Consider the following 72,089-nt stretch of genomic DNA (forward strand, 5'->3'; position numbering starts at 1 on the left):
ATAATTTATGATGTAGGTAATTTAGATGAAAATATTGTATTGTTTACAGATCTTATTGTAAATTATTCCTATCAAGTTTTTGGTCAAAATGTACATGTAAGAAATAAGAACAAGCCGAAAAGGAAATCTGTTTGGTTTAATGATGAGTGCCGGGAGGCAAAAACTGTTTTCATGCCTGATAAGCGTAATTTTGAAATCAATAATACTGATGCAAATAAGTTTAGTTTTTTAGAAAGCAGACGTTTCTTTGCAGCTTCGAAGCGAAAGGCAAAACGAAATTTCAATTATCATGAAAAGACAAAATTATCTGATATGAGTAAAAAGGCACCAAAGACATTTTGGAAAAAGGTTAATCAGTATCGCCAGGGTAACTGGTGTTCGAAACAAAATATTGAGGTATCGGAATTTGCTGATTTTTATAGAAATTTGCTAAACAGTGGGGGTAATAACGTTTTCCAAGAAAATATTGACACGATTGATGCTATTGTTAACAAGGAATGTATCGATAGTGTAGACAGACCGTTTACTGTGAATGAGATCTTGAAAACTATATCTTCACTTAACAGAAATAAAACACCTGGTTATGATGGTGAAGTATCAGATTTTTTCATTGATGCAAAAACTTTTATTACACCTTTTCTTACAACAATATTCAATAAATAATATTCAGATGGAGTATACCCACTCTGTTGGTCTAGGGGCGTAATTGTCCCTATACATAAGAAGGGAAACAAATCAAATCCAGCAAACAAAGCACAATGGCTAAAATATTTACATTAACTTTACGAAATAGGCTTTACAAATGGTTTGAGGACCAAGAAATATTTAGCGATTTTCAGTATGGGTTTAGAAACAAAAGAAGTGCTGCAGACTGTGTTTTTATTTTACATGATATACAAAAGTCGTTATCCAAGAAGCAGCCTTTGTATTGTTGCTTTGTGGATTACGAGGATACTATTAATAGACAAGCTCTTTGGTCCAAGTCACTACAAGTTTGAGTTGGTACAAAAATGTTAAAAATGTTAAAAGCAATTTACTCAAATGTATCTGCTTGTGTGAAAGGTTTAAATACAGTTTCGGATTTTTCCGAAGAGTCACTTGAACTAAAACAAGGAGAACCTCTTTCTCCTATCCTTTTTATACTTTTCATAAATGACGTAGCGTCTAATATAGACTTTAACACATTGACCGATGATGATTGGAACCAGCTAAATATATATATATACTTATGTTTGCTGATGACATGGTATTATTTACTACATCACCTGAGAGCGTACAGGCTCATATTGATTCTTTGTATTTGTATGCTTCACAATGGGGCCTTAAGATAAATATTAATAACACAAGTTTGTATTTTAGTAAACGTACAGTTAACCTGAATTTTGAATGGCGTATAAATGATGAGACTTTGCAAGTTGTAGATTCTTTCTGATATTTAGGGATACGATTTTGCCGGAATGGTACTTTAAAAAAGGCTATTAAATGTTTGTCTGAACAGGCTTTAAATTAAAGCCGTGAATGGATTCTATTCTATTTTTTTCAAGATTAATTTTGATGTTAAAACAAAATTAGGTTTATTTGATAAAATAGTTTCACCAATTCTATTATACTGCTCTGAGATCTGGGGAATATACAATACTTTAGATATTGAGAAGATTCATACACAATTCTGTAAAAGAATCTTAGGCGTAAAGTATCGGACTTCGACAATGGCAGTACTAGGGGAGTTAGGACGCTATTCCTTGACTACTTTGTGTAAAAGCGTGTGTTGAAATACTTGCTTAAAGTTATGTCAATTCCTAATCCAGTATATCTGACTCAGAAAAAAGATTTATTAGCAATGTAAACTATTTTCCATTATTTCAGAGGAGAGTAAGAGATCAATTTATTCAAGAGTGGCATGGGTCAGTATTTAGCTCTCCGAAACTTGAAAATTACATTAAGTTTAAGACAAATTTTGAAAATTGAACCATATCTGTCCTTATTAATGATGACTATCTAAGAAGGGTATTGACTTGTTTTCTACTTTCTTCACATTGCTTAGCCATAGAAACTGGCAGATATGCTGGAACGTAAAGAAATAATAGACTATGTGAAAAGTGTACACACAATTTAGTAGAATCTGAATACCATTTTATAATGACATGTCAATATTACAGAGAAATTAGATGTAGATATCTACCAAGATTTTGTCAATCTTGGCCAACAATTGAAAAATTTATTAACTTAATGAAAAGTGAAAATTCAGAACAGTTGTACGCCTTTGTTAATGTTTAAAATATGCACTTAAGAAATGTACAGTGCATATTTATGGTATTTGGTAATGTGTTGTTTTGTTTACAGATTGATATAACATATATATGTGCATGTTATGTTTAAATTACATTTTGTTCTGTTCATTGCCAAAAACATGCGAATGGTGGGTGCAATAAATTGTTTTTGTTGATATAATACGATACGCTAAAACAGTGAACAAAACATCGAAATATCTATTTGTTATAGAAATTAAAGTAATGTAGATTGAATGTAAAATACATAGAAACAATCAAAGGGCAAGAAATTGAGACATATGCATGTGTTTTGTGACAATGCTTTTTAATGTTGAAGAAAATAATCCAACTTCTTTTTTGGTCACGACGTATAAAGTTTCATACGCTCAATGTTGTCTTTCTTTTGGACATAAATATTTTGTGGAAACATATTTTAATGCAAATGATTTAATTCTTAGATATGTAGAATCATAGATTGATAGAACGTTTCATAATTTATTCAGAAAATCTAATTTTTCTATGTTGATTGCTTAGCAATATGAAAAGTACATAATGACCAAGCACAGTGTGATGGTAATCTAAAATTCTGGCTTGACGATGAGGAGTTACGGAACGTATCTAATACACTTGGATCATAGTTCAGCTCTTGGTTTGATCTCATTTGCAATTTAATCCAGTTATCTGATGTCCTGTGCTTAATTGGAACTTTGCGTCTGCAAACAACGGTGTCTCATTGCATATTAATATAACAAGAAATTGCGATCATAATCGAGCTATAGCAAAATGATATTGGTTTGTTAGAGACAAATTACATTATCTAAATAATTAGAATATCACGTCGTTCAAGACACTGACCTCCAGATGTTCGCTAAGATATCTTTCTTTGGAATAGAAGTTTGGTCAAATTATGAACTTTAGGACATGAGTTATTTTCTTAAAAATGCAAAATCAAGAAAAAAACATGCTCGAGTTTGGAATCGATTCCAGGTCTCCTCGACATTAAAAATTTTCCTGCGGTCATGGCCAATACACCACGGAGGAATATGTATATAACGGGCGTTAAATATAAACCTTTATAATTCAGGAAGTTTACCTTCGGTACCCTGTCACAAACGCATTTCAAGTTGAAAAAAAATTATGTTTTTCATAACTTATAATCTGTCAGTAACAAATTTCTATGCCTTCTTAAGATATTTAGCAATGATTGTTCTGATATCTAAACAATTTCCTGTGTTTATGATCTGAAGGTCAGTGCCTTTAGCAACAGTATTTCGAAAGACACCAACAAATAAGATAAAGAACAGCGGTCAAAATCAAACAGGAACAATATTATGGGTGTTGGAACAATTTTAGTATAGCACGTGGATGAACTGAAACCTATGAAAGATACATAGTTAAGAACTGCCAAACCATTAATATTCATACAGGACTTAGATAAATAGATTTCAGGATTTCCTCAGGCGACGGAATTGTATTCCAAATAATAAATAGAATTTCTATTGAATTGTTTTTTTAAATTATGTAATGCAATACTTCATGTCCCGATAAAATAGTAAATTTGACCGAAACCATTAATTTTTAAATTATTCATTAAAATGTTTGTGAAACTATAAATGCCAATTAAATTATATCACCATACTTCTTCGACAGAAAACATTAACATAGATAAGATTTTAGTCTTCTCGATATTTTCATTCATTAAATCATTTCACGTAAGATTTATATTTATATGCCTATACATACATTTTCTTTATAAGACAAAGGACGCTTCCACGAACTTTGTGAAAATCATTTTGATATCATCGTTTAAAAGTGCGTGATATAGTTTAAGGTGAAGTGTGACAGATCTAAGAAAAATGAACGGAAGAAAATTGAGAATATTTCTGATTTATTCCCGTAACAAACAAATGTGGCTTAAAGGACTTCGGACACTATCATATGCTTCTAGCCTACATTTTGAATGCAAAATTCTCCATAAGTATTTAAACAATACCCAAATCGTTTCGAGTCAATGATAAACCAATGTGTTAGTTAACTTATTACAGCAGAAACTGTTTTTTATCTGTTCCTATCAAGATGTTTTTCTTATTTTATCTTAGCCAGGATATATTTTCTTGAAAAAATAAAATGTTTAATTTCCGTAAAAATGTAATGTCATCACTTTACGGAAGTTTTAAATATATGAATTCCAGTCGAAAAAAGTGACAAAATCTGTTTATTTAAGGAAAAAATAACATTTTAAAATTAAAATCCTAAAAATAAATAAAAAAGCGAGCGATATTTTTGCAAACAACCTGTACTTGATTTATCTATACACTGTTCGTAATGTAAAGTTATTGATGCATTACATGTATGAATAGATATACATGTATAAGTGACCGGTCAGTTTTATTACAGTGGTTCGGGTAGTTATTTAAGTACAGGTACATGCCTATATAGCTGTGTTATAAGTGATGTCAGGTATTTGTGTTCTGTATAACATTAATACTACGAAAAGGCAGTCATCTTATCAAACCGTAGGGTGGGTTCTTGCTTGGAATAAGTACCAGTGGCACAGATAATATTTGAGCCGCGCCATGAGAAAACCAACATAGTGCAATTGCGACCAGCATGTATCCAGACCAGCCTGTGCATCTGTGCAGTCTAGTCACGGATCTATGCTGTCCGCTAACGGTTTCTCTAATTCCAATAGGCTTTGAAACCGAATAGCATGGATCCTGACCAGAGTGCGCAGATGCGCAAGCTGGTCTGGATCCATGCTAGTCGCAAAACACTATGTTGGTTTTCTCATGGCACGGCTCATTTTGCTTAAACATTTAATAAAAATGTATCCGAAATGACAGTTCTTTGTGAGGATTGCCTAAGGAAGCTGTACTGGAAAAAGTTAAATCGGGATAAGTCTGACAACAGCCCATTTAAAGATAATGTTGTCTAATCAGGACAGAAGTTGTGAGCAAAACACATTCGAAATGTATCATTTGTAGGGCTAAAGTAGAAGCAGGTCGATGCATAAAAATTCCACCTGAAACTCGGCTGGACCTTTCAGTTCGTTTTCTCGTCTGGCCGTATTTGTATATGTCATCTGCATGGAACGCGACTTGACACATCACTTTCGTGGCATCACACTGAATGTGAAACCGTCACTGTCATGACCTGCCAAGAAGCTACTGTTCTGGACCTATGCATCACAGACATATCAATAACAAGCGTTATTTCTGTTTGATGGACTATAGTCAGGATCAGATTATCTGCTGTGCACATATTGACTCTTTTGTGTGGTGTTTAGTCCGTCGCAAAGAGCAATACTCAATTCAGTTTTCACAGAAGGAAGAACATGAAGTAATGAATCCGTGTGACATTTAGTTCGTGTCTAAAAGAAATAAATATAAACGCACAGAAGAAGATGAAAAAAAAATTAAGAAATGAAAAATATATAAAAATACAAAAAATAATAAAAACAAAATGGAAAACAAATAACATCCTCATCGCTAATGGCTGGCGTGCGCGTCGCGAGGAGGGCATGCAGAAGATTAGCTGGTGTGTTGCTAGTATTTTACAGCACACATTTGCCAATCTACTGCAACAAACAACCAGGATAAGCCATTGAAAATTTAACCCAACGAATAATATTCACAGTAGTTGCTTCTCTCACTACTATACATGTATAAAATGCCTATGTGTACCCTTTCAAACATTTGCATAGTATTTGAGTTACAAACAGATGTAAAAATATGTGACAATCTAATTTTTAAACATAAATGTAAAAAGTATTGGTTACTTTACATTTAGGAACACCCTGTAGTTATATTTTTTGTTTAAAAGTACTGTTCCACCCCTTGCATCAACACAATAGTCACGGAAAATGTGTATAATTAATATCTACATGTGCTGGCCAAATATGGTTTTGATGCACGGGTGGGAACAATGTTGTATAAAACAAAATAGCTTTTATATGTATAATAACAGGGTACGTAATTCTATTTAGAGCAAAACGCACCGTTTTATGAAACAAATATTGAAAATTTGACTTTAAGAAATAATCTCAAATATGTATTTTGATGGTGTATGTAATTAAATACTTATTTCTTAGTGGTTTATTTTTCACTCTTGGAATAGGCAAATTCATATAGAAAGTGTCCGAAGTCCTTAGAGCAAAACGGAAAACGGGAATAAATCAGAAATTTTCTCAATTCCTCCGTCCATTTTTCATAGATCTATGTAAAAAGAATTTAAAGGTCGATCTCCACCTTAAATAGACATACTTAACAACCCGTTAGATATAATACAAGTAGTTGCTAGCTTTTTGTCAAATATTTTCCCAATTAAATCGAAACAGGAGCACTGTGTTAGTTTAGGCAACCGAGGGCTGCACAACATGCCAGAGTCCTAACGTACATTTTCTAGAAGAAAGAGTCAGTGTTAAGTAAAGTATAAATCAAAAGAAATCACAGTCATAAGAGTTAATAATAAATTTAAGAAAACACTCTTACGTCAAACAATGGTGATGTATGGCCTAATTTTTATGTTAAATTAGTGCAATAATTTAATGTTGACAATGCTACCAGATCATAGAGCATAGACCTTTCTTGTAATTTTAGCAAGGCTCTGCATGTTAAGATCAATATTCGACCAGACAATTCATTTTTTAGACTAAATAGGAAAAAATATTTTCATTACGGGAGTATTTGTAAAAAAATATGACATTTTCGCGCTTAGAAAACTTTTTGCGATGTATTTAAATGGTATATTTGATTATTTCCTTTTTTTGTTAAAATACAATATATAAGTCCGTGTGCTAATTTTTAGATAATTAGCCAACTAGAGACCCCCTTATTTCAAACTAATTTTGTCTTTATCCTATTTTTTTCGTGGCAGAAATTCATGTCATATATTTCATTTTTAAAGAAGAAGAAGAAAGAGAGGAACGTTACTTGTGTTATCAGTTAACAAAAATATATTGCCATATTATCGTGTTTTGATTTACATTAGTCCAACCCGAGACGTAATTATCACTTTCACTTGATTTCAGTCTGATATTACGTCGTTTGAAAGGCGTAATTATTCGCGATTCACATCCGAACGAAAATTGTAAACTCGAAACTATAAAAAAAGAAAGAAATATCTTAATTTGATGTAGATATAATATGCATTTCTTAGCTAGAAACGTTCTTTAACATGTTCTGCATAAAACCTGTTGAAAAGGCAGCTGTTAGATATATGCATGAACGTACGGCATTTAGCACAATGAAAATGTGTCAAAGTTTATCCCGGGTGAAAGAATTTAGAACTAGCCTGACAAGCTGTGCTCCCTAGTACCGGTACGTGACGCTAAATGAAATGTACCAATAGTTAAGTAATAAGGGTGTGACGTCATCAATGGCGAAAAACTTATCGATTAATTTGGTAAGAAGGTGTCTTTAATGGTCACGACGTGACAAATCATATGCTGCACAAAATCATGAGAAAGTTTTAAATTACTATTCGGAAATATTTTTCTATTCGCCATTAAATTATCAATGTATTAACAATCATCTCTGGACGACTGAAGTACCTCAATGACGCCGATGTTTACTTATAGCCGTTGCTTAATTGTGACTCTGTGGACGAACCGTCAGTGGAAATAACTAGAGTCACGGATTAGAACTACATTAAGATAGGCTGGATTCTGGTGATTCAAACTTACAGAACTACCTAAATGAAAAAGTTTCGACAGGGAAAAAGCCAGAAAGCATTTTGAATTTGCCTTTCCTGACCGCAGTTTATTTTGATTTCCTGTCTGTAAATCTTTAAATATTACCATACCAGAAATGGAATTACAAGGAAGTTAAGAGTGCAAACGTGTGATTGTTCCTTCTTGTAAGAACATACAAAATAGCGTCGTATGAACGTGTGTCTGTTTTTATTATTCATTTATGTTTTTAATCCTTGTCTGCATTTTAAAACTCGCGGATGCTTTTAAAGTTATTGACCCTAAATTGCCTGCTAACTCTAGTAGATATTATATTGCTATAAGGATTGTTTGTTTTATTATCTTTTATAAAAGTCTCTATAGCCAATCTTCTATGTTAGTACTTTAAAAGCTGAGTACTTTTGATTTCAATATATTTGCATATTAATACCAACCATCTCAAAAAGAATGCAAATTCTAAACTGACTTTGTGTGTAATTAAGGAATACAGTCATTCCCTTTAGACAAAAGGGAAACACATATTTTGCAAAATTGCTTTTCTAATTTACGCTACATTTTTAGTTGTCAATGCAAATATTTGACAATTGTAATACAATTGTTCGTATATATATCATTCCTTAGTCAAAGCGCATACTTATGAAATTAATACTTATTCTGAAAATCTTGTCTTTGATGGGTAAGCATGGTGGAAAATCAAATTCAAAAATACTTCACTTAAAATGTGTGATATCAAACACTCGGTTAAAATCAGTGTAAATAACCCAACGTAAAAGTTTCTTATAAATATTTTAAATAAGAGCTGAATAAAACGTTACACCCGTTATTACATTTATTCGATATACGCTTCACAGCTGTTACAACAAGGTAGATACTCATATTTTTTTTTATTTTTTCGTGCAACGAAAATTTAAATACCGCCACGGAAATAGAGCTAAAATAAGCTTGTTCCGTTTTGAACTTTAACAAATTTCGTTTCGCCATTGCATCACTGAAATACTGTTAAAAACGGTGTTACACTCAAAAAACAAATTAACAAATTTCGATTTTGAAACAAACTATTTTAGTTCTTTTGATCATAATGTTCCTTTTCTATTGACTCAATGACGATGATCTTTTCAGCTGTGTCATTGGTACCCCGGATGACGAATTAACATTTTGCCTTCTTTCTAACTTTCTAGAAATTAGATTTATTACTCGCTTAGTAATAAGAAAGCTAAAAGCAATGAACACGCCCTGTAGTGTATTGAAAATGATAAAAAGATACCACATAAAAGTATTATTAGAAAACACAGCCACAAAGGCAAACAACCAGGTAAGCCCCATGATAAGAGACAATTTCAAGTATAGCAAACAGGAACGTATATTATACTGTCTTGCCATCGACCCTTGTCGCCTTGTCTTTGATATATAAAACGACGTACATATAAACCCTACAAAATCAATCAGTTTGAATACTGCTAAGGGTCCTACGAAGAACAAAATTAAAGCATTCCGTGAAGAAATCCAGCAAATATTTTCTCCATATCTTGGTTTAAATTGGTTATTATTGATACTGAAAATGTCCAACATAACAGCAGGTGTAACGATTGCAGCCGGCATTAGCCAACGACCTGGTTTGAACATAAAAAGAGAACTTGTGCTAAAAGCAGTGCTACCATTAAACATATCAAATTCTTTCCAGGAATGTTACGTAATTCTGAAAGCATTATGTAAACTGAAAGCGTAAGTGCTAAAGACGCTATTGAACAAATTATGCCACCGAAAGAGACATAGCTTTCAATTACATCAAAATAAAATGAAACAGTTCTAATCGCTTGCCTTGTAAAAATCTCCATACAAACGTAAATTTCAGAGCCGTTTCTTAAAATATATTTGCATATTAATACCAACCATCTCAAAAAGAATGCAAATTCTAAACTGACTTTGTGTGTAATTAAGGAATACAGTCATTCCCTTTAGACAAAAGGGAAACACATATTTTGCAAAATTGCTTTTCTAATTTACGCTACATTTTTAGTTGTCAATGCAAATATTTGACAATTGTAATACAATTGTTCGTATATATATCATTCCTTAGTCAAAGCGCATACTTATGAAATTAATACTTATTCTGAAAATCTTGTCTTTGATGGGTAAGCATGGTGGAAAATCAAATTCAAAAATACTTCACTTAAAATGTGTGATATCAAACACTCAGTTAAAATCAGTTTAAATAACCCAACGTAAAAGTTTCTTATAAATATTTTAAATAAGAGCTGAATAAAACGTTACACCCGTTATTACATTTATTCGATATACGCTTCACAGCTGTTACAACAAGGTAGATACTCATATTTTTTTTTATTTTTTCGTGCAACGAAAATTTAAATACCGCCACGGAAATAGAGCTAAAATAAGCTTGTTCCGTTTTGAACTTTAACAAATTTCGTTTCGCCATTGCATCACTGAAATACTGTTAAAAACGGTGTTACACTCAAAAAAACAAATTAACAAATTTCGATTTTGAAACAAACTATTTTAGTTCTTTTGATCATAATGTTCCTTTTCTATTGACTCAATGACGATGATCTTTTCAGCTGTGTCATTGGTACCCCGGATGACGAATTAACATTTTGCCTTCTTTCTAACTTTCTAGAAATTAGATTTATTACTCGCTTAGTAATAAGAAAGCTAAAAGCAATGAACACGCCCTGTAGTGTATTGAAAATGATAAAAAGATACCACATAAAAGTATTATTAGAAAACACAGCCACAAAGGCAAACAACCAGGTAAGCCCCATGATAAGAGACAATTTCAAGTATAGCAAACAGGAACGTATATTATACTGTCTTGCCATCGACCCTTGTCGCCTTGTCTTTGATATATAAAACGACGTACATATAAACCCTACAAAATCAATCAGTTTGAATACTGCTAAGGGTCCTACGAAGAACAAAATTAAAGCATTCCGTGAAGAAATCCAGCAAATATTTTCTCCATATCTTGGTTTAAATTGGTTATTATTGATACTGAAAATGTCCAACATAACAGCAGGTGTAACGATTGCAGCCGGCATTAGCCAACGACCTGGTTTGAACATAAAAAGAGAACTTGTGCTAAAAGCAGTGCTACCATTAAACATATCAAATTCTTTCCAGGAATGTTACGTAATTCTGAAAGCATTATGTAAACTGAAAGCGTAAGTGCTAAAGACGCTATTGAACAAATTATGCCACCGAAAGAGACATAGCTTTCAATTACATCAAAATAAAATGAAACAGTTCTAATCGCTTGCCTTGTAAAAATCTCCATACAAACGTAAATTTCAGAGCCGTTTCTTAAAAGAAGAGATGACCCGACTGTTCTGTTCAAGGATTACACTAAAATATGTGTTAAATTCAGTATTTCATATTCCACCGGTTTCAGTTTAATAAATGCACATTCATTTTTTATTCTGTCTGTGTTATTATTATTTGGAAAACATTTTCCTTTCATTGCAGTGAAAGTTGAAGGACAGTACAATTTTCTACATGTTTTGGACAGTGGGTCATATAATTCTTCATGCTGATTTGAGCATTTTTCGAATGAATCTGTAACTTCCTTGCCTTCGTTTATTGTTTTATACTGGAGCGAATTAAAATCTACGAGCAGTCGATAACTAGGAGTAATGAAACCTCTTGATATCCATCTGGTATCTTTGTATGAAGTAGGTTCACAAAACAGTGATTGTTCATCTAATTCATTACACATCGCACAATATTTATTCTTATATGCTTTATTGTTTTTGTCATAAACGATTAAATATGAACCCGAAGCACAATGGTCAGGTAAATGACTGCTAGCAGCAGTTGAATTTTCAAAGCTAGGACAAGTTGAGATCATGTCGGTGTTCAAACAAATATTTTCTGAAAATAACCTTGTACTATTTGGTTTATAGTGAAAAATAATACATGTGTCGTTGATGTTTTGATCTAAACATAAACTTTCTAACGTCCAAAATTTGAATTCCGATACTTCATTGCAGTATGCACAGTACATATTACGGAATATAACATTGTTGGTGCCTGTACTATATACAGGAACAGTCAGCAATATATTATTTGTTAAGGCTGCATCTTCACACAACTGTTTCGTGTTATTTTCAACCCACGAGTCATAACATTTAGTAACCATTAAAGCAGACGTTGACCCGTACCTGGTGTTGAAATTTATACATTCAAACTGATGTCTTAGGAAAACTCTTTCCGAAATTGCTTTACTGATGTCATTACAACAGTCTTCATATTGCCCGCACAAATTATCGCAGTGACAGTTCCTGTTCATAACACTGCTCAAACATTGACCTTTATTCTTACAATACTCTGTTTTAAGTCCGTAGGTTTTGCTAGGTGAATTACTATAAAATGCCAGAGACAAATTATAAACATGTAACGTTTCATTATAAGTGTCCTCCCTGTCACTCCTACCTGTAGGTAATGAATTCCTTTCGGAGTCTGAAATGTCAGATAATGTTGACAGAACCCAAACGTAAAGAAAGAGTAAGTTTCCATTCCATTTTGTTATATATTCCATGTTATGGTTTCAAAACATCAAAATAAATATAACATTGTATCTCAAACGAAAAATCATAAATATTATGTTGAAATGAGGTGTCCACGCGCTCTGTTATTCATTTCCAGTGTCACTTGTATTGCCGCAAGAAGTAATATAAAGATGAAATTAGTCATCGCTTTATATGCATTAACAGAAAGTTGTTATATAAAAGCAAATATTTCCGCACCTTTCTGAAATGTCTGATTTGATCACTGTTAATGTTGATAAATGTGGCCGCAATGACTGAAAAGTAAACATTTCCGGACCTTTCTGAATGTCTTGATTTTATCATTGTAAATTTATCTACCGCCACACGTAAATTTCCGATCATGTTTATTCAGTGTAGCATTACAATGATTTAATGTTAATAAGTTCACAGAAATAACTTCCACTTCTTTGTTCTGATTGTTGACAAGACTCGATATTAAATCACAGAATCATCACAGAAGAGTGATAGAGATAAAACCTTCGCTTGTGGAGACATTCAGTAGGAATTAACTACTAGTACATTCCAAAGTCAAACTTTTAATTCTAAACTTTAGCAGACTCGACCTTGACCTTTTTGTAAAAGTTCAACTTTTAGAATAGACTGCGTTGGCAAATAAAATTTATGTCATCGCATCGCGGTTTCAATGTATTTCATGTTGTTTTTTTTAATTTATTTTATAACCTTGGTGTGATTTCTTCATCTCCGAAATGGTGGAATTACAGTGAAAACATTTATAATGAAGTAATACGCGTCTATTATACACATTGTTTCACTCGGTCCCGCATTTATCACACTTGCCCACAAAGTTATATGACGAATCAATTAAAAAACCATATTATTCACATTGGCAGATTAGATGGATTTCAGTGAGGCTAATCGAACATTCCGGGATGAATACAGAAAATTTCGACAGGAAAAGATCAATGTGCAATCAATGTCACATACAGAAACTGTTACCGCGTAGAATAATGCGGGTTATTTAGAGACTGCTGTAGAACCAGTGTTGAAAGATACTTTGCAATCGTTTTTCTAGCGGCATCAGTTTAATCGTGAACAGTTACTTTATGTCACAATTCGTGGATCGGCTTTTTAGAATGCATTAAAATATCTAACTGTAGTAATTGTTACTATTTAATAAGCATTGTACAAAATAAGATGATTCTTTCTTCTTACAGAAGCGCTGTTGAAACCAGATGTTAGTTGTCACATTAAGATAGTAGATGGTAGTGGGCATCTTGCATCAATGTGGTAACCGTTGGTAAAGTAGGAACAACACATGTCATTGTAATAATACTCATCTATTACCTCAAATCTCAGTTTTCAAATAGATAACCAAATCACCCCTTTTGGTCTCTTTGGTGTGCGGTGTTTTAGTAAGATTGATATATATGATAACCGGTAGAGGTAATCAAATTAGCCATTTACTATTTAATTTCCTATATTTTAATTGTGACTGTTCGGTGTTCATGCGACTGGCGCTTTTATATTCCAAAAGTTATATTGCAATTTACATGAACAAAATTTTAGAATTTAGTGAAAGTACAAGAATGTACGTATAGCTTAATGGGTTTCTAAAGATTTATATGTTTTCATCCTAACTACAAAAAAGGAAATGATCCTTTCCAGTGTTTTCATTAAACAACAAATCGTTGCAGCACTACTAAATTATGCATCCGAAACGAGTTCTGATTTCACAATATGTGCTACAATTTTCGGTGAACTGCAAATTATATGTTACTTTATTAACTAAATCCGCCTCATGTGATTTTTATTATGAGTTTGCTTACGTTGTTTGAGTAGAAAACCCTACAGTATTGGCTAAACATAAGCATTTGTGTTATCCTTAATTAACATTTGAACATCAGTTTAACACAAGAAACCGCAATGGAAACATTTAAAACTTTCATCTGCTTGTAATTTAATTGTAAAACAATCTCACAACCATTTAAATCTTCTTTTGTTCACAAATTATATAGTCTGACATATAGATGATAGCACAATGGGCCAGCACCAAGCCTGCAAGTTGTAAAAATTGGGTTTTCTTTGTACGTAAACAGCTATTTCATTGTGACCTTGATCATTATTCCGATCTCTAAGCATGATATTGTTAAACGTGTTGAAAGTTTTATGTTTAATGAGTACAAAGTTGAGTGGTTAGATAAAATAAACTCTAATACTGGTACCGCTGGTAGAGGCGGAAATAAATTTAGAAACTACTGTACTTTTAAGCAAGAATACTGTGTAGAGAATTACTGCACATCTATTATGTCTAGGAGTCATAGATCTGCATTGTGTAAATTTAGGTGTGGAGTTGCCCCAATATGCATTGAGACAGGAAGATACGAAGGTCTGCCTGTTGACAAACGCTATTGTCCATTTTGTACATCCGTGCAGTCTGATCAAAATCTGCACTGTTCACCGTTCAGTAAGTACATTTTTGGTTAAAACACTTTAACAGTAAATGGTTCTGTCCAAATTGAAAGACGGATAAGTTCATTACATAAATTTAGCCGGGTAAGGATTAAAAACACGCTACACTCTGCACCAATCCCAGATACCTTTGCAGCATTGACAGTTGTGTCGGTTGGATTGTTAGACTTTGGTTCCTTTGATGTGTCAGGCTTAGGACTGTACATTGTGACTGGATTCATAGAAAAACAAAATTTGTGTTGGACAACATCTATTTATTGTTACCATAATATGCAAACAAAAAATAAAAGTTTATCAATTGAAATAACAATATATTTTTAACAAGAACATCAATTCCAATATCCTGAAAAAAAATAGTTTAACCAGTTCTGATACATCGATATTAAACCGTTTAGTTTCAAACATTACCTTATGAATACTTATACATGTAAGAGAAATCAAGCACATGAGAAGAAATCATAATTTACAATAAATCTATTATGACAACAATTGAAAACAATGTTACTACTTCATGACTTTTATCGTCAAATATAAATGCAAATATCATCTCCGGGAAAGTAATTACTGAGGATAGATTTTATGGAGAGTTGGGTATAAAACACACAGACGAAAAAAAATCAAATATAAGGAAAGTTCCTAACACCTTTAATTGACAAGCAGCATTACTGTGTTATCCACATTTTCGGTAGAAAACGTTCTCCTTTATTTATTTATATGTCATTTATATTATATAACTTTCTGAAGAACTCCAAGGATGGTAATAGGACCTTTTCATATTTACAAAGTACCTTGAGTACTTTTGAATTTGTCGTCCAAAACAGTTATGATGGGACATTTCAGTCCTATATTACACCAGTTGACGTCACATAAACTTTCAGGATAACTTATTTAACACAACACACATGACAGTATGATCATTTCCATGACAACACTTTGTAAAACTTTAGTTCTTAAAGGATTTATTTGTCGACAGTATGATTTTGCGTGATGTTTAACATCATTATAGACCAAAATGTCAAATATATTTATAAAAAATCAAAAAAAATCCTAGTACCAACCTCAGAGACCTATAGAATGCTGTATCTCTGGAGCTTGCAACATGAAGTCACAAATCACGGAAAAAGCTGCTATGGGTTAGGAGGATCAATCAGTATGTCAAAACACAGCATGTTTTGATTAATATTGATTAGCTTGATTTTGTTAGGCCGGCCTTTTTTACCCACAAATAGTCCATAATTATTCGGACTTTCACAGAACATATGCGTTCGCCCGGGCGACGGATTATTTTTAGCACAATTGGTTTTTAAGCTACAAAATAAAACAAAATATTCAGAAAAAAAAATACTAAGTGCTAGTGGGAGTGAGGGGTTTTGCATTTTTCATTATCTCTCATGAACAGACTCAATCAAATCAAGCTATTACTTTGCTTGGTTGAATTTCGAACTTCCAAAGGATATTAATTACAGATTCTATTAACTATCACAAGAGCAATCTTTAAGTGCCGTGTGGCGGCAGTAAAATGTATCCCCTTATTTGGACTCAATGTTGTTATATTTTCTGTTGTTGTTGTTGTTTTTGAACATGGCGTGCACTCAATGATACTGTGATAGAATTCCGCATTGGCCGGCGCAAAGGGGCGTGAGGGCTGTTGCACATTTCATTACTTTAATCAAACCGAGTCCGCTATCATTTTGCTTAGTTGCATTCTATCCCTTTAAAGGATCTTCTTACAGATTTTATTATACTCGATGCTTATAAACTAAAGGCTATACAATAACACAAAAGCTCGATTGCAGATAGTTTTGCAATAAAATTCCATTAATGCCTTAGTTCAGTTCATATAATCTTTCTTTTTGTTTTTATTCAGTCGGCAGTTAGCAAATAAAGTATAACGAAATATCCGTTAACTTTTATTTACTTTAAACTCTATTTTACATACATTATAAAGAAAGTTACAACCTTAGAACGTTTGCGTTCCCAGCAGTTAACGACTGTTTTGTTTCTGAAATTGTAATAGGAAAACTTTGCAATTTGAATCAACTGAAACGATGTGAAAGACCCAAGAAGCAAAACTATACCAACTAGAAGACAAAAACATCTGTGGTTTAGTAATTTGAAATAGGTAGAAAAACATGACGGTAATTACTTATTTAATTAACTGTGCGTCTGCTATAGTCTGAAAAAAAGTATTGCCCTCTAAAATAAATATGTTTCAGAATATTGTATATGACCGGAGATCATTAATAACAGAGGACATCGATGGAGAGTACCTTAGTTTAATGAATAAACTGATTAAATGAGTTATGAAATAGGTATTTATGTTGGAACTTCAAGCAGTAAATTCTAAGTTCCCAAAAGCTTTGAATTTTATATCCATAACAGATAAACCAGTCGTCCAAATAGAGTGTATGAATAATTATATATTTAGAAAAGCACAACTTTCGACATTGCACATGGACCTATATGGTTAGTACTATAAAGGGAGGCAATTTAAAGAATAGATCCAATAATAACTTCTTCTGTGTTAATGAAATATTTAAACCTTCGACCCAGTTGTAAAAAGTGGATTTGACCTATTTTCTGTTGATAACAAATGTGTCAGCCATATTGTGAACAAAGACATTATAGCCCATCAAAACCACAGGAGTTTAATGATCTATTGATTAGATATAATATATGACAGAAAGAAACAAATCAAACATTGGCTAAAGCATTATATACAGGTACTACAATGGAGTAATTATGACTCTTATTCTGATTTATACAAGAGCTCTATTAACAACACCATTACACATGAATCTGTTTTAAATCATTATTTAAAAGTTATTATCATCTACAGTTATACATTAAACAAAAATAGATAGAACAAAAACAAAATGGACAAAAATCCCTAATCGAACATGACAGTACGTGCATAGATCATAGTATCTAATGACGTTATTTTCTTTCACTACATACACTGTTCAAAATGTCTTAGTTTTTATATGATTTCCGTCCGTCATTGTGATAACAGGCAATCGTTCTTTCTTATGTTTTGTTTTATAGAAGCATACTCATTCATGATAGTTACTGTTAATGTGATAATTTTGCCTCATAATTTTTTTGTGAAAAAAAGAACAAACTCTTACAATAGTCAGTTTTAAAAAAGCAGAAAACAGAAAAAAACGTCGTTATGTAATTACTCAGGCTCTTAGGCCAGTTTGTATCATATATACACAAAGACTTCGAATCTGCACTGGCTGATGAGAGAACTAAATAGTATGAAAGTAGTGGTAGGTGTTAATCATTAGAAGAACTCTGTAATGTTATTCATTTCTTGTACACTTTGTCATTTCTCTAATAAAGTATTTGACAGTCGCTAAGTATGGTCTATATATGCAGATTAATAAAGAGTAAATATTTCACTTCTGCCAACATAAATAAGGATCTGTCATCCTTTATGTCGAATCTAGATGAAACATATTTGTCAGAGTCTAATCTAACATATCGACCAGTTGCTTTTGTTTGTATCCGGTAAAGGTTCTGTGTCTGCATGGTGACGAGGTAACGCATGTGGTCGTCGTCAATGTTGTCATTACCACTTAGATACGGCGCATGCGCACTAATAACATCAAAACCACCATACATATAGATTGGAAGTGCCACAGACTTAAACATGAAACAAATTTTACATTAAGGATACATATATACCCTGCATCTGACAGAGGCTAATGCGAGAGTGTACAAGAGTCATAAATCTATATTGCTTACATTTTTATTTATCTTCTTTTATATGATTTACTCAAACCCAGATTGTGTTGATAATAACTCTAAATCTACTAAAAGGCTGTCAATAAAGATTCTCATAAAGATGGGGATCGCTGAGAGAAAGTGGTGTCAAGAGTTATAAAAAAATCTGGCTTCTTGTTTAAATTATTTCCCATTTTCTTATTTACTAAAACTATGTTTTCTGGCCACGCTTCACTCTTATCCAGTTAAAGGGATATTGTTATATCTTGACACAATGACAGAGCCCATTGACTGGAAGTGTAATGGGCAAGAAACAGAATTCAATATTGATTAGATTTTTTAATCATCGCTCTTTTTAAATTATCTAGTACTCTTATTTCGGAGCATAACTCTCACACTATCAACGGGATATTATTAAATCTTCACAAAGAGGCAGAGGATACTGCGAGAAAAATCAGTGTACAAGAGCTATAACATAACTCTACCTTGCTTACTTTAAGTATCTTTTCCTTTTATTAGATTTACGTTTGTTCAAAAACATAACTCCAAAACAATGGAAAGGATGATGCTAAAACTATTGCTATTTACAAAGGATATCGACAGAAAGTGCAATGTACAAGAACCATAACTCTATTTTTCTTTCTTCCCTAAATAATTCGTAAAATTAGAAAAAAAACTTCGTTAAACTTTACGCACTTAGCAAAGAACAAGCAAGACACTTCAGTGTGTGTAACCATAACTATTGCACACATATTGAACAGGAAGTTTTGATTCTCTATTTCTAATGTTTCCCAACAAGAACTACGGTGTCTCTGTCATGGGCAAATCATATACCTAAGATGAAAACGATGTATAGCCTAAATTTAATTGTGGGCATTTGGCGTGCTTTTCTATTCGAAAAGAATGTATATAACTCTGAATTGAAATGAAAATTTACCTTTATTTTAAATGTTCCGTCCATTTGTTTCTCAAACTCAAATTTGACAAAGTCATCGTCTGGTTGAAATAAAGATGTTACAATCTTTGAGTGGGCCCTACCATCAAAATGCCAAAAGTCTTTATTTCCTTTGTTAATAATCTTGAACTGTTTTCCTTCAAGATTTGCTGAAGAGAACATAATGCGATTCATTAGCCGATAATTTTCTGTTTCTTGACTACATATGAGCCGTGACATGAGAAAATCAACATAGTGGCTTTGCGACCAGCATGGATCCAGACCAGCCTGCGCATCCGCGCAATCTGGTCAGGATCCATGCTGTTTGCTAATGGTTTCTCTTATTACAATAGACTTTAAAAGCGAACAGCACGGATCCTGACCAGACTGCGCGGATGCGCAGGCTGGTCTGGATCCATGCTGACCGCAAAGCCACTATGTTGGTTTTCTCATGGCACGGCTCATATTATATCATACCAAAGTGTATCAATGTTTTGCATCAATGGGCAAGTAGTAGTAGTAACCATTTCTATTCACAGAATTTGCACTAATTTTAATCAATTTCAACTAAACAATTACTTCTATTGAATGATTAATGAAATACGTAATATTAAGTTGCTAAAACTCAAGTACATGTTTGCTTTGACTATTTGGAAATGATGTTGGGTTATAGGTTCACTTCAGGTAGTGGAAAATGTCGGGGACACTAAATATTAGTCAAAATATGTTAAACGGTGTAAAAACTTTACATATGTCACTTTCAGTACAAACTGTGACTTGTGAGGCTGTTGCAGAAACTATGTAGCTGGGCTTTTGAAATCTAAGATTAAAAGTTGGTTAATGCAATTGAGGCATATAAGTATTGATTAGCAAAACTTTCGTTAATCGAGTTGCGTACACAAACAACTCAAAATATTTTAATAGACAAGTTCAAGGTTCAAGTATGAAAAACTTATGAACTTATAGGAGTGGTTTCTAATTATGGCCCCAGTCGATTTTATAAATATTTAGGATAAGTTTGTTCAAAGTGTATTGATATTAAACTAATGTTTTCAATACTGAAATTTTATTCTCAAAGAAACCAATGTGTACATCATTTAGCTATAAATAGCAGATGCTAATATTTGACTACATTTAGATCCATAATTTTTGTGGTGTCAACTTTGTAAGAAGCTATATGTTTTCTGTAAAAAAAAAACACAGTAAGTATCTTTGACTATTTTCCCACTTACAAAGTGACAGACAAATTGTTTTACGAGGACTTCGAACCATAAGGGTCAACTCATAATGAAGCGCACAAATGACTGAATGCAGTTTGTTTGGAATAAGAAATAAATGCCCAAATGTCCTTGATTTTACGAGTGGATGTGGGGAGCTTTAAATGCTTATTAATTCTAGAAGTAATACCTATGGTCTAAATTAGTGGTGTCAATTTGAAGCACATCTCACTCTGCTGTTGTATTAGAGAAAAATGCAAATGTTCTGTAACTTTTTATCTGATTTAATACAAACAGACGGAAACCTTTGAGTAACTGGGACGTGCTTCAAATTTTCGAAAAACTAAATACTTTGCCACCTAAGAGATGACTGTCTTGCTATAACCAAATTGTGTGAATATAGCCTGTGATACACAGATAATTTAAAAATGTGCTCTTCTATGCATTTTTTTATATCTCTTTAACAGTATCGGATTGGCATAATCACAGTGTTGTATTATGTTACAATATCACTGCCAATTTTGTCTTTCTGGACAGAAAAAAAAGCTTTTTTGAAACAGAAAAAAACAGCTAATTAACTATACAAACTGGATTTACAGTTGACTTAATTCTATTAAATAGCTTCTATTAAGGATTTATATATTCTTTTAACTTGAATAGGCTAAAACATTATTTTATTTATATTAAACATCCTTCGTGAATACATTACTAAATGTTTTGGAGCAAGGATGAATACCTTTTTCCTAGTTTTAAAAGAGAAGTTCATAAGATATGCTTAAGCAGTTTACATTATTATTTGACAAAAACACAAAATACAATAAAGCGAAATGTTTTTCCTCAACAATTTTGAAAAGTGAGTTACGACAGTTTTCAGTTTTTTGAAAGAAGTTTCATATTTCTATACTGACGAGATAAAGAAACGCCTCATCGGAAGTTATTTTCGTTACATACTTTAAATTTGTTAGGCAATGTCAGAAATGTACATATACTCTGACCGACAAACACAGCCAACCGAATTATTAAATGCATGTACCTGCTCATGTTTTCCCCATGCAGCCTGTGTGTGTCAACCATGTGGTTTTATTGAGCGAAATTTACTCAGGTACATATGCTATTCGACATACGACAATATTTTAGAGCTTTTTTTCTGACAATAATCAGTTCTTAATAATACCGAACCTAAATTTCGGAGAGAGGGCCCAAATGTTGGCCATGCTCGCTAGATGTTTTAACGTCAGTAAAACAAATCTGAGAGAACAGGACATTATCTGCCGCAGACCCTACCGTGGTCTTGTTCGTACGCTACGTCCCCGATTTCAGTGTCTAATTTGGGCCAGCAACCATCGCGGTCAGCGTTGGCAAGATGAGCCACGTTTCAACTTGTGGACGTATCCGTATCCACAGAAGGCGTTGTGAACGCTACGCTAACACTTGCAACACAATCCTTAAGGTGAGGACGGAGTTTTGGTCTGGGAAGCCATTAACTATAGGTTTAAATCCCTACCTGTCGTGCACCGAGGTAATCTTATAGCCAGGTTATACATCGCCGAGATATTCCGTCCTGTGGTTGTCCATATATTCCGTTAACGTCAAGGTTTGGTGTTTCAACATGACAACGCGCTATCGCACGTTGAACGTGTCACCAGAAACTTTTTACAGACGATCAACATTGACGCTTTGCCTTGGACGGCGTACTCGCGGGACAACAATTCGATTTAACACACCTGAGATTACCTTGGACGGCGGGTACATCAACGCCAACCGCAACCTCCCAACGTCCAGGAACTGATAACGGCCCTATACCAGGAGTTGCCAAGAATCACATGGTATCTGCTACATAACTGTGAAGGGCTAAAGGGGAAACATCTTGCTACTGTAGTTGCCAGTAAAGGTGGTCATCTGATTGTGTCAGTGAAATTTGTCTGAGCAGTCTTTTGAAATTCAAGATTTAAAGGATTAGGCGACCATAAAATGCTGGCTAATTAACCATCAATTCTTTTAAATCTTCAGATTTGCGAATGGTCTTGTTCTTTTCTAATCTAGAAGAAAATGTAAGTACTTAACTACTTTAATCAATATCAATTCCACTAATACTAGGTTTAGCGAGAAAAACAATACCTTTTACAAATTAGAATGAAAAGAAAAAGAAACTCTCTGAGATACGACTCACGTGAAAAAGTGAAAAAGACGGTTCCTATTTGTTCCTCTACATTGGTATATCCTCTGCAAGCCGTACAACTCTTAATTGCAGCGTTGTAAAATACACCAGTACATGCTGAACTTTCATCTCACATTTGTGAACAAAATATCTTACTTCTCGCAGATACTTGAAAAATTCTCTCTGATTCTATGCATATTTTATCGTTCAAACTTGATTCCCCTTTAAACTGCATAGTGTGAATGGTACAGCTTACTGTCGTTAAAACATCACATGATGATAATACATGTAATAATAATAGACTGTAAAATGAGTAATTTTCAAACATTTTGAGTAATCAAAAGAAAATAAGTTAGTTCAGCTTGACAATTTAAACAGATATAGAAGAGTTTCACTACACAAATTTCATATTGTTATTATTATGATTCTATTTTTCATTAATTCCACATTCACGTAATGAAAACATAATTTGCTGTTACTACCATTCATATTTTCTTCTGTTTTATGTCACAAATATTTTGTTTTTTTCCCGCATATACATCACAAGAAATTGTTTAACTGTTTCTATAAGAATTTAAGTAACAAAAAAAAAATAGGTTAAACTTTTATTAAAAAACTAAATATAATTTGATAAAAGCATAATATACATCGAACAAAAATTGTTATCCCTTATAAAACCGAAAATAATTTTCATTGATTTCATTTTAAAATCTGTGAACCATAATTTAAAAACAATTCGTTTCAGGTGTTTAGTTTTAAAACAGAGCATAACAAAATATTTGAGTAGCAATTAAACATCGAATAAAGTTCCAGTTAAAGAGCCAACATTGACATTCTTATGTTCTTTTTAAAAATTTAGTCATTTTTAACCACCAGTGTAACAAAGTCATGGTCCTGTTACATCGATTTATATGGCCACAAAGTAAACAAAAGTAAAATTGCATAAATATAGAATATATGCTTTTAAGACTCCTACCAAAATGTCACACCTTCAAATAGGTATAAAGGTCATATAATTTATCAATCACTTCAATTTTATAAGGCCTAAAAAATTCTTTCTTTCCGGTAACATGCTCAAAAAAATTAGGGTAGGTAGGTCGGAATTATTTTTTTTAATGTTTTTATAAAGGGAGACATTAAAGCAATAAGTTGCATATATCGCTTTCAAATAATCTGAATAGTTATGCAAACGTATGTATTTGAATGTACATGGTATATTTCAAAATTGTATTTTATTTAATATGATTAAGTAATTTTGTTACATGCAACAGTATCTGTATACCGCACTACCATTTTATCATTTTCCTGAATCAAATTTAATGCCAACTCTCTGTAAGTCAGCCAATTTAAATACTATTTTATTTATAAACGTTTCTAATGCAAACAATACCGTCACTTTTGTATTAACGGCAAATAATAAACTTACAGTTACTAACTGTTGAAACCAACTTCGAACGTCATTTCTCTGCAAAACATGTCGCTGGGTAGAAAGAATAAAGATTTCAAAACTTTTATTAAGCAAATACATGAAATGTTTTCATTGCCGAACATAATATTTCTTTTTTTATGATTTTAAAGAAAAGATATTTAAATCGTTAATAAAAGACGCACAAGCACGCATTCATGCACGCACGCACACGCGCACACAACAATGTTTTTCTTTGCTGTTGCAACACTGGGCTGTTGGCATGTCATTGGCAAATATATAGAGGAGGTAATTCATGCGGGTCTGTTGCACCAGTTGATTTAAACAATGAGAACACAAACAATGATTAGGTCTAATACATCTAGATGAAGAAAAATCTTGTTATTATTTGCTCCCGTTCCTATGTTTGTTAGGTCATATTTCTTATTGATAAGTGTTTTTCTCAACAGTTGAAGTAACGCCAGCGGTTTATTTCTATAGTGGCATTTTTATTGCCCCTGGCTCCAAACACTGGTATGATTAACCATTAGATAAACATTTGCTATTTTAAAGGCTTAGAATTTACAAATGTTTGCAGTATGTAAAAGACATCTATGCAGCTAGGAAATCAGGCCAAGGAAATGTTAATAATACCTTCAACTGAAAATTTCTAAAGCATGGCCTAATATTTTCTTAATAAGTGGTCAGTATGAGCAAGGCAGACTTTCACACCAGGGCAATAATTGAGACAAATATTCACATGGTTGCTTCTTTTAGATGTACAATATTTTTATGTCAGGCGCTTTTTTGTGAGTAAAACGTGGCATGAATTCATATATTTTTGCAAAATATTCTTTATGCTATGTCATATTTTTGAAGTGAATTTACACCAAATTTAATGACACCAGACAGTCACATCAAATAAACCTTTTAAGCTTTTATTTCCTTCGTATCATGTGCGGTAGAGAAGCCTCAATAAATGATCATTTGAACTACTTATGACAATGCATTACGTCAGAAATGCTTGAACCTATAAATAAATAAGCAACTATTTCAGACTAGATTAAAAGCACGGAAGATAATCTACTATGTAATGTTTACGACATTAAACGCATAGTAATACCCCCTGTAACATTCTCTTATTCACTAAAAGCCTCATCTCCTCCGAAAAAAATTGAAGAGTGAGAAACTGATATTGTTTGATTTGCTTTTCGGTAATGAATATAAGAGTAAATATGTTTTCCAGTTAAATTGATTGGCTGGTCAACGGTTTTCCTTTTTATATTAAAATCAATTTAATTAATAATGTTAATACGTTTCAAATCTCTTTATAAGAATCGTTTTATTTTAATTGGACTGGTCTAAAGTTTTACGCCCCAGTATTTCTCTCGTTAAAATCCACAAATCCACTAAGTCGGTTTTAAGTGCGAAAATATATGCATCAGAAAAGACATTTTAATCTGACTTCACTCTGACAGTCAAGTTTTGCTATTTTAATTTTTGATGAGTCCACCTTACGAATCTTGGATCGCGTTTGTTTACAACTAAATATCACTTTCTTTGCTATTGTCTCTTTTTGTAAGAAATCATTAAGGCTTAGCCTTATACTTTGAGAAAAAGTTCGAACAACACCAAATATGGAAAGAATGAGGTTTAGAACAGCATATAAAATACGTATATTACTCTATAAAACAATATTTTCAGTATACTGATATATACATTGAATTCCGCAAAAGGGCTGCATAAAGGGGCTACACTTTCGGACAGTTCAACGCCTTTGAAATATCTTCATTTTGATGCATTTGCAATAATGTCCCCGCGTTCCTCGAAGATGTTATGTATACATGCAGCAATATACATTTTATAGGATGTTTATTGTTTGGGACCGATTAGCGGTTTTGCAAAATTGAAACCGGTTTTAGTAATCGAATCAGATCCAATTAACCGAGTACTCATCCCAGTCCTAATCTGTAAAGGAGGACAACTGTTTCAGAAAATTCTAAGTATCCATGGTAGGGGAAGTACGGCAGAACATGTAATGGTCACGTAGCTTATTGTTAAAAATGTTGTTCAATTATCAAATATTTCTGTGTTTTGATGATATACTATGAGGAGCTACATGGAACTAATTATATTGTGATAGTCTCCATTCAGGACAAGTGCAAATAAGATGTTTTGTATAAAATTTTTACATCCAGTGACCTGAATTAAACATTATTTTGCAACTGCATTCCAATTTTGTCCGTCGGAATTCCGTATTTTATTTATCATTTCAATATTAAATGCGCGTAGCATATAGGTTCATTCAATCGGATATTTGCTCCCGTTTTAGACTATTTGAATAATAAACGGGCGCCTCTCCTTCGAAATAAATTTTGATATTATGCCTTCAAACTGTTTCTGGAATGCTTTAAGTTTCTTTTTTCAAAATTATTTGTAGGAAAAATCTGTGTTCTTATCAAAAGAACTATTCCATGGAAAAAACTGGTATCTATTTCACATTTACGCCAAATTTCACAACGGGTTACAATGATTATTGCGAGTACTGATTTATAGTTAACAACTGTAGGTATCAACAGAAGAAATGTGAAATTCATTTTTTGTGTATTTTCCACAATTCTCTGTAGGTTAAAGGTAGATACCTTGTTATGCATATAAAACAAGAAAACATTACACATCCACTAACTCAAATAATGATCTATCATCAATTAGGTTGAGTTTGGATGAAACATATTGGTCGGCGTCTAATCGAACATATCGACCAGTAGCTTTTGTTTGTATCCTGTAGCAGCCCTTTCCGTCACTGGAAACGACGTAACGCATGTGGGCGTCGTCGGTGTTGTCATTACCATTTAGAACCGGCGCATGCGCATCAACTACACCATAGCCATCGTAGATATAGATAGGCGATGCAACGGACTGAAAGTATAGTAATAAGTCGTTACAAATTGTATATAGCTCGCTATTTTGCAAATTGTAAATAAACGTATTACTTAACATCCGTTACAGCTAAATTGCCAAGGTTAAACATATCTTTTGTAACTACATGTGCTTCTTTTGCATGATTTTTTTATGGTGTGGAAAAGATTAGTCTACCTGAAGTATGCATTATCGTTTGGTTAAACAACGTTTGAGTATTCATATCTCTGACTGATTTCGGAATATAAACAGTTAATGACAACTTCAGTATATGCACCGACAAAGCTGTTACTTTCGGTACTATACCTGCTTTTTCATCAGAAACATATGATTAAACCGATGCTTTTAAAACTATAGGATTTGTTACATTAAATATATCTGACGATCATCTTTTTTGGTCTATGAGTCTATGACCTCATTTTCCATTAGAATTTTATGGTCAAACTAAAGCCTTTAAAATATAAGCTTACTTGTATTTGACATATATCTGACCTTTATTTTGTATGATCCATCTACCTGTTTTTCAAATATGAATTTGACAAAATCATCGGATGGCTGAAAAATTGACGTAACTGCTTTCAAGGTAGGATGCTTTACGTCGAAATGCCAATATTCGTTGTTTGCTTTGACGTATATCATGAACAGTTTTCCTTCAAGATTCCCTGAAAATAAAACAGAATCAGTTAAATTGTATGTAGTGTTTCCGAAAGGCACTTAAGCAGATGGTCTGTCGTATCCGATGTTTTTCTAATCGAAAACGTGTCAAACAAGAGGAATAAATATTATTTTTTAAAGCTTTAGCAATATTTTATCTGCTCTTAATTAGTACATAGACGTGTTTTATTTTAAATGTACAAGGCATTTTCATCTTATATTTACCTCCTCCCCCCCCCCCCCCCCCCCCCCCCCCATCCCCATAATCCATTCGCACAGTTTTGTATCTGCATAACCATAGAATGTTTGTCTAAAGCGCTTATAGATTGACGGCTTTATGACTTTGTTGTCGGTAGTTCGCAATAAAATGTGCTTGTAGGTTGAGGTATTTCGCAAATAAGGCAAATAATATCATCCTTATAATTCTATAATATAACTGACCTCTACTATTATTAATTAGATAGTAAGCTTCTATACTTGATGGTAAAAGAAAGACTCCGGGTGCCCTATTCGGGTAATGTTTCAGGCAAAGGTAGGTCCCTCAGCAGATCCATCGACGAGCGAAGGGAAGCTTCCTCTCATTAATAAGTGAAGTACGTACAGGACCAACAGCGATGAGAGACTGTTGATTCTATGTAAGCAACTTTATTATCAGATAATTTTATTTACTGTCGGTGTATTTTAACTATTGAAGGCAAATAAAAGAAACTACATAATGGATATACCACTACTGTGGCGGAACTATTCATGTTGTGTGCACAAATGATCAAAAGTACGGGAAAACATGGCGTCGATTTGTCAGCAGGGTAAATCGGTTTTGTTATGTTGCACCAAAGACAACATCCCAACTAAAATAATTTAATTCACTACATTTATCCGTAGCGATCATAAGTTTCGAGAGATATATATATTTCACGACACAGGCGTATTTGGGGGAAATATAAATCTTATTCCGGACTTTTATTGTGGCTTTAACAATTAGAAAATATAATATGCAAATAAGATTTCTAGTAGATAGACTGAGAAAAAGATGGAAAATGAAATTCCCCGTTACAGCTATCCGTCGTTAACATGCATTTTTCGGTAATTTTATTTTCATTTTTAGGGCATCATTAACAAACGAAGGTATTGATAAAATACATACACATGTATGGAAAGACCAAGTTGGACTGTATTTGGTGGAACATTTACATTTGATACTGAGACCGATTTACTTTGTTAATTAATCCTCCGAATGGTTTAAATCGAAGAAGTCTACGCCATGTTTTTATTTCCCGTTCTTTTGATCATTTTTGCACACGTCCCGATGAGCTCCGCCACAGTGTATTACAAGTTATGCAGAATATATGATCAGAATTACGTCCAGTAATTTCTTATTGAAGCAATAGTGAGGCAAATGATTTAAATATTTTTCTTTGTATTCAAATACGTTCCTAATTTATAAATCGACAATAGCAAAAATATTATTCGTTAGGGTGATACAAGTTCAACGAATTTGTCTATAAATAATTACAACTTATTTCAGGTAATGAACAAGTTATGTTAGAATATGAAGCAGTAGAGAATTATTTCTGTATCTATAAAATGAAATTTCTTACACGTGTAAGCAAATACAAGTTACAGATCTAGAGACATTTTCAAACCAGTTCCTCCATCATTAGTCACATGCTGTCAATAGTTCGCACAAAGTAAGGCAGTTCTGGTTCTCGTGTAACTCAGTTTTACTAGAATGTGGAAGCTGAAGCAAAGCAATGAGTTTTAATTCTGAATGTGTTTTGTTTGTTATTTATTGGAGATGGAGCGGGTAGGTTACACCGAGACAATTGTAACTTATTGGTCATATTTTCCAGCCTTTGAGGGTGAAGGAAGAGCACAGGTGTCCCTCCGGACGTTTAATCTATTTCAGCTGAATAATTACTTCTGCTGACTGATTAAATTAGTTAAAATACGCGATTTTGCGTTGCTAAAACCCAAGTACATGTTTTTCTTGACTATCTGGAAGGTAGCATTTTTTATACTTCGTTCTGAAAAAAGATGGACGCTAAACATTGATCAAGTATGATCCAGAGATTGCGTAACCAAATTGTCTGCACATGGCTCGTACGATTATACAGAGTTCTCATGATATATGATGTCAAATATCCTCAGTTTAATATCATGTAAGGGAATTGTAAGGTTAATTTGACTCGTTTTTAAGTCCAAAAGTGAATTAAAAACTCGGTTAATGCAACTGAGGCACGATGTTTTTTATATTCACCTCCACTCATTCATCATATTTGACAAAACATGTCAATACAAAAAAATGTGCATGTATCGCGGGTTAAATGGGAGAATATCGCTACTCACTATTTTTTAATTGTATTTTATTTGCATTTGTTTGCCTTTTCATCAAATGTTTTAGGCCCACAGAAGATAACATTTTTTTATGTCTTCGAATCACTGCTGAAATGTCGCACATCAAACGAATGGTTATTGTTTAGCCAAACTGTCGAAAATCGGGTTTCGTACACTTTTTACCTAACTTAAATTTTATTCAATGCTATCAGAATAACATGAAGAACTGTTGCAACTCAATACTGTACTACTACTGTAATAGAAAAGTTCAACATACTTCCATATTGCCTAAAAGTGCGATTTTATTATTTAGCATGAATGACTTAAAAGGTGGCAGAGGAGTGCTTTCTAATTACGGCCCGGGTCGATTTTGTAAAATTTAATATTTAGGGTTTGATTGTTCAAAGTGTATTGTGCGTTTTAATCGTCCTGGCGGGGTGGGGTTTCGCGACGGTCCACTGCATTATTGTGCAGGATATGTAGTATTTTCGGCAACTTGATTTCTTATTCAGTGGCCATCTACCTTACATTGTAACCAATGTAGCGTTGCATTTTAATCGTTGGTTACCGAAAGAATACGGAATTCAACAATAATATTGCTCTACCTATGTTGCTCGTTTTGTTTTTAGATTACCATTCATTGCATAAGTCAGAGATTAACTAAGCCCACCAGGTCGAATAAAACGCACAATATTAATGGTTTAATTACTAAAATTCAATTCTCAAAGAAAGCAATGTGCACATCATTTAGCTATAAATAACAGATGCGAATATTAGGCTGCCTTTAGATCCATATTTATTTGATTCATTATTTCTGGAGGCAGATCTGAATGGAGCTGTGTGTTTTCTTTACGAAAACGACAGTAAGTGTCTTTAACCTGCTTTTTCACCAAACGCCCACTTAGTGACAGTTAGTGACAGACAATTTGCTTAGCAGGGCTTTGAACCCGAAGCGTTGATCTGTTTGAAAATAAGGTCAAATTATATCAAAGCACTAAAACGAGTGTAAGCAATGTGATGGAAATAAGGACAGAATGCCGAAATTACTTTGGTTTTAAGAGTGGTAGGGGTATTTTTAAATACCTACAAATTACAGAGGTGATCTAAATGGTCTAAATTAATAGTAATATTTTGAAGCACAACATACATTACTGCCATATTACAGAACAGAACAGAACAGATATTCATTTCCGACTTGTACATTGTACATTGTCATATTCATACAAAATATAAATAACATTAACACAGTCACAATGATATATTACAGAGATGTCACTAATCATGGACATAAACATACAATTACAGACAAAAGCAAGCTTTCTGGTATTTTTATCGGATTTAAGGTAGTTCTGCGCGTTTGATAAACCGGTAGTGATGACTTAACGTCATTTATCCGGAAAACGTAGAATAATGCCTTGATACGACGTACGGAGCTGAAAATTATTTTATGAATTAATGGCAAGCTTAGAGTAATTTTATTTCAATCGCACTGTTACTATCTTTTTAAAGTTAAAGTATGATATTACAAAATCTGACACGTTAAATTATTCAAAATAATGTCTTAGAATTAGCGTGAAAAGTGCGGTTCACTTTAATCATGGACAAAATTTTTAATATCTCAAAAAAAGCACACAGACCTATACATTTTATTTCATCACGTTATAGGCAATATATATGTTTTTGTACAACTTTGAGAAGTTTCCTTAAAATCTACATTGAAGAAAAATCTTTATTCGCGAAAATGTTATGAAAGTATGATTTTCCCATAGACTCCTATTATGAAAAGCTGTTCGAGGTCCATTTTTTTTAAATCAGTGTAGCAAATAATGAAGCATTCTATGTATATTCTGAAGTTTTGAACAATCACAAATCCGAACGTGCAGAAATACCTTAAAAGTTTATACACACAGACGGAAACCCCGAGTATCCGGCACGTGCTTCAAAATTTCGAAAAACCCGATTCCTTGCCACCAGAGAGATAACTGTCATATTATATGTATAACATGTATATCACGTGTTTCTGGTACGTGTTCTATGTCTTGTAAAATTACATGTGGTGTTCCACAAGGGTCAGTTCTAGGGATTCTTTTACCTTTAGTTTACGTAAATGAAATGTCTGCAGTGGTCAAAAATAAAGTATCACTTTATCCCGATGATTCTGCTATCTTGGTTTCTGGTAAAAATAGGTCAGCCATTGAGAAAAAGTTAACAGAAGCTCTTGAATCGGTTAGTCAGTGGTTAACTGATAACAAGCTGTCCCTGCATTTAGGAAAAACAGAGTCAATTTTATTTGGCTCAAAGCCCTGGTTAAAGTCAAATAATAACCTTCATATAAGCTGCAATGGTCAAACTAAAAATTCCACTTCATCTGTACCTAGGTGCAACTTAGTTTAGAGTCTTACTGGTGAATACATGGTTAGCTTTTATTATATTTGACTGGCTTATCATAGTAGGTTGTCCCCCTTGAAAATAATCCGATAATCAATATTGGTTTCCCTGCTGATATTACTTTGAGCAATAGATTATATAGGAAATTTATTTTCAATGATTAATTTCAAATATGACTTTTGGTTTGTGAATATTTTAGCAGATATGACGGTATACATCAATTTCTTCTCTTCAATTTAATGTGAAAATATTTATTCTAACTGAACGTCGTCTTGCTTCCAATTTTGTTTTAAAAGTATCACGGTGACCATCTTATATTGAACATATAGTGAAAAACACTAAACTTTTCAATTTCTTTTACTTTAGAGGCAAATAAATTATATTTTCCAAAACATAACAATTCATTATCACACGTGTAGGTATTCTTGACTTTATAAACAATACAATAGTATAATTATAAGTGTAATAGGGTAAAGGCTTCTTGCTTCCATTTGATTGTTGGGAGTATCCCCGTAGGTGTAGATGTAGAGCTGCATATACCAACAACTGGCGTACGATTCAATGAAGACTTTTGAAATAATAACGTTCATAATTGTGTCATTAGACAAAAAATAGAAAAAAAAAGAATAGGACAGAATAGAACACAGCTTTGATTTTTCACCAAACTGTTTATAAGAACAGTATGAATCAACATAAATTACATTAGTTCCGACTGAAAGTAAAGTATCTTTGGAATATTGAAACATTCAACGACAGGAGAAAAATACGTCAAAGAATAATTTTCTTATGAAATAGGGTAATTTGCAAATTAGGCGCTCAGTGAAAGCTGGTGAGAGGGGGAGAGAATGTGTATATTTATTTAAACAAAAAATACAGCATGATGGTTTCCACGCTGTGCAAAGAAAGGGTGAAATTAACAGACACGCAATATCATGTCTTTTTTTAGAAAGGAAATCCAAGCTTGAAAACGAAACCAGAAAAAGAAAAAACAACATTTATAATAGCATGCTTTCCATGAGTTTGCACGGTAGGATTATCTCTTTAGTACGACCTAAATTTTTTGTCACGGTTTTGTTCGTGGAAAGCATGCAAAATAGCCACCTTTACAGCTGAAGACTTTAGTTTACACGGATAAATTTGGTTTCATGATTGAATTGTATAGTATGTACAAACACATATCTGAATGGCATATTTGATTTATGTATATCATTGATTATATACAAAACTTAGACACTATACATAAGTAGACAGGGTGAATCAGAGCTAATCTAAAAAAAATGAGTACGAATCTCAATGATACACATACATCAATGCTCATAAGAAAAATCAGGAACTTGATTCAAAATTAAATAGATTCTTTCTTTCATTGATTTCTATGGAAAACCTAGGGTCAAGGCCAGTTAATAAAACACTTGTGTGCGTGTTTTACTAACATGTATTTTTTTAAGTTTGTTAAATTGCTAGGCATGAAAGTTAAACAAAAGTATCGTTATATGGACAAGAACATTCAAACAAAATGGGAATACATGTGTCTTCTCACAAGTTTCGTTTTTCTAGAGGAAAACTATTATACATGTTTTTGTGGGAAAGTTCGTTTATGAAATACTTCTCGGATATGTTTAGCGGAATTCAAAGTTTCAAAAGAAAAGAAAAGAAATTTATTTAAATGTTTTCAACACGAATTTCGCAATATCATAAGCTAACATAATATTTTTACAGAAATGTTTTATATCTTTACAAGAATAATATTTCTATATGAATCTATAAAACAACATGATGACATGTATATCAAAAACTGGCTACATGTTTTGTTGATTTCTATGGAGTAACATGCGAGCTTAATTTCCGTGTATTACCCAAAGCAAAATATTAACATCAATGCAAAATCCATGACAAAGAATTTTTGACTTGGGTCATGAATGATAAGACTTAGCTAATGTAAGGGAGACAATCCAATCTAAAGGAAACTGCTTTAACATTTCAATAATTAAGGGAGATAATTCTGGAAAACTCTCGTTAAAAGCTGACCTTGTATCAAAAAAGCAAATGCCAGGTTAAAATGTCTGTATAGGAAACAGGAATTTCTTACTAATCATACTAAAAGACGTTTTGTTTTAGCTTTGATACAGTGTCATTTTGACTATGCTTATTCCTTCTGGTTTCACGGCTTATCTCAATTTTGGAAAAACAAGCTACAGGTTACCTAAAATAATTTAATCAGATTTATACTCAATCTGGAAAATAGGTCCCATATTGCCCAAGAACATTTTATTTCATTGAATAGGTTACCCGTCTGTTAAAGGGCGGAACAAATAACATTGTGTCAGGTTTTTAAGATTAAGAATGGACAATCTCCTGACTATATGAGTCAATACTTTGTGACCCAAGATTCTGTTCATTCATATAGATGGTTAGATGTATTCATATACAGTGACACTTTGTCTTTTATGCTACCTAGGGTCAAAGGCTTTGGTCTGAAGTCATTTTCCTTTTAAGGTTGTAAATTATGGAATATGCTTCCATCTCAAATAAGGAATCTGTCCAGCCTTACTGTTTTTAAAGGTGCTGCTTTGAATCTTTTTCTAAGATATTAGATTACACATGCAGAACTCTTTTTTTTGTGCCAAACTTTGAAATAGTCTTTCATTAAGTGTAATTTTCAATTAAATATCTTAAGTTTTTTAATAATGATATGGAACAAAACAAGTTTTGTATTATAATAGCATCTTTATTTAAATATTTTTACTAAAATCATGTTTCATGCCTCTCTATGTCAGAATATCACTACTAGGGACCACAGTGGAAATAAGGGATTTCTTCCCTTTTTGTGTTATCCCTGATATTGATGTACTGACATGGTTCATTACATATGCATATTTCAATGATATTTATTATATTTATCTTGCTGTTAAATAAATCATGAATGTTGTTATTGTTACCATGATGTCAATATTGAAATAAACAGACAAACAAAATAATCAAATGTATGTAAATATAGCCTGTGATTCACGTATACATTATAAAATGTGCTCCGCTATGCATTTCTTATATTTAACAGGTCTTAAACAGTATCAGATTGGCATAATCATAGTTTTGTATTATGTTACAATATCATTGCCAAGTTTATCTTTCAGGACAGGAGAATGCTTCTGGAATAACTTTCTGTTGAAAAAAGAAAAAAAAACAAACATCAAATTTACTACACAAGTTGGTTTTACCTGTGACTTATTTCTTAATTCTACTATATAGCTACTGTTTAGGATTTATATCGTCTTTTAACTTATATAGGCTAGAACATTAATTCATAAATATTAAACAGTAATGTTTGTTTATTTTTTCCTTCATACATTACTAATAAAAGTGTTTTAAGTAAATTTTCAACAGTAAAATGTTATACAAAACTGGTCAGTTTGAAATATAAAAGGTTAGAGTAGATTTTCTGGGAGCATAGATACCCAAAACACAGCCAGGGTGCCATCCATCGCAATAAGACCCTAACAAAATTGAACTTAGGCTGAAAGATAAAGTAGTCGGGCTACCTTCACAAATTTAACAACAAGAACATTTCAATATATATGTGAGATACACAAATTGATAATGGATAGAGAAAGAGGTGGCGTGTTAGAGGCAGTGTAAAAAAGCAAGGATGAATGCATGTTTACTAATTCTAAAGGAGAGTTTCATAAAATATGCTTTGACCGTATATAATTAAGACTTGTCATTAATATGTATTGCTAGGAACACCAAGTAAGTTAAAGAGAAAAGCTTTTCCTGAACAACTTTTAAAAAAGCGAGCTACGACAGTTTTCCGTTTTATGAGAGAAATTCCATTTTACTAGTTATCTGTCCCGTCGTTAGAAGAAAATATATGTAATGTACAAGTTTGATCAATATAGATCCCACTCATACTTGGTTTAACGAGAAAGACATTGCCTTTTACAAATTAGACTTTAGATAAGACTTTTACCTATTTTTGTGAAAAAGACAGTTCCTATTTGTTCCTCCACATTAACATATCCTCTGCAAGCCGTACAACTCCTAGTTGCAGCGTTGTAAAATACACCAGTACATGCTGAACTTTCATCGCACATTTGTGAACAAAATATCTTACTTCTCGCAGATAGATGAACAATTCTCTCTGATTCTATGCATATTTTATCGTTCAAACTAGATTCCCCTTTGAACTGCGCAGTTTGAATGGTACAGCTTACTGTCGTTAAAACGTCACATGATGATATTACGTGTAATAATAATAGACTGTAAAATGAATATTTTTCCAACATTTTGAGTAATCAAAAGTAAATGAGTAAGTTCAGCTTGAAAATTTAAACAGAGATAGGAGAGTTTCATTTCTTAAATTTCAAATTTTAATTTTGGTTTTTATTAATTCAACATCCACGTAATAAAAACAAAGTGTACTGTTTCCACAAGAATAAAAATAGCTTCATATTCCTTCTGGTTTATTCATATTTTTTTCCTCCTGCATATACATCGAATGAGATTGTTTAACTATATCTACAAGAATTAAATAACATAAACAATGCAGTCAAACCTATCTTACAAACTAAAAATCATTTGATAACAGCATAATTTAAATCGAAGAAAACTCGTTGTCCACTAGGCAACTTCGCGCGTGAGTAACAAAACCGTAAATATTTTTCATTTATTTCATTCTAAAATCTGTCAATCAATTCATTAAACGCAATTTGTTTCAAGTGGCAAGTGTTTAAACAAAGCTTAACAAAATAATTAAGTAGCAATTATACTTTGTATAAGTTGCGGTTATAGCGCCAAATTCTATTAAAAAGGATGCTATTTTAGCAATCAGTGTAACAAAGGCATGGTCCAGTTATACCGATTTATTATGCCACAAAGTAAACAAAGAAAAGTTTAAGTAAATATATAATGTCAGCTTTGGTCAAACCTTCTAATAGGCAGTAAAATCATCTTTATTGATATACTGTCGTGCTATTATTCGTAACTAATCTACTCAGTTTTCCGGGGCGAAGATTATTTTTTTACAATTTCAAGAAATTTTACATTAAAAAGAACATACAATGTAGTTTTATGTTCTTTGATGCGCATTGATTGCTCTTTTTAAAAAAGTATTCGTAGGGATTTGATATAATACACAGTGAATCACATGAAAATATTTAGTAAAGCTTTTCGTTCAGATTATCTTAATATCTACGCAAACGTATATAATTCTTAACTAGCCGTTTCATCTAGATACTTATATCTACTTGGCATACTTCAAAACTATTTGCATGCTAAAATAATATTATTATGTATAACAATATCTGTACATAGAACTATCTTTTCATTCTTTTTCTGCAAGGTAATGCTTATATAAACTTAATGCCAATTTTGTGATTTAAGACAATACCTATAAATACCTATAAATAATATTTCATACTGTTCAAAATTTCTAATACAAACAACAAAGTTATATTAATGGAAGATAACAAACGTATAGTTGCTAGCTATGTAAACAAACTTCGAACGTTACGACTCAGCAAAACGTGCCGCTTAGTAAAAGATTCAAACTATTTTATTACGCGAAAACATACAATATTTTCATGGCTTGACATAATAAATCGTATTAAGATGGTAACGAAAAGTACATACAACACGAGCTACAAAGCTCTTGTTCGACAAACTAGGTATCTAGTAAAAGATATTAACATATGCTTATTTTACCTCCTGGTACAACCCTTTCAGTGCTGAGTGCCAAGCAAGGGAGCTACCAGAACCATTTTTCACGTCTTTGGTATGACGCGGCCAGGGATCGAACCACAGACCTCATACTCTCAAAGCGGACACTCTACCACTAGGCTATTGAGGCGGTCACATATAATATCAAATGTAAGACACGCAGGCACGCACGCACGCACGGACGCACGCACACACGGACGCACACACACTGTCAGCAATGTTTTTCTGTTTCAACAATAGCCATGTCATTGGCAAAACTGGAGTAAGATTAGCGTAAATTAGGGTATAACGAAGAAGTCGTCAACTGATTTGTGATTTGTTCACTAATAACAGTTACTGTGCTCAACTATTGTAGTACTATGTTTGTAATATGATCCATAGGAGTCATTCGCATAATATTTTGTAGTGCCCCCGCGGTGCTGTATCTGGGTGGGGTAACTGTCAAATATACAGACCAAGGGCAAGGGCCTACAGTCAGGGGACAGTCCTACAGTCCTCCAATTACAAAACTATAGGGTTATTTATTGTTGGGATTACAATACTAGTATGTTGACTAAACTAGGGTCTGGCCGCGACCCTATAGGCTGGTAGCGCCCAAGACAAGGCTGGTAGCGCCCAAGTTAAAAGGCTGGTAGCGCCCGAGTTAAAGTATTTCTAAGTTAAATAAACTACAGACAACGTTCCTTTCGGCTTCAAATAACTTTTATTTAAGGGAAGACTAAATATTGATTAAGACTGAATAAAATGACAAGTCGCGTAGCAGGCCGACTCTAAATTAAGAGAAAACAGCCAAATACCGGTATAGCTGACAAATATAACTGTAAAATTTAATAATAATAAGTTCCTTGAAGTTTCAAAGTATGAATAATTTGTAAAGGTTTTAGAAGTGTGAACAAAAAAAATGTATAAGAGCAAACTGAAGCAGCCTGACTATAAGAGAGACAGAGGCAAGAATTAATATGCGGGATGCAAATGAGGATGTATTACCAAATCTAATAAGGCCAAAGTCGGAAATACCCGGACAGGTCCGTATCCGAGTTGAACTCACTTCGACCGACCAGCCATGACGTCATTCGGGACCCGAACATTTCCTTATATGTAAATAAGTATTAAATATCAAATACTTGTCAATAAAAAGCTAACTATTTCTACAGAGTATGAAGCGGTTTCGGTCCGACTATAAAGATGTATACGTACAAAAATCCTAGATGGTTGACAACTGTCAAAATTTCAACTGACATAAACTTTTATCAATCTTTACACAGGCAATAATCAGACATTACATGAAAACATCGATTTGATTTAACACAGCAGGTAATTGTTGATTGAACTGTTGATTAATTCAGGCTGACATTGCGTACTGTTATAAAGAATCCCTGCGAAAGCTACAATTAAAGTTTCGGTAACCGAAACAACCGCATGACCTAATATTTTGGAATGTAATTTAGTAAACAACAATTTAACAATGTGATTTGTCAATGCCTAGAAATGTTACAGAACAATGAACGGTGATTTAAGAGTATCTGACAGATAGCCTAACAATTTTAAATCAAAAATGAAAAACTGCTGATAGACTGTAAAAGCAATACAAAACAATTGCATGAAACGAGGTCGTGAGGTCTCATGCCTCATGTTACACTCTGTTTATCATTGAAGGTTCAATGTATATAGCCGTATGAATACATCTGCGGATGTCTCTGAATTGTATTTTGTAATTGAAGCATGCATTAATGTTATGTTCTGTTCAGTCCATTTCAACTATCGTCCATAAACCAAGCCTGCAACATTTTCATATAGTTGGTTTTCTACTTTATCTATGTTAATCACAGCAGCGTTGTTTGTGACGTGTGGCTGCAATAAAAATTCTCCCCTTTTATGTTGTTTTAATGTACTCTTTAATTTTTCAGCTTAAACATTTTGGCTTGGGTAGGGGGAAGGGGGCAGTGTGTGGGTGGGGGTGGGGGGTTCACTACTCACGCTTTATTAGCTTTTGGTATTGTTCTATAACCACTTGGATATGGTGTCTAAATTTTAGTTTTGTATTTTGGCAGTTCCGGTGATATGCAGGCTCCATAGCTTCAGATCCCCTCCCTGAATTTCAGTTTGTTCTGCCAATTGTTTTCCCTTTTATTGCAATCCATTATTTAAACTGGGGACCATACGCCGCTTTTCATGGAATTGCACTCTGTTCCATATATAGCGCCGTATAAATACATCTGCGGATGTCTTTAAACTGTATTTTGTACTCTTAACATGTTTACAGGTTGAGCTCTTCTCACCTCGGGGCTAGAGAGCGTAGACAGTAACAATCATTTCCATTACCGTCCGTGAACAATCAAACCGAGCCAGCAACATTTTCATTTGTGTTGTTCTGGGCGACCTTCGGTTTTTCCACGTTTTCTATTTTTTACATATTATACATGTACATCGTTTTGATTATTTTTGCATGTAAGAAAGTAAGACAAAGTTGACATAAGAATGGAAACAATTATATATGATTTTCTGTGGTTTTAATTCAGACAGGAATGTAATTTCATCATCAAATGATATTTTCAAATATACATATCGGGAAAGTAATTGCACCAGCTGATTTATACAATAAAAGCAAAATCAATGATTATAAGTAGATTTAGGTCTAATACACCTAAATGAAAAGTATTTTTGTCATTATAGAAAGTGTTAGTCTGGCTCCCGACCTCATGCATAATTATTCTTCATTAACAGTGGAAAGATAGATAGATAGATAGATAGATAGATTTTTTATTCCACCATGAGATAAGAAGCATACAATTCACATCATAATAAAGAAATTATATGAACATATAATACATAGACAAAACATATCTATTGAACACAAAAGAAATGAGAAATGATAAAGTGTAAAAGCAATTTACATTGAGATAAATGACAATTTATAATTTCTAATATTGAATGTTTAAGAGCTAGTCCATGATATTATTTTAAGTATACATAAACAACAATAATAGTGTAAAACATACGGCATGTAAATATTTATCAATATGCAGTTGTTTAGTTTCATAACTAGTAAGAAAATGTGTATTAAACATATTTTACAGAATTTTCTTTAATACATCAATTTTGAATGAACATTCATTATTGTCCTTTTGGATATTGTATTATAATTTGAGCCGCGCCATGAGAAAACCAACATAGTGGCTTTGTGACCAGCATGGATCCAGACCAGCCTGCGCATCCGCGCAGTCTGGTCAGGATCCATGCTGTTCGCTTTCAAAGCCTATTGGAATTAGAGATACTTTTAGTGAACAGCATGGATCCTGACCAGACTGCGCGGATGCGCAGGTTGGTCTGGATCCATCCTGGTCACAAAGCCACTATGTTGGCTTTCTCATGGCACGGCTCATTTAAAACTGTATAACGTATACGTAATGAAACGTAAAATGCAAATAAATACATCCGTTGCAACCTCTCAAACAGAAAACAGTGTTATTCTATTTATACAAAACACAATTAACACTGGCCATTACAAACTTATTGATGGCACTGTATCAATCATGCAGACTTTGAAAAAATGTTGAATGTTTCTAATAGTCCATAAATATTTCACGTACTATAACTACATGAATTAAGTTTCGTTTTTCAATTAGCTCTAACATATTCACTTAAATAATGACCTAATCTCGAAAGTCGAAAACAATAGACCACATAATGAAAATGTTAAAGAATTTTCTCAATAATCGTATTACTAGTTATAAACTTTAAGTCACATTTGATATGATGACTGTAAATACTGTTAACTTTCGTTTGTTGTCACCATATACTTATAAATGCTGTATTTTGCCACATGGGTCTATGACCTTCTGGTTTGTATGAAATAAAATCTTGAAATCTTGAAATCATAATGAAAATGTTAAAGAATTTTCTAAATAATCATAAGTAAGTCCGTGCCTTATTTGTCTTAGAGCGAAAATGAAAGATTAAAAGGCAAGTTATGCACTAATGCGCTAGGGAAAAAATGGTGTTAAGAAACTAAGTATCAACTCAGATCAGATCTGAAATGAACAGATTAGCAGTAATATTCTACATAAATGATAAAAATAATGTACATATGTACTAAAAGTAAAATACAATGGACATTATTTACAAAGAAAACACATTCTGCTATTAAGTATACTAAAACAGGTTTTGGCACTAACCCTTATAACATCATGGTTGGAAAATATAAACTTAATTTTATCATTATCAGTGAGTGACATACAATTTTCATTAATATCACAAGCTTTGCTGAACAAGGCATTTCTTAACTCACTATATACCTTGCATTGCATCAGTACATGTATTTCAGTTTCGACATCATTACAGAAAGGACAAATTCTGTCATCAAATCTGAGACCTTCATAGCGCCCAGTTTCTATTCTGAGAGGTGCAACACCTAGTCTAAATTTACAAAATGATGATCTATGTGAAGGCGGTAAAATCATTGAACAGTATTTTTCTTCAACATATTCTGATTTAAAAGTGCAATAAGTACGAAGTTTGTTACCACCATTTCTAGAAGGACCAGTATTATTATTTAATTTTGTTAACCAATCTTGTTTAAATTTACACATAGCAAGATCTTTAAGTTTCTGCACATTGGAAGATATAATTGGTGAATTAATACATGTTGAAAGGTTGAAAGATAAAGTAGTCGGGCTACCTTCACAAATTTAACAATAAGTACATTTCAATATGTGAGATACACAAATTGGTAATGGATAGAGAAAGAGGTGGCGTGTTAGAGGCAGTGTAAAAAAGCAAGGATGAATGCACTTTTTACTAATTTTAAAGGAGAGTTTCATAAAATATGCTTTGGCCGTATATAAATAAGACTTTTCTTCGATATGTATTGCTAGGAACACCAAATACGTTAAAGAGAAAAGCTTTTCCCGAACAATTTTTAAAAAAGCGAGCTACGGCAGTTTTCCGTTTTATGAGAGAAATTTCATTTTACTAGTTACCTGTCCCGTCATTAGAAGAAAATATACGTAATATACAAGTTTGATCGATATAGATATCACTCATACTTGGTTTAACGAGAAAGACATTGCCTTTTACAAATTAGACTTTAGATCAGAATCTTACCTATTTTTGTGAAAAAGACGGTTCCTATTTGTTCCTCCACATTAGCATATCCTCTGCAGGCCGTACAACTCGTAGTTGCAGCGTTGTAAAATACACCAGTACATGCTGAACTTTCATCGCACATTTGTGAACAAAATATCTTACTTCTCGCAGATAGATGAACAATTCTCTCTGATTCTATGCATATTTTATCGTTCAAACTTGCTTCCCCTTTGAACTGCGCAGTTTGAATGGTACAGCTTACTGTCGTTAAAACGTCACATGATGATATTACGTGTAATAATAATAGACTGTAAAATGAATATTTTTCCAACATTTTGAGTAATCAAAAGTAAATAAGTAAGTTCAGCTTGAAAATTTAAACAGAGATAGAAGAGTTTCACTTCTTTAATTTCAAATTTTAATTTTGGTTTTTATTAATTCAACATCCACGTAATAAAAACAAAGTGTACTGTTTCCACAAGAATAAAAATAGCTTCATATTCCTTCTGGTTTATTCATATTTTTTTATTGATGGCACTGTATCAATCATGCAGACTTTGAAAAAATGTTGAATGTTTCTAATAGTCCATAAATATTTCACGTACTATAACTACATGAATTAAGTTTCGTTTTTCAATTAGCTCTAACATATTCACTTAGATAATGACCTAATCTCGAAAGTCGAAAACATTAGACCACATAAAAAGATAATAATAGATTAAATATGGTATGTAAAAGATCGCAGTACAAAGCATGTATACGCAAAGCTAGACTTAATTATGACAGAAGTGAAACAAAGAAGTTGTTAGATTCTAGAAAGAAAAATGCTAAATTATATTGGAAAATGTTAAAGGGTGCTGCTGGAGTAAAAGATGCAAATATATCCCTTGATACATTTGAAAAATATTTCAGGTCTGTTAATAATCCCGAAGACAGATTTTTTACCCCGGATGACGATATATTGTATTTTATTGAGCGATATGAAAATAATGAGTTTAATATTATGTTTGAGGAACTTAATGTTCCGTTCACTAATTCAGACATTATTACGGCTATAAAACAGTTGAAAAATAATAAAAGTGGCGGTCCGGATTTATACTTAAATGAATTCTTCAAAAATGGCAACGATGTGATAGTTCAGTATGTTCTTCCATTATTTAATAAAATATACGATATAGGATACTTTCCTACTGTTTGGTCTGAGGGATATGTCATCCCGCTTCATAAAAAGGCAGTATCAATGATGCCAATAATTACAGAGGAATCACTCTACTTAGTACGTTGGGTAAGCTATTTACAAGAATGCTAAATAACCGTCTTTGTGATTGGGCAGAAAGTTATGATGTATACATAGAAGCTCAAGCTGGTTTTAGAGCAAAAATGAGTACAGTAGACAATGTATTTGTACTACATGGTTTGATTAATCATATTATTAATAACGGAACCAAATTGTTCTGCGCTTTTATAGATTTTAGTAAAGCTTTTGACTATGTTTGTCGTGACAACATATGGTTTAAAATGATTAAATTGGGTCTTAGGGGTAATATCCTTAATATCATACGATCAATGTATGGAGGCATAAAATCGAAAGTCAAATATATGAATAAATTAAGTAACAGTTTTGAATGTCAACTAGGTGTAAGACAGGGTGAATGTTTATCTCCCCTGCTTTTTTCTGTGTTCTTAAATGATATAGAAGACATGTATGTAACCAGTGGTTTAAATGGAATAGATGTTGACATGTTTAAAATGTTTCTAATTCTAAAATGCAGATGATATTGTCTCGTTTGCAAACAGCCAATATGAGTTACAAATTAGTTTAGATATGCTGCATGAATACTGTAATAAATGGAAATTATTAGTTAACCCGCTTAAAAACTAAGGTTATGATTTTTAGAAAAGGTGGGCGTTTACCCGCAAACATTACTTTTCATTATGGTAATAATACTATCGAAATAGTGGGTAGATTTGTATATCTTGGTGTTGTATTTACAACAGCTGGGTCATTTACTGAAGCACAGAATACCTTAGCGGGTCAAGCGCTTAAGGCTATATTTCAAATGAATAAATATTTGTATAAATTTACGTATATCTCTGTTAAACATAAACTAGATTTATTTGACAAACTTATTGTACCTATTTTCAATTATGGTAGCGAAGTTTGGGGTTTTCACCATGGTTAAAACATTAGATAGAGTGTATATGCAATTCTGTAAACGTCTCTTAGGCGTAAAAAAAGGTACACAGAATGATTTTATAAAATGGAGAGTTAGGAAGAATGCCTTTACAAAATATAAGATATATGAACATTATCAAATACTGGACAAAATTGTTACAAGCTGATGATAAGAAATTTGTTAAAAAGGTGTATTTAATGTTGTATCAAGATATCCTAGATTACCCCACAAGAAAAAAACTGGTGTTCATTACTTAGAGATTTACTTTATTCATTAGGTTTTAAATGATGCATGGATATTTCAAACTGTTGGCGATGTACACTTATTTTTAGAAATGGTTAAAACAGAGGATTAAAGATCAATTTGTACAGAACTGGCAAGCAAGGCTAAATGAGTCGAGCAGAGCTCTATTTTACCGACATATAGCTGTATTCAGGTTTCAGCCTTACTTAAATATATTGAATATCTCAAAATTTCGTATCAATTTGTCACGTTTACGTGTGTCATCGCATCGCCTTTGTATTGAAACTGGTAGATGGAATCAGCCTGTTGGTACTCCCATTTATGAACGTAAATGTACCTTTTGTGAATGTTTGGAAGATGAGTACCATTTTGTTATTCAGTGTAATATGTACGCAGATTTAAGGAAACAATTTTTACCCTCAAGATTTTGGAAAAGACCAAGTATGTTTAAATTCATCGATCTTATTAATTCAGAAAACACTGTTATAGTAAAAAATCTTGCAAGCTTTGTAGAAAAAGCTTTTGAATTAAGATCTCGTTTACTTTATATAAGACAGTAGTCTGTCACATTATGTTATTTAACATCAGCATCAATACAGCAGCTCGAATAATAATCCAAATATTAACGTGATTTATTAACTTTATTGTCTCAGTATTTTGTATAACTATTATGCAGGTAAATTTCATGCAATTAGTATTTAGGTTTTGTAGCATTTCCTATGCATATGAATAACCAAGTTGTCTAATCTTGTCAGTTTTCGCATCCTGACAAGGCGGGCTTGTCAACTTTCGCATTCGGACAAGATGGACAACATAATGGTAAATAGTGTGTTGATGTTATACATGATCTAGTTTGATTGTGATGTATGTTTTTTTGAGATTTCTTGATATTTTGTAAATATAATTCAGTTTGCAAAGAATTTGTAAACAGATGCATGTCTCACTGTTGTTATCCTGTCAACTTTCGTTTTCGGACAAGGTTTACAACGTAGTGAAAAGTTTTGAGTGTTGATCTGAAGTAAGTTTTCATGTCTAGCTCTTCTGTATTAGTATTCAGATATTTATCATATGTTTCAATTGTAGCAATAAGTTTATCAATATAATCATTTTTAGTATAGTTAGTATACTGACACTATGTACTTGAAGTAGTAGATACTATTATGTTATTAGTGCTCGCATTCAGGTACACAAATACAGAGTACATTACAACCGATTATATTTATTTTCAATTTCAGTGTCTCTTTCTGACCAGTCCGTGGCGATTTATTAAATTTCATTCTAATCTTCTATACTACTAATTGTCTAACGTTTTACTTGACGTTATATTTGATATGACCAATGTCTATATTGCTACAATCAATTGTATTACTAGTTATAAACTTGAAGTCACATTTGATATGATGACTGTAAATACTGTTAACTTTCGTTTGTTGTCACCATATACTTATAAATGCTGTATTTTGCCACATGGGTCTATGACCTTCTGGTTTGTATGAAATAAAATCTTGAAATCTTGAAATCATAATGAAAATGTTAAAGAATTTTCTAAATAATCATAAGTAAGTCCGTGCCTTATTTGTCTTAGAGCGAAAATGAAAGATAAAAAGGCAAATAAAGCAGGAAATGTTGTATCATTCAAAGTTTTTATCATAATGAAATAGCACAAACATTTATATTTACATAAGATAAGTTAGGCACTATAGAACTACACTGCATATGATTTTAATTAAAGGATGTTTCATACAGTGTGTCACACACATAACTTTCGAACAGAGTCATTTATAAAACGTAATCATAATATATGTATACTGTCTATATTACGTTTTTGCATTGCCTTAAGTGAAAGGCACCTGGAAATTCAAAGATTTTGTGAGATGATGAGTAAAGCGCACAATTATTTTATAGCAGGAAGTTCTTTGAGAATCGCTGATACGATACTCATAGTTGGGAAGCCAGATAGCATTTCCAGTATTTGATTTCGGAAATCTAATTGGCAAAATGTCACAAACAGTTCATTTGGTAGTGATTCATGTATTTTTCTCCAGAAAACTTGCCTCAATGTATCGTTTTCAGTACAGAACAAATCAGGTGTTCTGCAACAGTTTCTGTACACAGTTTGCAGAGTGGGCAATTAACAATGTATGGCCTTAAAAATAATTTATTAATAATTAATACTACCGTCCTACAATATTTCAATTGTTCCCGGTATATTTGACTAAAGTGCCATGAGACACATTGTTTTATTTCACTATGTATACTGAAAAATTCGTGCAAGCTTCTGTCACTTGATGCACGTGCTTCAAATTCTATATTCGCTAATTTCTGTACTGCATATTTCACTGTCTTTTTCCATGATTCAAAACCCGGAAATTCTCCATCACAAATGTATCTGTTTAAAGTATCTAACAACTTATATTTGCCCAGAATTCGGTATATGTCTGGTATAAACCCGGTGGTTTTACTCGGACTTTTTGAAAATATGAATAATCTGTTAAGAAACATCTGTTTTACTTTTTTGCTAGTATCTAGATAACATAGCTGACCAAAGAATTGTAATTTTCTTTTATCGATCTCGTGTTCAATGGAGATGAATCCTAAGCAACAGAGCGCCACGTCGATTCTGCTTGAGCGCGGAAGATTTTGCCTATGTTTCACGCACTGGCGATGCGCTCTTTCTAGGATTTGTACCTGCGTTGATGATGGATCATTCCAAAGTTCACAGCCAAAAAGTGCTTAGAACTTAAAACTGATTTAGCCATCAAGACAGATATTTACACCAGGAAAATATTTGAAACAGATATTGATATGAATGAGCCTTTAGATGTGCATGTATTGTAATATGTTACTTACAAAATGAATTATGAACCTTAGTAATGCTTTTGTTGTGAACCATCGAAGACATGCATTGTACCGCTAAACATGCTCGTAGTTCATTGTTTATTTTACGTATGTTCCGTATTCGTCTCAGCCATCATATTTTTGTTTTTATTCCGTAATCGTCTTCCGTGGTCTTGAATTGTAGATAATTATGTTTAAACGTTATTCTCTATCTTATAAACCTAATATAAACCATACCCAATAATCCAGCCTTTACCCATGTTATCCAATTTTACATGCGCACTTTGAATGAGAAATTGGCGCCGAACGTTATAATATTTATCGATGACAATAGAATATTTAGTGTGGCGCATATCTGTGTATTTGCAGGTAATTAATAAAATTGTTTCAGATGCACAAACCTATCATCTACATTTTGCAATTCATCTTTTTTTATTTGTTATTTTTATGTATTTTTACCCTTGAAAAAAATAAATATGGCAAAAGCCACAGTTTTTGACTAACAAGAGATTATTTTGAATGGCACATACTTGTGTATTTGCAAATCATGTTATCCCAGGTCTATAGGACCATGATGACGCTTGCAATATTGTAACAGCATTGATAACAAATATTCTTATGCATGGGAGGTAATCTACTTATTTATAGGACATTAAACGCTCAATGAAATCCCCTGTAATATCCCCTTATTCTCCAATAACTGGACCACAGAAGTTAGATCAGTGATGAATATGAAGCATATTGTTTTCCAGTCACTTAATTTAATTTACTGACAAAAGATTTTCTTCCTTTTAGTATTTAAATTGATCTGATTAATAATGCCATTTCTTTTTTCTTTTAAATTTCTTGGTAAGATTCGTCTATTTTACTCTGAATTGACATATCTAAATTTATGCGCACCAGTATTTTTCCCCATCACGCCCCTTTTAAAATGCAAAAATATCTTCCTTCGGAAAAGATGTTTCAGTTTGACTCAACTTTGACGGCCAGTTCCTGCTATTTCCTAATTTTTGGCATACGTTCTCCTTACAAATTTTGTATCGCGTTTGCTTGCCACAAATATCACTTTCTTTGCTAATACCACTTTCTTTGCAAACCTCACTTTCTAAGATATTTATGATCACTGACTTTTTGCGAAACTAGACGTTATTATTATGAAATGCGCAAAAAATTGATTATAATATATAATTTACAGATCGAGGTGAAAGAGTTAGCATGGATTTGCATCCATGTATTGAATCCCAGTAATATAGCGACAGGGAACCAATTTTATCGTTGTCGTCTGTGTTTAGAAGCGCATAAAATACTTCGTGTTAAATTTTACATCTAGTTACATTAAATAAAACTTGCAATTGCATTCCAGTTTTGTTCGTCAGAAATTTGTATTTTATATACCATGTCATTATTAAAGAGGTAGTATACTTGTATGTATTTGTATGTGCGCATGCCTTACCGGAAGCTAACGTGACGATTTACGACGACGTTTACGTCAAATTGAATGTGTTTGTATATTCATTCTTCTGAAAACTTTCATTAACTTGTCTCTGATCTGATGCTTTTTTGATTTTTAATACATATTTTCCCGTTTCCATTGATAATTTGGTACTTATTTAGTAAACTTTGCTATAAAATTGTTCAAATCTCAGTAGAGAATAATGTTACCATGGAAACGAATCATGTAACCTTCATATCTAAATAAAAAATTCAAATGCGTTGACGCTGGTCTTATTAAGGAACACAACTTCAGCTTTTTATCTATATTTGAACACTATCCATGAGAATAATAATTGCAAGCACATTTTTTTTTCTATAAAAAATGTTAGACGAGGGGTACTGCTGTAAGTATTTCAAGCATTGAAATCTGTTTAAATAAACGCAAATTGAACGAACATATATTACCTACTTTCGAAATGAAATGTTTTGAAGCTGCATTAAACGTGAAAGATGATTTTAATATTTTTCTAAGAAATTACGATAAAAAGCAAGATATAATATATGGATATTTATAACGTTAATAAAATTATGGTACCATGTAAATTGTTTGATAGTCTGCTAATAATATTAACCTAATATTCCATGTTGGTCATTAACAGAATGGCACTGACGTCCTCGAAAAACCCGTTATCGTCAATACTTGTTTAAAAAGCAGAGAAAATGCGTTATCAACGAAACACGTGCCCCACGATATATGCATTTTAGGCTTATATTAGAAGGCTAAGGCGCATACTAGTAAAATTATCAACTACACAGACTTCTACGGATAACAGTGAAACCGAAATACGCTGAAAAGTTTTAAATATCCGTATTGCCCTTCTTCTTTCAATATAAAATACCTTTGGAAGCTCGTATACTTCAAACCTGGATAAAATATGTACTTGAAGGGACAGAGATAACGAACAGGAGATTGTAGCAGTAACACGAAATACAAGAAATTGCTACCGTTCAACCAATTTGGATTTAACCTGGTAACAAGGTATACTACTTTCTTAAGCGCGCGTTTAATGTCTTTTATAGCATATATGTTCATTCCATCGCTTTAGAGTCTTTTACAAACGAGCGCTTCTCCAAAATAAATTTTGATATTATTTTCTTTTCGAAATAAATTGTTAGAAAGATTTCCACGTTTGCAAGCATGACTTTATTTTGACTATTTCCCCTGCCGTTATTAATGTTTAGACCTACGCCAAGTGTTTTACACAGGATTTAGCCCAGGTGATCCTGCATATATTGGGGTACTACTTTCTAGCTTTCCTATTGAAAGACCATTGGTTTTATGTCCACTAATCTACGCGCATAATTTTAAGACTTCTAAAATTATGAGTTATTTTTCGCATATATTTGCAAATTGTTTTCAGTATGCTTCGGTTACCTTATTCCTGTAAATTTGGCTATTGTAGATAAATCAAACACATCGTACGCTCTAATATTGTGCAATATCCGTAAATACATTTTTAGTTGTACTTTATCATATGCTGACTAGAAGAAATCTGTTCTTACCTTTTACCATACACTGATAAAAAACGTGACTGTGTACTTACCGTTTGTTAATAATCGTGTACCATACGCTAACAAGAAAAAGATAAGTACTTACCGTTTGTAAGCCGTTTTTTTTTATCATACGCTTATCGTTTGTAAGCCGTTGTTTAACATACGCTTACCGTTTGTAAACCGTTGTTTATCATACGCTTATCGTTTGTAAGCCGTTGTTGAACATACGCTTACCGTTTGTAAGTCGTTGTTTTTCATACGCTTATCGTTTGTAAGCCGTTGTTTAACATACGCTTACCGTTTGTAAGCCGTTGTTAATCATACGCTTATCGGTTGTAATCCGTTGTTTATCATATGCTTGACTAAAAAAATAGGTACTTGCCGTTTGTAAATCTTTGATCATCTTATGGTGATTGGAAATTGTAGGTCCTTGCTGTTTGTAAGTCGTTGTTTACCATAAGCTTACCGACTGTAAGTCAATGTTTATCATATGCTTGACAGAAAAATTAGGTACTTGTCGTTTGTAAGTTCTTGTCTACTATACGCTGACTAGAAACTGTACGTACTTACCGTTGTTATTTCTTATGATACGCTAAAGGATGCATATGTTTGTTTTATTAGATTTTAAATGACACCAAAACTGTTCTGGGCATATGTTGACCTTCTTATTGTTGATAGTGGTGGACGATTTCAGGCTCCCATTCGGTTATTTCTAATGCACTGGCGCGTATCTGAGTAGTAGCACAGAACTACAGGAAGCCAGCTGGATTGCTTCCTCGCAAGGAAGACTTCTATACTACAAGCGAGGTTTAAAACTTTCAGTGAGGATACTGATGTTCCTGAGTATGAAAACATTATAATGTATAGGCTATAAATTTCAAAACAACACTTATTGAGCGGGTCAGAAGAAATATACATACATATCGGTAGGTCAATAAATTCAGTTTTTTTTCAAATAACGAAACACTACAAATCTATATCAAAATCATCACATATACAAACAATATCTAATAGTAATAAGAAAAACTCATCCTTCGTTAACATCACATTTTAAACTGGTAAGACTACAGGAATAAATATGTTACCCTCCTGTGAGCGTCAAATACAATTCAAATATATAATACAATATCATTTTATTGCATTAAACATTTTACAATGTTCACAACGAAAGTACAAATATATACACACGCAGATGAAAACATACTAAAAAGTGTAAGAAAGAGGACTTCATAAATTTAACATTTCTGCATATAACAAGCAAATTCGATGAATTGGTATCCCCCGCCGAAAGGGTTTGTGGTGAGGAGTACATAATAAATGTATGATATTTTGATCCTGACTAAAGAATTTATTTTGAATGGGATATGCTTACTGTAATAAGCTTAGCTTTTAAAATTAAATGCAGTTAATTGAAATGAGAGCTTGAAGTTTAACTGGAACGAAATATTGTCTTTGAGTGGTTTGGCACCAGGTGTTGCTGTTTAACATGTACATTTGAACTTAAAAGAACAAATGTCCTTAAGAGAACACAGGTAAGATATCTTGAACATGGCTGAGGGCAAGGTTTGTGCAGTCACAACTTAACATGTTGAAGGTTTGAACATTTAAAAAAAAGAAAAGGAATGGAAATATATATATGTATATATATTTATTTTTTAGGGGGTGGGGTGCGGGGGAACGGGAGTGGAAACAAAATTTCACATGCTGATTATAAATATTGATGGAAAATTAAAAATGAAAAAAAAAGGTAAGTTACTGGGTGGAGGAGTGAGGTGGGGGAATGGTACAACTTGCATGTTGATAAATAATCATAGAAGGTTTGAAAAAAAAATCTAAAATAAGAAATGAAAAAAAATATTTATTTTATTTTTTTTTTTTGGTGGGGGGTAGAGGGGGTGTGACCATGACCAAGGCAAGTGGGTGACCAGGTGTTGGTGCGCAACTTCACATGTTTATAATAAATGTTCACAGAAAAGAATGAAAGAAATTTAATGAAATTCTGCCAAATGGTAAGTCTGTTATGTACAAATATGTGGATTTTTAGACGATTAAAGGGCAATAACTCTGAAGTTACAAAAGAAATCCATACGAAATTGTGTGTGCACAACCACATTATAGTGTTCTAAATTCTGTTAAAGTTTCATAGTTCAAGGTCAAATATATCAAAAGTTATGCTGCGGAAATTGCCATATCTATATTACCTAATATAGTTAACACTAAAAACTTCTAAGGGCCATAACTCTGGTGTTACTTGGGCAATCTGTCTGAAACTTGAAAACTTGATGGGCCCCATAACCTAATAGTGGTGAACATGTATAAGAAGTTTGTTTGAAAAAAATCGAAAATAAGGAATGAATTTTTTTACTTGGGGGGTGGGGGTGAGGGGGCGGAGTCGGGGGATCGGGAGGGGGAGGGGTGTGATCAAGGTAAGGGGGTGACCAGTGTGGGTACACAACTTCACATGTTTACAATAAATGTTCATGGAAAAGAATGAAAGAAATTTAATGAAATTCTACCAAATGGTAAGTTTGTTATGTACAAATATGTGGATTTTTAGACAATTAAAGGGCAATAACTCTTAATTTACAAATAAATCCGAACGAAATTGTGTGTACACAACCACATTATGGTGATCTAAATTCTGTTGAAGTTTCATAGTTCAAGGTCAAATATATCAAAAGTTATGCTGCAGAAATTGCCATATCTATAGTACCCTATATAGTTAACACTAGAAACTTCTAAGGGCCATAACTCTGGTGTTACTTGGGCAATCTGACTGAAACTTGACGGGCCACAAGAACTCATAGTGTTGAACATGTATATGAAGTTTTAAACAAATATTCCTAACCATTTCCTAGATATGTCTCCGGACGGACGGACGGAAGGACGGAAAGACGTCCGGACGGACGGACGGACAACGCCAAAACTATATCCCTCCGACTTTCGTCGGGGGATAATAAAGAATCAATGATTTCTTAAAAGCATTATGAAACTTTGATTTTATTTGTACATTGAATTTAGTTTATAAAGAAGTCGACGTACATTTAGAATTTATGATAGAATTTATATAACAGAAATTGTTTAAGATTTGTTATCAGTAAAAATATGGTTTATTATATGTTTTGCCCGTAAGTTCGCTGTATCTGGAGCACCCGAGCAAAAATGACACCCCTATTCTAATGTATTCATGCGGTAAAGACTTGTACATACGATGGGTTCGCTCATCGTTATCATAACAGCCTGTTTCATTAAGTAAATTATGAGACAAGGTTCTAACATTAATACTTATTTTCTGATAAACATTTTAAAACGGCTCGCTTTAACAGCAAACGAATATAAGTGTACCAACGTTGTAAGTAATCTAAAATACTCTGTTTAATGACTTAAAATGGAATATCTATAGTACATTGAAGATTCAAAATATGACTTAACTCATGGGTATCCAATATATCTTAACCTATATAGCAAAAATACGGTGTATGATCGTTCCAAAATTTGTCGGAAGATTGCGAAACTTAACGGACAAAGCATCTAAGTAAGTGTTCTGTTATGGGGGATTTTTGTACCTCAATTTTCTTTATGAATTAACAACACATTCAAGACAGTTTTGTTTAAATTATTCCACGGAACTTTTCAATAATTTGGTAACCTTACACACATATTTCCCTTGCAATGACAGTGATTTTAAAACTAATGTGACGTGTTAATGTGTTTATTTATGAAGAGAAATGTAGATTATCACTTTATATTTAAGATATGACGATATTTTAATCATAGCAAGTTATCTGAAAAAAGTATCGGTTTAGTTCGCTTTTTATCCGTGTTCAGCCAAGTTCGTGCGGATTTACTAGTGTACTGAACAGCAAAAGAAACTATCCAGATGTATAACTAGTATATTTTGAAATAAAAAATTGATTTTTCAAATTTGAATTGTTTCTTCATACCAAAATTACACTTGAAGATCTTCACGTGATAAATTTTTAAAAATCAATCAACCGTGAAGCCAGTAGTCCCACAATAGCCGTTTGAAAGGCTATATCTTCTGCACGTCAGTTGCATTGTAACATCCCAACTGGGCGCTCGCGTTAAATTTGATTCAGTCGTGCGGTGCAACCAACAATATTTTTTAAACTTTATGCTGTTTTTCCGGTTAGTCAATTATCAATATTTCCAATGGTAAAAATTTTTCACAAAGAAAATTGTTTATTACAGGCGCACATGAATTTCGTGCAAAACGGCTATTGTGGGACTACTGATTTCACTGTTGATTATTTATTTAAAATTTTACACGTGAAGTTCTTCAAGTGTATTGTGATATGAAAAACACAAGTGATTTATAAATTAAAGATTTTTAATAAAAAATACCTGGATAGTTTCTTTTGCTGTTCAGTATATTTATTTTGCCCTATAGATATAATGTTTTGTCAGGTAGAATTCCTATTGATTTTATATGTCTAGTGAGATTTGACTATAAAGTAAAGTAACATTTGTGGTCATATTTTTGAACATCTAACTAGTCTACTCGAATCAGTTTGAAATGCAGGTCACTCTATACACTTTTTAGCTGATCACTTTAAATACTTCGACAAAAAGAAGAAAACAGATGCTGTCTAAGTTTTACAAAGAATGCTGTAATTTATGGCAAATGCCTCAGACCCTCCCACACCCCTCCCGTTAAAATGAGAGAATAATTATGTAAAGTCCATAGGGCTATAACTACCGAAATAGATAATCGGACATGAAAGTCCTCAGACCATATACGCATGCCCATTTCGTGTTGCTGATGTACACAAAGTTTCATTTCAACTGGATAGAATATATAGGAAAAGTTAAGTTGTTGTATTATTTCGTAGTCTAGAAAAATACCATTACTTCAAAACAATAATCAGAAAAGAAAGTCGCGACAATATCGTCTCAGCCAATAGATTTCTGCATTATCTGAGAAGTCATTTTCCTTAGCAGAATGATTTTACCATTGACCACTTAAAAGTTAGGTGCTTGTAAACCATTTCACATGCCCTCAAGTGCTACACTGAGTAAATGTTTATTTCATTGTTGAAGTTAAAGCGCTGAAAGTTATATATATGACGCTCTTTTTCACAATTTGTTTATTTTTGTACCAAAACATCATTTCAATAGGCGACTTGAATGATCACAAGAGTGACATATAGCGTCTGAAAGACTATTTTACTAAATTAAATGTCTGTTGCCGGAATGTTGAGCTGTGATGTAACGGAATAATATAAATATTTCTAAAAAGCATTTCCCATCGCATTTTCGCTAAAATTAAATGAATATGTAATCATAATCTGAAACATGTGCAAACATGCGTCTTATTTGCTACTCATGAAAACAATGAGATGCCAAAATAGCTCCATACGTATCCATTCGCTTCTCTTACTTTTCAAGTCCCCCCAAGTTTCTTCTCAACAGCCCCTAATCTACTATTAATGTTCTCAAGAATTTTGACAATGTCAGCGTTAAAAGGCTCCTTATTACTTTTCGCCATTTTGTTGGTAGTGGGTGGATTAGAGTTATTCACAGAGTCCTCAAATTCACTAATGTCCTTACTTGCACTAGCAAAAGCACCCTCTTGTAAACGACTTACACTGTCCTCCCCATATAATACTGTGTTAGTTTTCCTTAAAATCTCACTGATAGAAACACGGGCCTCATTGTTTACGTATTTTGCGATTGTTCATTTCGCCATCACTACTATTCCTTTCTTTTCGTTTCCTATTTGTCTTTTTAGTCATATTAATAAGTGCACTATCATAATGCTTATTGTTTCCGACTTTTTGTCACTGATTATAACTTAAATTATCACTAAAATATCCAAATTCTCAATTTTCCCTATCAGATTGTAACAAGACGACGGCCATTACCGATTACATCACGTGATCTCAAGCCCCTGCAACAGTAAATACGGGGACGGGGCATAAAAATGATACGGTAGAGACCTGTTGTATTTTTTCTCATTCTTTTTTATTAGACTCTCCATCTGTACATCAAATTTTAAATAAAAATCATCTGTCCCGTTTCATAATTTTCATTATAAAGCAAACGCGATTAAGCGATTAATAAAATTACTAAATGTAAATGTGTAATTGATCATCTGTTAACTATACAGTGAGTACACGTTACGGAAATATTTAATAAAAAATAAAAACAGGTTCCTTGATGCCGTGTATACTTTACGCTGTCGGCACTTTACACGTACATAATACCGTACAGTTTATATTTATCAAAGAAGAATAGAAATGTTTTTGAGTCAAGTTCCTTTTTGTACCACGTTTCTCTCCCAGAGGATTGACAACATTTCGATCTGACATTTTGAACGACTAATGCTTCCGCCAAAGAAGTTAATTTTTTATACAGTCTAATCGCGATTATCTCTAATTAATCCTTATTAAAGAGTTCTATTTGGTTTATCGACATAAACATGCCTTTGGCCATATTAAAGATCCAAACTGTTCAGACTAATTAATTCATTAGTATGAATTAAAAGTAATTTTCATAACGTCTCAAAAACGAATGACCGATAACTAAAGAAATCTAATGTTTACAGCAAAGTATCATTATTATGGCACGACAGCACAGTTTGATAATCGCCGGACCTTTAATACGTCGGCATTACGGCTTAAAGGTTTAGAAATAAACATGGACATGTGTTAAAAACCAGTCACAATCACAATGACATGTGTGAACTTTTATCGCATATTTTTCTCACTTTGACTTATCGAGTTTACAATGCACTTGAATTTTATTGACGGGACTGAAGATCCCTTTCGACAAATCGGCAAGTCAAAATTTGACGTAACCGGAGTTGAATTATATTTATAAAAAAGGAAATTTAAGAAGACTTGAGAAAATTTCTTAGACTTAAGCGGAATTTCAAGGTAAGCGAGTTTGAGATACCGTGTTTCTAATGTATATACACGGTTTATAAATTTCTCATTTACGCCAGATTTCACAACGGGTTACAATGATTATTGAGAGTACTGATTTATATTTAACATTTGTAGATATCAACAGAAGAAATGTGAAATTCATTTCTTGTGTGTTTTCGACGATTCTCTCTCAGTTATATACTCAAAGTAAAAAGTTATATAAGGTAACACTACACTTCCACTAACTTAAATAATGATCTGTCATCAATTAAATTGTGCTTTGATGTAACATATTGGTCGGAGTCTAATCGAACATATCGGCCAGTAGCTTTTGTTTGTATCCTGTAGTAGTCCTGTCCGTCTCTGGAAACGAGGTAACGCATGTGGTCGTCGTCGGTGTTGTCATTACCATTTAGAACCGGCGCATGCGAACCAGCTACACCATAGCCATCGTACATATAGTTAGGCATTGCAACAGACTGAAAGTAGAGTAATAAGTCGAACTACAAAAGTAGAATGAACGTCATTATTGTTTTCATTTATGCTTCCCGTGAAAAGGAATGTTTAAAAGCCGAAAGAGCTAGGGTTTATGATTAAACTTGACATTGTTTGAACATATATCATTTCATACTCTATGATTTAATTTTTATGTTCCTTTATCCTTCTCGGATCCAGAGTGTTTGAAAGGCATTTCATTCATATATATATATATATAGTAGAGAGAATTTATACGAAATAAATCACCACCATAATATACTAGACCAATTACGACAAAGCGCCAATGTGACTAAAGTACATCTCCTATTACGCTACGCATAGGATCTGTGAACGACCTATTCATGGCCTCTTTCTGACGACCCTTTTGGTAGCCAATCAGAGCTTAGCTTACAACATTTTGTAAATCTACCTATAGCCTTGACTTTTGATATTTACAATTCTTATGTCGCATTTTGTCAGATAGTCGGTTAGCTCAGTCGGTAAGCCACTTGCTTTGTAAGCGAGGGGTCCCGGGTTCGAGCCCTGGAATGACTGCATATTTTTCTTACTCTATTTTTAATTGAACCAATCAGACGACTGGTTCGTATGTCAAAGAGTAAGAAAAATTTGCAGTCTGTCCAAGGTTCGAACTCGGGACACCTCGCTTACAGAGCAAGTACCCTACTACCGACTGAGCTAACCGGCTATCTGACCTCTTACGACATAAGAATTATAGATATCAAAACCCAAGGCTTTTTTAAGTTTGCAGAATGTTGTAAGTTAGCTTTTGATTGGCTAGTGGAAAGGTCGTCAGAACGAGGCTATCAACAGCTCGTGTTCAGATCATAAGCGTAGCGTAATGGGATATGTACTTTAGTCAGATTGCATTGAATATATAAAGATAGATTGCGTTAAGGGATATAGTTAAATTCAGAACAGTTGACTTTCCCATACGCGAGATCCACTAGGATACAAGTTCGCATTATAAATTATTACATGGTAGAGAGAATTTATACGAACTAAATCACCACCACAATATGCCAGACCAATTACGGCAAAGCGCCTAGCAGTACAAACGAACAGGCACATGCCACAGCAAGTCCACTAACCAAATATGATTAGTCTCGATGCTACATTATATACGAGCCCGAATTGTACTACACATTCGTACTGGTTCAACATTTTGCATATATATACTCAAATCCCTGTTTTCTTGTCTCAGAAATCAGTTGTGACATTTAGTCTTTTTAACTGATTGGGACCAGAGAAGCTATATGTTCTCTCTCTGAAAGTTAACTGGATCTCGAGTTTACATTGAATATATGGAGATAGTTTGCATTAAGGAATATAATTAAATTAAGAACAGTTGACTTTCCCATACGTGAGATCCGCTAGGATACAAATTCGCATTATATATTATTATATAGTAGAGGTAATTTATACGAACTAAGTCACCACCACAATATACCAGACCAATTACGGCAAAGCGCCTAGCAGTACAAACGAACAGGCACATGCCACAGCAAGTCCACTAACCCATTAAGATTAGTTTCGATGCTGCTTTATATACGAGCCCGAATTGTACTACACATTCGCGCTGGTTCAACATTTGCATATATATACTCAAATCCCTGTTTTCATGTCTCACAAATATAAATATATTTAGATTTATTTAATGCAACACATCTTACCACGTTCACTTACATGTTTTAGACAAAAAAGCAGGTATAGAACCGAAAGTATATTTGAAGTTCTTATCACCACCACAATCTATCAGACTAATTACGGCAAAGCGCCCGGCAATACAAACGAACAGGTACATACCACAGCAAGTCCACTAACCCGTTACAATTAAATTTTCAATGTTAAACATATCTGTTGTAACTGTATATGCTTCTTTTGCATGATCTTTTTACGGTGTTGAAAAGATTAACCTACCTGAAACATGCAATATATTTTGGTTAAACAACGTTTGATTAAACAACGTGTTTACATTTGTGGATAATTCATATCTTTTATTGCTTTCAGAGTGTAGGCAGGTAATAAGAACTTCGAATATACTTTCAGTTTTATACCTGCTTTTTTGTCTAAAACATGTAAGTGAACGTGTTGAGATGTGTTGCATTAAATATATCTGACAATCAACCTTTTTGGTATCTGACCTGTTTTTCCATCAGAATTGTATGGTCAAACTAAAGCCTTTTAAATATAAGATTAGTTGTATCTGATATATCTAACCTTTATTTTGTATGATCCGTCTGCCTGCTTTTCAAACATGAATTTGACATAATTATCATTTGGTTGCCAAAATGACGTAACTGCTTTCAATGTAGGATGACCTCCGTCGAAATGCCAAAATTTGTTGTTGTCTTTCACGTATATCATGAATCGTTTTCCTTCAAGATTCACTGAAAGATTAAAAGAATCAGTAAATAAGTATCTGTTTGATTTGTCTGCGGACTTCGCAATCCCGAAACGATCCATTATGCAGAAAGTCTGTCGCATCTGACGTATTCTAATCAAAAATGTTGTTAAACAAAATGGCTTAATATATATTCCTTACGCTTTAGCGATGTTGTAAGAGGTCCTGAGTAGGACATAACGTATTTCATTTTAAATGACCTAGACATTCCTCTTATTTTTTATTATTAATCTTTTAATATGAAAACACCGGTCCGATAGAGACTTTACATACAAATTAAACTCAGGTGCTTACATTATGAGACGAGCAAATCGCCTTTCTTGTGATATTCATTTTCTCATGTTTGCAGTCATGTTGATTTGCATTAATGCATTAGATTCTATTACATGATTTATTATATAGAATGCCTGTCTTAAGCGTTTATAGTTCGACCAGCCTATGAATTTTTGTTGGTCAATTGCCCCAAAATTTGCTTGTGAGTAAAATATTTCTTTTGAATTATTTCGCAGACGACAAGGAATATAATCCTTATAATTTTATTAAATAACTTATCACTATTCTATAAACTTAAACATTTAGCTTCAGTACTTTATGATAGAAGGAAGGCTCCGGGTACCCAACTCGAGCAATATTTCAGGCAGAGGTAGGTCCCTCAACAGATACACTGACTGTGCGAAACCAAGCATCCATGCTTAAAAGAATTAAAAGACAACTTAAGGTGATGTCACGTTTTGAATAACAAAAAAAAAAAACCCAAAGAATATTCAGTTCTTGCCAAAAACCGTTATGTTATGATTCAACCAAATAGTTTCCTTTGTCTACCAGAAAGGAACAATTCTTATATCTTAATATTGAGATTTGGTACCTTTATAACAGACAATAAACTAGAACAATAGAAATTCATACGTGACTTCGGTGAGTTCAAGCACAAATATTAATTTGGAATGTAAAGTAAGTTACGCACTACAATATCCGACCAAGATACTTACAAAAACAATGCATTTGCAGAATAGAGAGATAAGAATAATTTTGACAGCTCGTGAAAACTAATGACAAATTTTGACAGGTATATGATGACTCATGACCTAATTAAATTTGTTCTGTTATTTCTAACTTCCAGTTTGATTTTCATAAAAATGAGTATTCTATATTGTAGCTTACAACTCATAAATTAAAACAATAAAAGAATATATTGTTTCCTCACTGTTGTTTTGTCTATCTAAGTCACGTACGAATTCCTTTTGTTTCAGTCATTTGTCACTAATTAGAGCAACTCACAGTATTGCAATTATACAAAACACATCCCTTATTTCTACATAGATATTAAGGATTTATCTAATGAGCACATGTGTTGGAAACACAATTTTAATACCGATTGTATATTGCAATAATGCTAAACTATCTCAGCCGTGACGTGTCCTTAATAAGTACGTATAGAACCAAAAGAGATGGCAGATAGTTGAGTTAATGTAAGCAACCTAATACCCAGACAATATTATTACTTTTTATTAAGGACGTATGCTAGAATTTGGTGCGAAAATTTTTCCAATAACAGAATTTCTTCAAACTTTGGATATTGAAGGACAACCATCTAAGAAACAAAAATATGCAATAAAAATCATAGGTCACCGGTATCGAAAAAGAGTTATCTGCCCTTGAAAACCGCATTTCCCCCAAAAATGGCGTTTTCAAGGGCAGATAACTCTTTTTCGATACCGGTGACCAATGCTTTTTATTGCATATTTTTGTTTCTTAGATGATTGTCCTTCAATATCCAAAGTTTAAAGAAATTCTGTTATTGGGAAAATTTTCGCCCATCTCATATACAGGGAATTCTAGCGTACGCCTTTAAATGAAATTTGATAGGCCAATTCGTTTCACTCAACCCGGGGCACGCCGGTCACGTGGGCGGCAAGAAAAAAAATCTCGCTGGTTGATTGAAAAACGAACGTTTCGGCGTACGCCGGCCACGTGACTGCAAATATAAAAACATAAATTTCCAATTTATTATGATTTTCTCTTTCGGCATGTTCCAAATAAGTTAGCAAATAGTTCTTGCAGTCTGTTTCTACATCTACTGGTACTAACCCAAATTTCCAAATGTTTACCCGATTTTACATCGCGAAAATATATAATTTGCCGCTTTGCCTATCTCGCAAGACCGGCGCTCATCGGCGTACGCCGGATAGACCTGGGCAGTGCCGGGAAGCCAAATGAACGCCTAGCCGGTTGCACGCGGCGAAACGGCGTACGCCGCAAAAGTGAAACGAATTGGCCCGTAGTGATATTGGCAATTAGAGAAGGTACAAACATTAGATGGGTAACTCTATCTTAACTTTTTTGAATTATCTCCCTTCATGTGCGCGTTTGTTTTATTTTTGCAATGTTTTTGCGGCTATTGAAGGAAAATTAAATACACTTTACACAATATACCTCTTTTTATTCTTGTCGGAAGCAATTTTGAATAACTTCCTTTATATTCATACGTTCCTAATTTCTAAATACATTATACTACATGGCATACCAAATCAACGAATGTACAACTTATTTCAAGTAATGAACAAGCTTTTATATAATATGCTAAAGAATAGATCTATATAGTACCAGAGATCAATCAATGACACAAATAATAATCCTACCTTGCACTTACCTAAACACCTATATGACACAGGTAAAAAAGAACAATGAAATAACTGTATGGTTAAAAACTTAGTATGTCATGTCATTGTAATGTCAATTGTCACGATAAATATTGAAACGTACTTTTCTTGTTTTAATGTTTGATGTGGTACAGATAACATTATATCTAAATTTCATCTTAAAGGAGTTCATCACAATATTTTGTGCGCAGCTCAATCGCGCAGCAAGCGATAATCACTGTAAAGTTCAGGATTCGCCGCCGAAAGTGCATAATTGTCGGATATGCAGCGCACTCGCTAAAAAAATATCGTATGTACTGACAATATAGGTCGTGCATCCATATTTTACCTTTAAAAGTGATGGTGTTTTATAGGAGGTGTAGTGGTAGGAAGTGCTCGAATCGAACACATTGTGGACAGTCAATTTGAAAGTAAACTATTTCGTCCAGTAATGATGCAGCCGACACCAAGTCAAATACAATTCCAGAAAATCTTAACGAAGATCTATCTCCTTCAAGTTCAGATGTGACTTCCTAAAAATGTTGTTATACTTTTTGTGCCCCATCCCGTATTTCACGTAGTAAGACCAGAGTTATGGCCCTTGACAGTCAAGCTGTACATAAAGGGTCTAAACATTTGTGTCGCATCTACCTCAAAAGTATATGCGCCAAGAGTCATGAAACCACACAAGAATTAAATTCAGCATGCGAAGTTGTGCACCAGTGCTTTTATTGTAGGTTTCACTCAGTAAAAACAGATTTATGTCCCTTGACGTGGTCAAATATATACGTAAATGGCATGTGGAAGCTTGTGTAGCACGTATCTCAAAAAGTATTTGACCTATAGGCATGCAACCTTAAAGGAGCATTATTCCGCGTGTGAGTAAGAAGACTGGTTAAGAAACTGATAATAACATTGTGCAATTTGTTTTGTAAGAAAAATATGTTCAAAATTTTTAGGTGGGTGGGGTAATGAAAAAATACTTCTGTGGGTAGAGTGAATATTTTTTAAATTTTCTTGAAAACAAGCACGGGTTGATATTATTTTTTTGGTTTAGATTTTTTTGTCTTAGTTCTAGCTTACATAATATAAAATTTGGTAAAATTCTGTCCGCTAGTTTTTTCATATCATTAAGAAATACTTCGTGTTTTTCTCAGTTTCAGATACTTTCGACATCTGTCAAGAGTAATTTTTCTGAGTTAATATATCTATATGTTGATATTTTATGCATAGTTATAGTGGTTTCATTAATTATGATGCATAAACAGTAACATCAGAGTGAAACTTTGAATAAATAATTGTTTGCAGTAGTTTTATTATGACATGTATGGTTTGTTTCTTCAGACAAAAATACAGATTTGGTGTTCTTAATAAATTTTAAATATTGAAAAAAGAAGCACGGGTACCTATCATTTTTATTTTTTATTTTAACTTTTCATACATCAATCTATAAATATGCAAAGTTACAAAAAATTCTGTCCGCTAAAAATAATTGTGAAAAACATCTTTAAACAGTAAATCTGAATTTATTTTATGAAACTTAAAACATTTTCTGTTGTCATACAATATGCATGTATCTGACAATGTTTATATAATGCAATAAGTTTTTCCCGCAATACACAAGCTATAACTGGGGAGTGGATATTTATGAAAGGCTTGAAAGGTAGTGCTATATGCAAGAGCGGCTACATGGAAAATAAATAGACATTTTCTGAAAATCTTACACAACGTGCTTAAAAATGATTAAATCGAGACAAGTATTATACCCGTTGTTAAATGCTGTATATAAGCAACCTGCGTTAAAGTCTTAATCGTTTTTCATAATTCAAAGCTTTAGGTACTATGTCTATACAGTAGAGAATTGCAATTTTATCTATAAAATAAAGGTTGTAGTATTGTTTAAAACAATTACTGGGTAAAGAGCTAGAGCAATTTTCAACCCAAGACTTTCAATATTTTGCATAAAGTAAGAAATCTTTTGTTCTTGTGTAACTCAGTTTTACTAGAAGTCGTGTCGTTTTTGTTGTCTCTATCTTCTTTTTTATTATTTCCGGTGGCGTGGTGGGACGGGGGGTGGGGGGTGGTTCACAACGACGCAATAGTAAGTTATATGGCACCTTTCTTTCCAGCTTTTGATGGTGGAGGAAGTCCCTTCTGACATTGTTTAAAATCGAGCGGCCTCCTTGGTAGAACTCTCAACCGTCCATACGCCAGCTAGCTGGCTTCTTTAAATAAATAAAGTCTACACTCCAGCCGAGGTTTCGAAGCGACAACGGTAAGGGACAAGTGATTTGAAGCCAGCGATCTGTACGTGAAATTACTTGGCCACACAGGCCTCTGGGAATCATTCATTGGAGAGTTTCCAGTTGAAGGTTTTAGAATTCTGTCTGGGAATTAGTTTTGGCCGATAATGCTTTTTTCACATGCTTACCTACAGGGCATACAAACTGCTGTGCTGACCATTGTCCGTCTTGCCCACAGACCGATGTATTTGAGATGCCAGTCATATCATTGCAGGTGTGCAAAATCTTGTCCCCCACTTTCCTCTTGTTTCCTAAAACATTACTATTCGGATCTAATACATCAGGTTCGTCACATTCTGAAGAACATATCATAATAATATTCTATATATAGCATTTACATAATAAACATTAGTATAATTGTAATTCTATTTCAGATATCAAGGTTTGTCTTAGCCCTTAGTTACTATTACCAAAATCAAACTTCTTTTTCATCATTAGTAACTAATTTAAGCATGATATTGACAAAAAGCAACAATCTTATTTGAACCACTCTTGAATTTTTAACTGTCCAGTTAATAATATTTTGTATTTGTGAAGCTATTGTCATGGTTTTCCTGTTTTGCTAATCTGCGAACTAGTTTTAAAGGTATTCTCGGATATTTTATCAAGGAATAAAACTATGATTCATTTATTCTGTTTTACTTAATGAAATGAAACAGAAAGAGAAAAACTGACTTGCATGTTGCGGTGGACTTCGCTAAATTCGCGAAAATATATGACAAATCGTCCAATCGAGGACTTGACCGTCAAACTGTAATTACCTTAACTTGTGCGTTGTAAAAATGAGTAACATCAAAACAAAACAGAAGTGGGATTTGTCATTACATAGCAACTTTTAGGCTTTTTTCCCAACCCACAATGTTAAACAAAGAAAACAGTCTATTTTAACTTAGCACATCAGCAAAACTGTTTGAACAAATGGAGATGACAAAATAAAAATAACAAGAGATAAGAGAATTCCAAGAAAAAGGGTTTTCAAACCTCAAATCATTTTTAAGAAATAAGATTGCATTTTAATGGTTTCTTCCTAAACAATTACTACGCTTTTTTCTAGTTTTATAAACAGTTATCATTGACCTAACTTATTTTTCACATCTACATGATCGAAATGTGTCTTTTTAACTTTTTCTTTCTATATTTAATAACACTTTTGTTTTGTTATTTACATTTTTATCTCGTGCCCTTAGTGTGTGTGGCGGGGAGGGGGGGGGGGGGGGGGCTAATATAGTGTTGCTGCTGTCCGTAGGGACATTCGTACGTCCCGAAATCTTGTGTTTCTATCTCCCTCCACACTATTAGCCAGATTTGCTTAAAACTTTACTGCCACAGTTCAAAAAGCCTGACGGCAGATGACCATAAAGCAAAATCAATATGTGACTATTTTCACTGCAGTTATGGCCCTTGCTATATAGAAAACAGAGAAGTATTGTGTGCCCAACTCCTCCCACACTGTTAGTCTGGTATATTTCAAATTTTCACAGATGAACAAGCTTGATGTGCAGATAGTAAAAATGAAAGGAACGTTTGCTGCGACTATCTTACCGAGTTATGGCCCTTATGATAGTTTTGCTATATAGAATAAAGAGAAATATTGTGTGTCCAACTCCTCAGACACTGTTGAAAGGATATGCTTGAAAGTTTCACAGAATGAATACCTTCATGTTAAGATGACTAATAATAATGGACTTTTTTCCGTGGCTATTTTTTTTCTAGGATTTTGGCCCTTTTGAATACAAAATAGACCATAGTGAAGACATTTTGTGTGTTCAACTCCTCATACACTTTTCGTAGGAACGGGTTATAAGTTGCTCAGATTCACAACCTCATCTGGATATAATTTTGCCTCAAACATTTTATTGAACATCTTTCATGTCAAGAAGGTCTGTACTAAACACTTTGCTATTTAAAGAGTGGGCATCCATTTCCAATGGACACAATTCTAGAGCTCGTGTTATTTTCGTGTAGTCACGAGATAATCTTCTCTTCTTTTTTTCTTCCTCAAAAATTCAGGACTACAATTCAGTTTTGAAACCTTCACTATTATGATACTTCCTCCAACATATCGCAACTACACGTGTAGATTAGATGTACATTTCATAAAATGTGCCATTGGGAATACTATCAAAAAGTTACAGACAACAAGTGGTTCTGTTTCATTGCGTCCAATTATTTCTTCAATATTTTTATCATTAATTATTCTTTGTTAACTAATCATATATCTGTTACAGAACATTAGATTTTTTTCAAGTCGAATATCGTAAAACTAATTTATTATCTGTTATACCTTACCCGATATTTTACAGGTCACTGTACCACCTTGCATGACAAAACATGTTTCTGACATTGAGCAAACAGTACACTGCGGATCGATAAATTTCTGAAATAAATGAAATTGTTCAGTTAACACATCGTTTTTTAGTCAAACTATTAAACATTCTATAAGTTATTTCGAGAAATCAGCAATACTTCAAGCATACATGAAACGTAACATCTAGTGTACATGTAATTAGTATTATATAGAATAATTATCCTTTGTTTTGTATATTTACGTCGTTCGAGGTCACCAACATATTAATCGATCTGGTTTCTGCAAACAAATCTTTTGAGTCGGTATTCTTGCATAAAACATCTCATAGAGACCAGATATATTTATTATTCCGGTAAAAAACATTATTTCGCCATTTGCTGTCGACATGTTTTGAATATCCATAACCGAGGCACACAATCTATGCGAGATATCATATCTTCATTTATGTAAGAATAAATATTCAGCAAGTGAATTGCCCCGTGTATACATATTTTTTTTCCAAGTAGTTTTGATGCAAGGATGAGATTAAATGCATTAGTATCAGTTCACACAATAATATTTCAACTTCAAACACAGACCGAGTTATTTGGATAACGTATAATCTTAAAGAGAATGAGAACGTCTAGGACGGATTGTGAATGAAAGCCACTTATTCAGTTATTAAAAATCCAACGTATGACCTAGTGTTCTGGCACGTCATATTGTCTCTGTTTTTTATGTACATTTTGTACCTATTTATGTTATATAGATATAGCATTCCGTAGTAGTTGATATAAAAGATATTTAACGCCTCTATCTATAGGATAAACGTTTTCATATCACCATTTCTGGAATGCAAAATCTATTTTATTATACCGAAATCATTTTATCAGGGATCTACATCAATTTAAGCTAATAATGTAGTGAAATAATCATTTAAAGTAGAATATTAACGCCAATGAAATAAAGTGATACCACAAGCATTTCTTTGTCCGATGAAGACTATATTTTATGGCTAATATCACATGCGTATAAAACCATAACAGGGTTGTTGCATATGTGGTATAATTATTAAATGACTTATATTACATGTGCAGAAAAACAGTGATTTTGTGCACGACATAGTAAGTCTCTTCGTAATATCATATATTTTCAAGTTAAACCAATAGAGAATTTGCATTGTGCATTTATGTGAGATGTAATTATGTAAAATATCGAAAATTGAAAATGCCGCCAGTTTATACGATATTTTGCCCTTCATGGTATTAAATAATCATTATTTTTTGCTGGCGATGCGTGAAAGTAGAATTTAAAATTTATGACCACGCTTATTAGAACCGTGGGTAGTTTAGCATGTAGATTTTTTTTTAATGTGTGAATAACTAACAAGTTAATTAGGAATCGTAACTTTTTAAGTTCAAGACATTTATATTGCTATGGATAATTCTTATTTGTAGAGGCATGGTATCGCATATTGCCGAACGGGGACATTACATTAAACATTTATGAGGTATAATAAAATACAATATTGGAAATGTCACCAGTTTGTGTGATGTTATTTTGCACTTCATGGTATTAAATGATATTATTCTTGCTAGCGATGCGCGAAATAAAGTATTTATAATTCATGATCTTGCTTATTAGTACCATAGGCCGTCAATCATACAGAATGTTTGTGTGAATAATTAACAACTCGTAACATTTTTCTAGTGCAAGACATTTGTATTACTTTGAATATTTCTTGTAAAAAGATATATCAATAACGTGAGGCACGGTATCGCATTTTTCTAAATTATTGTATTATATATTTTGTTATAGCACTCTTTTGTTCAATAAAATCACTTCCTTCTGTTTCCATTAATGTACCTACTAAAACAGAATGCATTCATTGACAAATACCTTAAATTACCTTCAAAGAAATCGCAAAGTCTGAAAAATGCATTCTTTCTCGTGTAAAGATGGTGAAAACGAGATTGTGAACATATAACATTTTTTAATATTTCTACTTGGGAAACATTAAAACTGGCTGTCGGACCATCAACAGAAAAGATATGGCAAATAAATATATAACTCAATAAATGAAAGGGCCAGTTACATCAATGTAATGTTCATAAATAGATCTTGGCAAAGTTATGTCAGATACAATAAAATTTTTAACTTAAATTGAAGGAATACACTTAAGTTCAAATTATTTTATGACTTTTTAAATATGTTTATCCAAGTTTTTCTTCATTTTACTCTATTTGGTAAAACCCGTATAAGGAAAAGATAATGATGCCACTCGTGATTAAGGCCAAATTTGCAGCCATTTTATTCCATTGATGTATTTGAGCATCTTGCTTTTTTTGCAGTGGCACCTTCATATTTTTCCCGCCAGCTGTGATGTTCTTTCTAATAATATATGGTTGTCAACCAGAGTAGATTGCGTGGTAACACTGCATACATTGAGCTGGAGCAAATTTTAGAGTAGTGCAATGTTCAATGATTAAATTTGCCAGCGATCAAAGCAAATTTGGATTTGATTTACATTTTAGAATTCAAAAGTAAAGTGTGGGATATCTTACTTTATCATTCTGGACTGACGTTGTACAGTTTGGGCTGAAAAAATAACAACTACTTTGTGTACTGAGAATTTCATGTCAAAAGAAATCTTCGACATAGATTTGATTGTATTATTCATATAATTTATAATATATTTTTCGGCGACGCCGTCTAAATTCGTTTTCGTACCTATGCCACGTGACTTCAGTTTGCAAATCAAACTACTTGATAACGCATTATAGATAATTTATCAAAATGGAAGATTTATGCAACACCCTTCCTGATTGGACGAGAGTGTCAATTTCTTTCACTCTGTTGATTGTGCTACGCTGAGTGAAATGTAGTCAAAGCGTTTATCCTAAACGACGCTGTTCACAGTTTTAAAGCTAATTTTGGCTCAGTATATTTAGCAAGAATATTGATATATCTCAAAATGATAAGTAAGTTTAATAAATATGATAAAAACCTGTTCAAATACCAACATATGTCAAATTAAAGAAAGAGCTGAATACGGTCTGCGTATCACATGAATAAGGGTGTGATAAGGGTCTTTTATGTAGAGAAGTGCTTTTTAAAAGATTTTCCTTGTTACAATTGTCGTCTGTATATGAAAACGTTTCTTGCTTTTGTGACTTATTCAGATTGCATATTAAAATGAGTACTTGTTTCCTTTGATATACTTGTTATAAATTATTTAACTGATTTATTATATATGAATACTTTTCTTTAGTATGGTATGCAAATATTTAACTCAGTTGAAATCTGTTTTATTATATATATGCTATATAATGACTG

General features: G+C 33.0%; 2 protein-coding genes across 2 annotated transcripts; both read right to left on the reverse strand.

Moving 5' to 3' along the window:
• Positions 1 to 26,214: 26,214 nt before the first annotated feature.
• Positions 26,215 to 37,101, reverse strand: LOC128556774 (uncharacterized). Its single transcript, XM_053542454.1, has 3 exons — positions 36,657 to 37,101; positions 27,806 to 27,975; positions 26,215 to 27,313 (listed from the first exon to the last, which is right to left on the reverse strand). Exons 1-3 carry the CDS (start codon positions 36,970 to 36,972, stop codon positions 27,065 to 27,067), a joined length of 735 nt encoding a protein of 244 aa, XP_053398429.1. The 5' UTR covers positions 36,973 to 37,101; the 3' UTR covers positions 26,215 to 27,064.
• Positions 37,102 to 58,537: 21,436 nt separating this feature from the next.
• Positions 58,538 to 66,754, reverse strand: LOC128556775 (uncharacterized). Its single transcript, XM_053542455.1, has 3 exons — positions 66,595 to 66,754; positions 61,341 to 61,510; positions 58,538 to 59,104 (listed from the first exon to the last, which is right to left on the reverse strand). The coding sequence occupies exons 1-3, from the start codon at positions 66,668 to 66,670 to the stop codon at positions 58,856 to 58,858; spliced, it is 495 nt and encodes a 164-aa protein (XP_053398430.1). The 5' UTR covers positions 66,671 to 66,754; the 3' UTR covers positions 58,538 to 58,855.
• Positions 66,755 to 72,089: the final 5,335 nt, after the last annotated feature.

This window comes from Mercenaria mercenaria, chromosome 4 (genome assembly GCF_021730395.1).
Source record: "Mercenaria mercenaria strain notata chromosome 4, MADL_Memer_1, whole genome shotgun sequence".
Taxonomy (NCBI): domain Eukaryota; kingdom Metazoa; phylum Mollusca; class Bivalvia; order Venerida; family Veneridae; genus Mercenaria; species Mercenaria mercenaria.

What these genes read in the sequence shown, in the direction of transcription:
- LOC128556775 (XM_053542455.1), bottom strand. Translation starts at nt 66,670, where the DNA reads ATGACTGGCATCTCAAATACATCGGTCTGTGGGCAAGACGGACAATGG. An exon ending in GCAGTTTGTATGCCCTGTAG is followed by an intron (nt 61,511 to 66,594) that starts GTAAGCATGTGA and finishes TTAATCTTTCAG; the next exon opens with TGAATCTTGAAGGAAAACGA. An exon ending in ACGGATCATACAAAATAAAG is followed by an intron (nt 59,105 to 61,340) that starts GTTAGATATATC and finishes CTCTACTTTCAG; the next exon opens with TCTGTTGCAATGCCTAACTA.
- LOC128556774 (XM_053542454.1), bottom strand. Translation starts at nt 36,972, where the DNA reads ATGTTGGAAAAATATTCATTTTACAGTCTATTATTATTACACGTAATA. An exon ending in TGTCTTTTTCACAAAAATAG is followed by an intron (nt 27,976 to 36,656) that starts GTAAAAGTCTTA and finishes TTTTATTTTCAG; the next exon opens with GGAATCTTGAAGGAAAACTG. An exon ending in ATGGATCATACAAAATAAAG is followed by an intron (nt 27,314 to 27,805) that starts GTCAGATATATG and finishes CTATACTTTCAG; the next exon opens with TCCGTTGCATCGCCTATCTA.